The sequence below is a fragment of the Nerophis ophidion genome, linkage group LG28, assembly GCF_033978795.1.
Source record: "Nerophis ophidion isolate RoL-2023_Sa linkage group LG28, RoL_Noph_v1.0, whole genome shotgun sequence".
Taxonomy (NCBI): domain Eukaryota; kingdom Metazoa; phylum Chordata; class Actinopteri; order Syngnathiformes; family Syngnathidae; genus Nerophis; species Nerophis ophidion.
Window position 1 is genome coordinate 17,154,784 of NC_084638.1, and position 60,769 is coordinate 17,215,552.

Here is a 60,769-nt window from a genome sequence, read left to right on the forward strand (position 1 = left end):
GAAAGCGGCAGATGACGCCGGGCGAGGAGCAGCAAATGCTGGCCGAGGAATAGCGGATGCCGGCGGTGACGAAGCCCGGCGTGGTGCTGCTCTTGGCGGCGTTGGGGCTCGGCGTGGAGCCGGCGTTGGGGCTCGGCGTGGAGCCGGCGTTGGGGCTCGGCGTGGAGCCGGCGTTGGGGCTCGGCGTGGAGCCGGCGTTGGGGCTCGGCGTGGAGCCGGCGTAGGGGCTCGGCGTGGAGCCGGCGTAGGGGCTAGGCGTGGAGCCGGCGTAGGGGCTAGGCGTGGAGCCGGCGTAGGGGCTAGGCGTGGAGCCGGCGTTGGGGCTGTGCGAAAGCCCGCCAGGCACGTAGATGTCTCCGTGGAAGGAGACGCTTGCGAAGATGACAGCAGTGTGTGCCTGGCTGCACCGCAGTGTATTGTGGGCCCCCCTCCACTAGGCGGCTGCCAGAAACCGTCCACACTTGCGGGAAGACATGCCTGCTCGTCGGCGTCCCCCGGTGCGAAAACCAGGGACGGGCGGGAGGAGGCCAGGAAGAGGGACGAAGACACGTCCCGCGCCGAGTCCCAGCAGGAGGACAAAAGTGACCTCACTGTGGGCTCCACTGGAGCTCTCGGCGATCCAAAAAAGAGAGCGGGAGCTGGCAGAAAGAGCAGCCGGGGAGCAGCCGCTGGAAGCTGCGTAGGAGCAGGGAGAAGCAGCTCAGCAGACGACGGGAAGGATGGCGGCGGCGGACGTGCCGGTCGGAGAGCCGCAGTAGGCGACGGAGCCGCAGGAGCCGCGAGACGTGAAGGAGGAGGTGGGCGCGCCGGTCGGTGAGACGTAGCCGGCAGCGTTGCCGAGAGGAAGGATGGCGGCGGAGGACGCGCCGGTCGGTGAGCCGTAGCCGGTAGCGTTGCCGCGGGAGCCGCGAGGCATGCAGGAAGTGGCGGACGTGCTGGTCGGAGAGCCGTAGTCAGCCGTCGAGCCGAGAGGAAAGATGGCGGCGGGGGACGCGCCGGTCGGAGAGCCGAAGCCGGTGGCGTTGCCGCGGGGAGAGGGTCCGCGTCTGTAGGCTGGGACCGCACAAACCTGGCCTTCAAGTCCTCCAGGAATTGTGCGGTCCAGAACGTCGGCTGAGGATTGCCGACAGGGATTCTCGCGAGGACACTTTCTTCTGGCTCGATGATACTGTTGGGATGTCGCATGGCTGCAGTTGTGTGTCCCCGAGTATGCAAGAATCCAGGAGAGTTGCGTGGAGGTAAGATGAATTTAATACACAAAAGAAAATAACAAAAGCAAACATAAAGCAGTCGTGCAGATAAACGTTCTCAACATAATATTATCATCGAGCACTGAGGAGTGCTCGAGTGAAACATAAATAGACACTAGTGTGATTGACAGCAGGTGTGAACCGCTGCCAATCAACGAAAAGAGAAAAATAGTGCTCCGTGAATAAAAACAGGAAATACAACAAAATAAGAGCACTGAACCGGAAGTAAATACAAAAACACAAAAAACTAACAGAAATGAAGTGACACATCGTTACAATATGTTACGTTAACACACCAGGCACCTTTTAAGTTGGTTATTTATGCCTCATATAACATACACTTGTTCAGGCTGTTGTTCACTATTCTTTATTTATTCTAAATTGCCTATTAATTGTCTATTCTTTGTGTTGGATTTTACCAAATTATTTCCACCCAAAAATGCGATTTATACTTTAGTGCGACTTTTATCTATTTTCTTTTCCTTCTCTAATTATGCATTTTCGGCAGGTGTGATTTATACTCCGGAGCGATTTATAATCCGAAAAATACAGTAAATGGAAAAATATCCAAATCCATTGCTTGTGTTGAAGTTTGGGGAAATGTTTATAAAACAAATATAGACCCAATAATTCAACTTCAAAAAAGAGTCATTAGATCAATACACAAAGTGTGCTACTATGTACATACCAATCTATTATTTATGAGTTATAATGTGTCACAATTATCAGATATTGTGTTCTTTCAGCATTAATGTTGCCTTCACAGATGTGTAAGTTACCCATGCCTTGGGCACTAATGCACCCCCATACCATCACAGATGCTGGCTTTTGAACTTTGTGTAAATAACAGTCTGGATGGTTTGCGAATATTTCCAAAAACAATTTGAAATGTGGACTCGTCAGACCACAGAACACTTTTCATCAGTCCATCTTAGATTATCTCAGGCCCAGAGAAGCTTGCGGCGTTTCTGCATGTTGTTGATAAATGTCTTTCGCTTTGCATAGTAGAGCTTTAACTTGCACTTACAAATGTAGCGACAAACTGTATTTGGTGACAGTGGTTTTCTGAAGTGTTCTTGAGCCCATGTGGTGATATCCTTTAGAGATTGGTGTCGGTTTTTGTTACAGTGCCGTCTGAAGGATTGGAGGTCACGATCATTCAATGTTTGTTTCCGGCCATGCCGCTTACATGGAGTAATTTCTCCAGATTTTCTGAATTTTTTTATGATATTATGGACCGGAGATGTTGAAATCCCTAAATTTCTTGCAATTGCACTTTGAGAAACGTTGTTCTTAACTATTTGACTATTTGTTCACGCAGTTGTGGATAAAGGGGTGTACCTCGCCCCATATTTTCTTGTGAAAGACTGAGCATTTTTTGGGAAGCTGTTTTTATACTCAATCATGGCAACCCACCTGTTCCCATTTAGCCTGCACACCTGTGGGATGTTCCAAATAAGCGTTTGATGAGCATTCCTCAACTTTATCAGTATTTATTGCCACCTTTCCCAACTTCTTTGTCACGTGTTGCTGGCATCAAATTCTAAAGTTAATGATTATTTGCAAAAAAAAATGTTTATCAGTTTGAACATCAAATATGTTTTCTTTATAGCATATTCAACTGAATATGGGTTGAAATGATTTGCAAATAATTTTATTCCGTTAATATTTACATCTAACACAATTTCCCAACTCATATGGAAACGGGGTTTGTAACTCAAATAATGGGTTTCACTATGTAAAGTGCTCTGAATCACTACAAAAAAATCGTTAAATAAATATACTTCACTTCACTTAAAAGGGAACCAAGATTGTATTTATTTTGCCTATCAAGAACAGAGATTTTTTTTTCTTTATAGAAAATAAATGCGATCAAAAGTCTGCTTACAATAGAGGCTATTAGAGTCGCAGTATTCTGCCTAAAAAGAACTTAAAAAGCATCCAAACACCTCCAATAAGGTTTTATGTACACGCAGTGTGATAATATACAGAGTTGGGGATCTTATTTGCACCGAAGACAACCTATTTGGCTTTAAGAGCAAGTACAGCACTGACTTGTGTATTTATGCTTTAAAAGAAGCAGTAGAAAAATACAGAGCGCAGGGCCCTACAATGTTGGTAGGGTTTATTGATGCATCTAAGGCATTTGACAGAGTTAACCGTCTCAAACTCTTCACCAATCTGAAGCATAGGGGTGTTCTGGGTATATTCTGGCATATTGGTACGACAGGCAGACAAAGCAGGTAAAATGGGGGAGTAGTTTATCCTCTCCCTTTAGAGTTGGAAATGGGGTACGGCAGGGTGGGCTTCTATCACCAGGCCTATTTAGCCTGTAACTGTCAAGGCAGTGGAGAGAATGCAGAACAGGATGCATCATGGGGAACACCTTAATCAACCACTTTATGTACGCTGATGATTTGGCCATTATATCTCCCAGTAGTGCAGGGTTCCACCAGCTTCTTAACATATGCTCAGACTATGGAGTCAGGTTTGACATCAAATATAATGCCACAAAGAGTATGGTAATGATATGTAGAACCAAGGAGGATCACCATCTTCATTTCCCAGGTTTCTGGTCAAACCCTGTCTGTGTGCAACAATGTCAAATACTTAGGCCACATCATCAATGACAAGATGGAGGATGATGCTGACATGCTTAGACAGAGAAGAAAGCCAATATACTGGTGAGAAAATGTTATGACTGCTTGGATGAAGCGAAGGTGCAATGTTAATATTTGGCTACATGTCCCCTGGAAAGTTTCCCTGCAATAAGGCACTTTTGGTAGCCATCCACAAGATTCTGGTTGAATTGTTGACCACTCCTCTTGACAAAATTGGTGCAAGTCAGCTAAATGTATGACATGGACTTGTTTCTTCAGCATTGTCCACATGTTTAAGTCAGGACTTTTGGAAGGCCATTCTAAAACCTTAATTCTAGCCTGATTTAGCCATTCCTTTACCACCTTTGACGTGTGTTTGGGCTCATTGTCTTGTTGGAACACACAACTGCGCCCAAGACCTAACCTCCGGCATTGGGATTTTAGGTTGTCCTGAAGAATTTGGAGGTAATCTTCCTTTTTCATTGTAACATTAAAAGCACCAGTTCCAATGGTTGCAAAACAGACCCATAGCATAATACTACCACCACCATGCTTGACAGTGGGAATGGTGTTTCTGGGGTTAAATACCTCGCCTTGTCTCCTCCAAACATATTGCTGGATATTGTGGCCAAACAGCTCAATTTTTGTTTCATCTGACCACAGAACTTTACTCCAGAAGGTCTTATCTTTGTTCATGTGATGTCAGATGAAACAAAAATTGAGCTGTTTGGTCACAATACCCAGCAATATGTTTGGAGGAGAAAAGGTGAGGCCTTTAATTCCAGGAACACCATCCTACTGTCATTGCTGTATATATTATAGACTGCATATAACATTGCTGTATTTCTACTTCAGACCCAACATATTTGCTCACATTTTCAGTAGACCCATAATAAATTCATAAAAGAACCAAACTTCATGAATGTTTTTTGTGACCAACAAGTATGTGCTCCAATCACAATAAGAATTGTAGAAATTATTGGAAGCTGAAGCCAGCCATGACATTATGTTCTTTACAAGTGTATGTAAACTTTTGACCACGACTGTATGTACATCATCCTCACAAGACAACCAAACTTCTTATACACAATATATTTAAGAATAGTGTTAATAATGAAATATAAAGTAAGTAAAGATGTGAGAGTAAGAAGTAAACAAACCTGTTCTGCGTAACACAACTTGATGATGTTTCTTATAATCACTCCACGGAGACAGCCCTCGCAAAAATGACTAATGATCTATTGCTAACGATGGATTCTGATTCGTCATCTATGTTGCTGCTCCTCGATCTTAGCGCTGCTTTCGATACCGTCGATCATAATATTTTATTAGAACGTATCAAAACACGAATTGGTATGTCAGACTTAGCCCTGTCTTGGTTTAACTCTTATCTTACTGATAGGATGCAGTGCGTCTCCCATAACAATGTGACCTCGGACTATGTTAAGGTAACGTGTGGAGTTCCCCAGGGTTCGGTCCTTGGCCCTGCACTCTTCAGCACCTACATGCTGCCGCTAGGTGACATCATACGCAAATACCGTGTTAGCTTTCACTGCCATGCTGATGACACCCAACTCTACATGCCCCTAAAGCTGACCAACACGCCGGATTGTAGTCAGCTGGAGGCGTGTCTTAATGAAATTAAACAATGGATGTCCGCTAACTTTTTGCAACTCAACGCCAAAAAAACGGAAATGCTGATTATCGGTCCTGCTAGACACCGACCTCTATTTAATAATACAACTCTAACATTTGACAACCAAACAATTAAACAAGGTGACTCGGTAAAGAATCTGGGTATTATCTTCGACCCAACTCTCTCCTTTGAGCCACACATTAAAAGCGTTACTAAAACAGCCTTCTTTCATCTCCGTAATATCGCTAAAATTCGCTCCATTCTGTCCACTAAAGACGCTGAGATCATTGTCCATGCGTTTGTTACGTCTCGTCTCGACTACTGTAACGTATTCTTTTCGGGTCTCCCCATGTCTAGCATTAAAAGATTACAGTTGGTACAAAATGCGGCTGCTAGACTTTTGACAAGAACAAGAAAGTTTGATCACATTACGCCTGTACTGGCTCACCTGCACTGGCCTCCCGTGCACTTAAGATGTGACTTTAAGGTTTTACTACTTACGTATAAAATACTACACGGTCTAGCTCCATCCTATCTTGCCGATTGTATTGTACCATATGTCCCGGCAAGAAATCTGCGTTCAAAGGACTCCGGCTTATTAGTGATTCCCAAAGCCCAAAAAAAGTCTGCGGAATATAGAGCTTTTTAATTTCGGGCTCCAGTACTCTGGAATGCCCTCCCGGTAAAAGTTTGAGATGCCACCTCAGTAGAAGCATTTAAGTCTCACCTTAAAACTCATTTGTATACTCTAGCCTTTGAATAGACTCCCTTTTTAGACTAGTTGATCTGCCGTTTCTTTTCTTTTTCTCCTATGTCCCACTCTCCCTTGTGGAGGGGGTCCGGTCCGATCCGGTGGCCATGTGCTGCTTGCCTGTGTATCGGCTGGAGACATCTCTGCGCTGCTGATCCGCCTCCGCTTGGGATGTTTTTCTGCTGGCTCCGCTGTGAACGGGACTCTCGCTGCTGTGTTGGATCCGCTTTGGACTGGACTCTTGCGACTGTGTTGGATCCATTATGGATTGAACTTTCACAGTATCATGTTAGACCCGCTCGACATCCATTGCTTTCCTCCTCTCCAAGGTTCTCATAGTCATCATTGTCACCGACGTCCCACTGGGTGTGATTTTCCTTGCCCTTATGTGGGCCTACCGAGGATGTCGTGGTGGTTTGTGTTGTGGTTTGTGCAGCCCTTTGAGACACTAGTGATTTAGGGCTATATAAGTAAACATTGATTGATTGATTGATTGATAATAAACATCCAAATGTTGTCGCTCCTTCTCCTCTTTTGTTGGCCAAACTTCCTCCTCGTACTTTGCCATCGTTCTTTCGCACATTTTCACACAGTCACAACACTTTACACTCACATTAGTTCCCTACGTAGCGATGTTTAAATAACTTCCGCGTCTCTTGTTTAGAAGCTAACAAGCTAAGCTAACTAGCCAGCTAAACTAGCTGCAAGCTACCTTAAATGAAGCTGGCAAACAGGAGAAGTGTCAAAGTGCGCTCAGACTAATGTATCCGGCTACAAACAATTATTAACCGTGTGTACTTTATTAAACAACATATATGTAAGAATACAGAAATATAATGCCCGCGTTTAGGACTTCTTCGTCAGACGCCATCTTGCTTTATCACCCAATCGGTCCACGCATGCGTTAACGACGTCACTTCCGTCGACTCGTTTTGCCACACTTACTTACCATGGTTCTTTGGTGTCATCTGTATTTCAATAACGATGTCATAATAAACTATTATATAAAAAAACAAACTTTATTAAAAATACGGTGTTCATTATGAAACTGCACAGATTTGTACACAAACCTGAAAGATGGTTCAGCAGCCTTAAATGGAAAATAAATCGATGTTTTATTATTTTATAATGAGTTATTTATTTCATAATTCTGAAAATGTAAAATATTTTTTTTATTAAGTTACAGTAAGTGCTTTGTTAAAAAAAAAAAAAAAATAACATTTAAAAAATAAATTATGTGATGGGAGTTAGTGGCGCCCCCGTGCGTCATTCATTACAATGACGGAAGCGTAAAAGTGGTTGAAATTGTGGCGATACACCTTGTTCATTTTCATATTCGTGTTCCCTTTTACTCCGAGGTAAGATAATATTTTTTATAAACACATTACTAAAACATACAAGTATTTCATTAAAATGGCGCCTCTGTAGTGGCTGCTGGTGGCAGGAACTCTGTGCTCTTGTGTAATCCTTTTCTGTTCCTGTTGTTTCCCTCTTGTTTTCATGTGGGGTTTTTTTGTGTTTTGGTCGGGGACCCTTTGGGACTGTGTGACAAGGGGCGGCACTTCCGTGACTTCTTCGGTGCTTTTTTGTGAACTTCTGGATCTGCCTACCAGCTGCTGGGTCTCTGCCACACCAGAAATAATTTGGAGAGACTGGAGGAGATGCGGATGAAGAGACAGGGCTGTGGAGCTGGCGCTTAGCGTCAGGACGGACAACCTTCACGGTGTCTTGGCTGAATGAGCAGGTATCGGACACCTCGGTCTCCTTGCAGGCATCCTCGCTCATCCATGCGGACTGGACACCGGCAAAATTTAGTGGGCGGTTCACTTGGTTGCTTTGTTTGGTCTACTCTTGTCTGACCATGCTCCTCCCACCCCAGCAGATGATGGCGTGGAACATCTCAGAGGCCACCAAAGTGTGCATGGGTGTTGAAATGATTTTTTTGTTTGGTTGATTGTATATGCAGGTTGTAATCGTGTCTGCGCAATATATATTATTGGTTAATCATTTTTGTTTTTGTTATTTTACTTTTGTAGCAGTACGTAGCAATAGCACTGCTGGAGAGTCAGCTGGTTGCATCAGCTCTGCTCTTTTAATGTCCTCTGATGTTTCCCTTTTACACACATGGTTATGTGTGCTATGGCTATGAGGTTTTTCTCTTTCTTCCCTTGGCCTCAGTCTGGACCACCTCTCCAGGGGCCCAAGCTTTGACTGAATATTTTTTTTTCATTTTACTCACCCCTCTCCCTAGTGTTTACCCATTTCTCACCTTTTTTGTAAGGGGTGCCGGAAGTTGTCAGACTCGTCAGCGATTATGTTCTGTCTCCCTGTAATGTTTGTCTGCTCTTGAATGGGATTGTCACAGCTAAACAGTGTGTGCAAACAATACAAATGCGCGCACTGATACCCCGGATATGCACTGGATGTGGTGAGGATTTTTTAAATTTCAATTCAAGTCAATGTGTCGAATTCCACTGCTGCCGAATGCTTTGTCGGTGCCGTACCACAACCCTGCGCTAAATATAAGCAGAGGTTCTATATTTGCCAGACGGCACAATGCAGCAGGTCAATGTAGTTCAGATCTGCTTCTGTGGGGCAGGAGGCCACGCTCAAACATAATAATAAATTCTCCAGTTTACTTTCAAAACAAAATATAAAAAAACTGTTTTGTTCAATGAAAATCTTCGCCTACATTTACTAAGATTAAACACAAATAAGGCAACAAGAGAAGTTTCCAACCTTACCTTACTCTTTTCTAAATGAAATGTGTGCAGCTGAGTCTGTCTCTCAGCAGTAAATGTGCTGCTGCTTGAATAGATGCTGCAGTGTAAAATACAAAATGGCACGTTTGTCATCTCTGTATGCATTGCAACTATAAAGTTACTTTTCTACATTCCAGTTGTGTTTGTTAATGAATAAAACAACCAACTCCACTCACGATGGCTCTAAAGTTCAGTGATGTGTTGCTAACTCCAGCCTTTTTCTTCTTTGTTGATATTTTACAGTAGTTAACATGCATGATGTAACAATGCTGCTAATATACCAAAGTCCACGTTTTGCTAACAATTTTATTCATTCATACTTATAATTGGACAATAACATCAATAAAATCCAATGGAAAACGTTTTGGATTTTATAAGACACAAAAACAAATGAAAATAATAAATGTCCTGTCTTCAAAGATGAGAAGACAAAATAATAGCTACATGTATAATATTCAATACATGCACACAACTTAAAGAGTAACTACAGGACAACATATAACAGTAGAAGATGAGAAGCACTACATACTACATCAAATGAACATTCACATTAAACATGCTGTGTTTTTAAAGTTCATTTAGCACATTCACTGTAAAAGTGTTTTCAAATCCCTGCAGCTTCCGTGACTGTTACACACTTGTGTTTACTGACCTGATACTTAATCCTGAAAGTTTTATCACACACAGTGCAACTAAATGGTGCCTCTCCAGTGTGTGTTCTCATGTGTGTGGTCATGTGTTGCTTTGTGGAGGAACTCTTCTTACAAACAGAGCAAATAAAAGGTTTGACTCCGGTATGTGTTCTCATGTGCGTGGACATGTTAGGCTTTGTGGAGAAACTGATCTTACAAACAAAGCAAGTAAAAGGTTTCTCTCCAGTGTGTGTTCGCATGTGTGTGGACATGTGTTGCTTTCCGGAGAAACTCTTATTGCAAACAGAGCAGGTAAAAGGTTTCTCTCCAGTATTTGTTCTCATGTGTCTGGTCATTACAAGATTTGTGGGGAAACTCTTCTTACAAACAGAGCAAGTTAAATATTTCCCTCCAGTGTGTGTTCTCAGGTGTGATATGATTTCATACTTAGTGTTGTATCGTTTAGCACAAGCTGAGCAAGCAAATGGTTTCTCTCCAGTATGTCTTCTCATGTGTCTGGTAATGTCAATCTTTCTGGAGAAACCTTCTTACAAACAGAGCAAGCAAAAGGTTTCTCTCCAGTATGTATTCTCATGTGTGTGGTCATGAGTTGCTTTCTGGAGAAACTCTTCTTACAAACAGAGCAAGTAAAAGATTTTGTCTCCAGTATGTCTTCTCATGTGTACTGTAAAACCAGTCTTGTGTCTAAATGATTTCCCACATTCAGAGCAGTCAAAGTGTTTGTTGTTAGTGTGATGTCTCGTATCACCTTTAGAGTTATTTTTACTCTCCAAAGGTTTTTGGATGTGGTCACTGTGATCAGAAGAGTCTGACATCATGTGGTCCATGTCTGACAGTGGAGCAAAGATGCTGTCTGGTTGTGACTTTATATCTTCACAATGCTCTCCATCAGCTTCTGTGATGTGTTGACTTACAAGCTCCGCCCTTCTGTTCTCCTCACTTTGACTGTGATGAAGCCGTAAGGACTGAGCTTCATCTTCATCATTAGCCTCCTCTAAACTTTGAGGCTGCTCCCACAGTTCCTCCTCTTCCTATTTAATGTGGGAGGTGGCCTGTAGCTCCTTCTGTCCCACACTGGAGCTCCACTCCTGCTGCTTGGAGGGAATCTCTTCATGACTCTGTTGACACCTGCTGGACGTCTACAGAACATAAAACACAAATGAGGTGTTACTGTATTGAAGTTTGCAGAATTCAAATTATTCACATGTGAGGTAGGCCAAATAGACAGTGATGGGCAAGCGACTTGGAAAATGTAGTACGCTAAGCTACAAGTTACTCCCAATTAAATGTAGCTAAGCTATCCTCAGAGAATTGTAGCAAGCTACACTACACGCTACACTGCAAAAGTAGCTTCCCACATTAAAGCTACATTTAACAGCATTTCTATCTATTGGCCTTCATGTATAATATCAATGTTAATGTAACTGAGAGTGTAGAAATGGACCCAGTGAGGTTCCATTGCTGTTAACTATCTGTCATTTAGCTGGGGACACCTTACAACACTCCACTGTATGCATTCATTTATTTGTTCTTGTATTTCTACCCTTTTGAGACACCAACATGGAAAAGTAATTTCCATATGAGGAGGTGTGAACAAGTTAGGACATACATCATGGTCCCAATACAGAAAACCATTGCATCTAACGGAGAATGTCTCATTTGCACCACTGGTGGTGAAATCTATCCAATTTAGGGTGGTCCCAAAAAGGAGGAATTTTCAAATTTACTGTGTGTCGGTTTTAAAATTGCTCTCCCTCTGGTCAACATATGAAATAAGAATTGTGTATGAAGGTTTTAAGTGCACCCCCTCTGGCCAACATATGTAATAAGTGTGAGTAAGAAATTTAAATGTGCCTCCTTTAGCCAAAATGTATAAAATAAATATGTATACAGAGACATACTGTAATAACTTGAAGTAAATAATGAACATTAAAAACCAATTACAAACAAAACATTTAAAACAAAACGTATTAAATTTAAATAAAAGCATTCCTTTTTTTTATATTTGCATAGTATGTAGAAATTAATATGTTTAATTGGTTATTAGTATTAATTAGTTTATATATCTCGAAATGGTGGGCCTAAAGAGGTAGACACTGTTACATCTAATAGAGAGCCAAATACTAGTCTGTGAACATTGCTCCAAAGTCAACATTTTTTTGTTGATTTAGTGTGCATACAAAAGTGAACATTGACAGGTGCAAAGGCAGCAATATATGACAAAACAAGACAGCAGCTAAAGAAGGACTTATCCTATTCATCCTCAAAAAACCCAACACGTGAGCAGCTGATTTTACCACTTTCGGTGCTGACGTAAGACAACCCGCATCCCATATTGTTGTTTTTTTTAAATGAAATAAGTTAATTTCCGTCACATAATCTACCATCAACCATTATGTGTGATCAGTTTAACAGTAAAGATTATACATATTTTCCATCATACACATTTACACACACAAAAAAAGAAAGAGAATGATGGAAAAAGGAATAGGCGGAAGTCAAAAATTTATATTTGCCTGGGCACTAAGAGGGACATATTTATTGAATCAAAAATAATGAAATTCCACAACATAGGGAATTTGCAAACAGCTAAAATTATACACAAAACAAACTATAACCTGCTAGTCAAGAATATACAATTCTTCTAAAAAAAGACGAGAAATATAATCTTAAAATAATGTAAGCGTCAATATATACCTTGATGTTGCAGAAAAAAGACCATAAGTTTTTTTAACCAAATTCCGAACTCTAAATGGGTGAATTTGGTGATTTAAACGCCTTTCAATTGTTCGCTGTCGGAGCAATGACCTTTCACCCGTGACGTCACAACGTGAAGCAATCCCCCCCTTTCTCAAACACATTACACACACCAAGTCAAATAAGCTGTTATTTTCCATTTTTCGACTGTTTTCCGTACCTTGGAGACATCATGCCTCGTCGGTGTGTTGTCGGAGGGTGTAACAACACGAACAGGGACGGATTCAAGTTGCAACAGTGGCCAAAAGATGCGAAAGTCCTTCGTTTGTTCCGCATACTTTACCGACGACAGCTATGCTACGACAGAGATGGCACAGAGATGTGTGGATATCCTGCAACACTCAAAGCAGACGCGTTTCCAACGATAAAGTCAACAAAATCACAAAGGTGAGTTTTGTTGATGTTATTGACTTATGTGCTAATTATGTGCTAATCAGACATATTTGGTCACGGCATGACTGTAATCGATGCTAACATGCTATTTAGGCTAGCTGTATGTACATATTGCATCATTATGGCTCATTTGTAGCTATATTTGCATCCAGCCTTTTTGTTGGTTAGAAGGCGATCGCCGAATTTGTCCTCACTTCCTCCCGTGCCGCTGTCTGTCGTGATATGGCTCAATAGCTTCAGTTTCTTATTCAATTTTGTTTTCGCTATCTGCCTCCACACTCCAACCATCCGTTTCAATACATGCGTAATCTATTGAATCGCTTGCGCTGCTGAAATCCGAGTCTGAATCCGAGCTACTATGCTATACCTTTCTGTGGTATCCGCCATGTTAGCTTCTGGTGGCTTCACGCAGTGACGTCACAGGACAATAGACGGGTGGATATAACGACGGTTAAAATCAAGCACTTTGAAGCTGTTTTTCAGGATATTGCGTGATGGGTAAAATTTTGAAAAAAACTTCGAAAAATAAAATAAGCCACTGGGAACTGATTTTTATTGGTTTTAACCCTTCAGAAATTGTGATAATGTTCCCCTTTAAAGGGGAACATTATCACCAGACCTATGTAAGCGTCAATATATACCTTGATGTTGCAGAAAAAAAGACCATATATTTTTTAACCGATTTTCGAACTCTAAATGGGTGAATTTTGGCGAATTAAACGCCTTTCTATTATTCGCTCTCAGAGCGATGACGTCACGTTGTGAAATCACCTAGGTAGTCAACCGTCATTTTCTCACACACATTGTAAACATCGAGTCAAATCAGCTGTTATTTTCCGTTTTTTCGACTGTTTTCCGTACCTTGAAGACATCATGCCTCGTCTGTGTGTTGTCGGAGGGTGTAACAACACGATCAGGGACGGATTCAAGTTGACTGATGTGGAGTGTGCTTCTATTAGCACGGCATGCTAATCGATGCTAACATGCTATTTAGGCTAGCTGTCTGTACATTTGTAGCTATATTTGCATCCAGCCTTTTTCTCCACCCACATTTAATGCCAAACAAACACTTACCAATCGACGGATTTAAGTTGATCCAGTGTCACAAGATGCGTAAATCCCGATCGTTTGGTCTGCACATTTTACCGGCGATGCGAAGGTAGACATGGCACAGAGATTTATGGACATCCTGCGACACTCAATCGAAGGCTATCGCCGAATAGCGTCAATAGCTATTCGCTCAATAGCTTCAGTTTCTTCTTCAATTTTGTTTTCGCTATCTGCCTCCATATAATCCAACCATCTGTTTCAATACATGCGTAATCTGTTGAATCGCTTAAGCCGCTGAAATCCGAGTCTGAATCCGAGCTAATGTCGCTATATCTTGCTTTGCTATCCGCTGTGTTGGCATCACTAAATGACGTCACAGGAAAATGGACGATGGATTTAAAGATAGCGAAAATCAGGGACTTTAAAGCCTTTTTTCGGGATATTCCATGATGGGTGAAATTTTGAAAAAAACTTCGAAAAATAAAATAAGCCACTGAGAACTGATTTTTATTGGTTTTAACCCTTCTGAAATTGTGATAATGTTCCCCTTTAAAACATTTGTACGCACGTACAACACTTCAGACCTTCAGTATATCAGGATGTGGAATTAAATGATGGAATGGATTAAGCAAAGCAATCAAACAATGTACTAATATGATCCACTTCAAGAAACTCTTCAAAATTAAAGTGTTTATAAAGAAGAAAGAAGAAGAACCTTGATTATAAACATTCTGAATTTATTTCATCCATCTATCTGTTCATTTTCAAGATAATCTTACTCATCTCACCATATGAAATGTAATTTACTTCACCGAGCATTATTTAATTATTTTTATTGTGGTTACTTATGGAGTATATTGTGAATAAATTGAGAACTGGAAGTGAACAAAAGTTTTAGCAACTGTTATGTAAAAGAAAAGGGGTAGGATTAAATAAGCTCTGTTTCTTCCTACTCCTTTTCCAACTTGTTGAAAAGACAAACTGGAAATTGTCAATCATGTTGTATGCTTGTATGTTTCAAATAAACTCAAACTCAACTCAACTAACACTTGGTCAATATTCAAACCACAAAATGCAAATGGTGTATTGTTGATGTTTTTTGAATGGTTAGAGAGAACCTCCCATTGGCTCTATTGCAAGTGGACTTTTTTTTACATTTATGAGTTAGAATTAGGGCTGGGCGATATATCGAATATACTCGATATATTATAGGTTTGTCTCTGTGCGATATAGAAAATGACTATATCGTTGCTTTTAGCTGCGGGCATTACACTACAGGCTCTCCTCACTCTTTCCTGTCTCTCTTTCCCACAGAGACATAAAACAAGCGCACTTTCTTACATAAGTCACATACTGTCGCGCGTGCAATGTCATACGCACTCGCAGAGCAGACAGGTTGCGGCATGGTAACGTTAGCTGTGGTGCTAACGGAGTGGTGCGAATGGTAATACGGGAGAAAGAAGGAGCTAATCTGGTAACAAATGAACGAATAATTAATTCCCAAGAAAAACGGCACAGGGTCCATTGTCTGGCGGTGGTTTGGCTTCAAGCGGGAAGGTGTTGAACAGACAACCGTAATATGTCAAGTATGCGGCAAAAGTGTTGCTACAAAAAGTAGCAGCACTGCTAATGTGTCGCATCATTTGAAAAGTCACCCGCTAGAGAATGAGGAATGCTTGAAACTCTGCATGTCAACATCTCAATTGGTGCCACACCCACAAAATGCCCACGCAACCATTTCCACATCAACACCGTATGACAGAAATAGTCAACAGAAGGAGATAATGTCCACAGGAACCTACCACATAGCGAAAGACATACACTATTTGATTTCCTATTATGCAGCTAATTTTTATTTGACAGTTATTGAAATATCTTGTGTGACATCATCCACAAAAGTGAACTTTATTTGTTTTAAACTATTATAGTGACGTTCTGTTCAAAAAGTGAACTTTAATTTTGTGTTGTTTTGATATGTCATCTTAATGACATCATGCACAAAAGTGCACTCATAGCTTGTTTTAAAATGTCTCTGACAATCTTGCACTTTCTGTTTTGGAAATGACATGAATGTTTGTGCCACTGCTTAATAACTGTTTAATAAATACACTTTTGCTAAATTGACTTAGGTGTGATTTCCTTTTCTGCATGAATGTTTAAAAGTAGCATATATTAATGCAGTATGAAGAAGAATGTTTTAATGTAGACACATTGAATCAAGTGTTTATTCAAGGCTAAGGCAAAATATCCAGATATATATGGTGTATCGTGACATGGCCTAAAAAATATTGAGATATTAATAAGAGGCCATATCGCCCAGCCCTAGTTAGAATGTTATTATTTTATTTTATTTTTTCATATTTCAACTGTCGTGTCTTTTATGATGATTGTGAATGATGGGAAAATTCCCCGAATAAGTGCAGTTCCCCTCTAAATTCCAGTGATTATATTCAAGACTTTAAGTATATGGCCCTGTGATGAAGTGGCGATTTGTCCAGGGTGTACTCCGCCTTCTGCCCGACTGTAGCTGAGATAGGCACCAGCGCCCTCCGCGACCCCAAAGGGAAAAAAGCGATAGAAAATGGATGGATGGACTTTAAGTCTATGAGCATAAAGTGATGAAGCCTACTTGGATAAGAGGACAAAGGTCTTCTAAGACAAAGTGAAGAGTCCAGTTGTGATGGATTGAATGCCCTGAGAATAAAATGATATGTGGATGTTGTGCTTACTTGGACTGTGATGAAGCTGTGAGGACTCAGGTGGTTTGTCTTCATGCTCTTCAGTCTTCACAGAGACAACAGTCAGTGGAAACTTGCTGAGATCAGCCTCCTCCTGCCCTAGAAGACACTCTTCCTCCTGAGTGGTCCACACTTCCTCCTCTTCCTCTTTGATGTGGGGTGGCTGCTGGACATCTGTTGGGTAAATAAGTAAATAAGATGAAGAGAGAATATAAATTGTTTTTGACTGACACTGTTGTCATGATTTGTGTTCTTTCGTGTGTTGAGTTAAAAGTGCGTCGCAAAACAACCAATAAAAATGCGGGGAATATCTCCTTTTGTTCCAGACACTAAAATGTATTCAAAAGTGAGTACAAAACTACACTTGGAAATTTGATGGGGGTAAATTGAAAAGTCAGCATCGATTGAGGCATTCTTAACTTTACACTCACTGATGTAAAGTGTGTAAATATGTTATTGTGTATACGTTCTATGACACCTTAACTTTATCTCTTAACTTAACCACAATCTTGTAATGACATAGTCATTACCATAACTTCAATATCATGGAAATAAAAAAAATCTAATTCCTAAATCACTTAAATAGTATGTTATTGTCATCATGCAAAATGTTTTTTTGTGCTCATTTTGTTAGCTGAGTCAAAAGGAACTTTTACCAAAAACATGTTTTACTATGTGGTGTTTTATGGAGTATCTCCATCAACAATTCCTCTTTAGGAATTGGAGACCATCTACGACACGCTGAAGGAAAGTCAGTCACCTTTATGTTCTTTTAATAAATCAAGCAGTGACTACTTTGGTTATTGAACATAAATGTTTACTTTCACTTATTGTTTCATGTAAGTCAGAATCAAGAAGTAAAATCATAACTAATTAGATTTCATTACAGTATAAAATGTATTTGGTGACTGTGTGAGTTTTGTGTAAACATGTTGATACAGGTTTACATCTTCTTGGGGACTGGAACACAGATATGTCCCGAAAGGATGCACCCATTTTAAAACCTTCACTAAGCTGTGCCACCAACATTGCCTCACTTAGCTCATTAAGCAAACTACCAGGGTGAGTGAGTCCTTTTAAACCTTCATAGACCTCGTTGGGACTTCTGACCAGTCTAAGAACACCACAAGTAGAACTACTGTATGCGGTGATCAATCCATTATATTCTATACCCGTAAAGAACATAGAACCGAGGCTGACGGCCACAAAACAAGCAAAGCTACAATCCTCAAGACCTAGACTAGCAATACTTTCATTGACAAACTGGCAAATTAAGACTCAAGCTGGTACTTGCAAGTACACATGCGTTTGGGTCAATTCCTAACCTCAGAAAAGTAGATAACTTCACAGTCAAAGTGGGTGACAATATTATAACAAACAAAAATGAGATTACCTATCTTGGCTGCATCGTAGAGACTAATCTCTCCAGTGAAAAAATGACTACTAAGGTAGTCAAAGAATCAACCGACGAATTATGTTTTTATTAGTGTTGTCCCGATACCAATATTTTGGTATCGGGACCAGTACCAAAATATATTTCGATGCTTTTCTAAAAAAAAAGGGACCGCAAAAAAGTACATCATCGGCTTTATTTTAACAAAAGAATCTTAGGGTACATTAAACATATGTTTCTTATTGCAAGTTTGTCCTTAAATAAAATAGTGAACATACAAGACAACTTGTCTTTTAGTAGTAAGTAAACAAACAAAAGCTCCTAATTTAGTTTGCTGATATATGCAGTAACATATTGTGTCATTTATTTCTATTATTTTGTCAAAAAATGTAAGGACGAGTGGTAGGAAATGGATCATTAATCTACTTGTTCATTTACTGTTAAAATCTACTTATTTTCTCTTACAACATGTTCTATCTACACTTCTGTTAAAATGTAATAATCACTTATTATTCTGTTGTTTGGATACTTTACATTAGTTGTGGATTATACCACAAATTTGGGTACCAATCTGATACCAAGTAGTTACAGGATCATACATTGGTCATATTCAAAGTCCTCATGTGTCCGGGGACATATTTCTTGCGTTTATAAACATAATATACATTTTTTTTAAACGAAAGATGTTGTGATGTCAACAAATATTGATGTAATCATACAAGTAGTACTTTTTAGAGGTGGCATAGTACCGAATATGGTTAATTAGAATTGTGGTACTATACTAATACCAGTATACCGTACAACCATAGTTCTGATATAGTAGGATCACCCCGCTGGTGGGTAGGAATACACTTAAGACTCTAACACAAGCGCTCATTTAACCCCACTTGGACTACGGAGTTCATGTTTGGTACCGTGATGCCTTAAAAACCCTGAAAAACAAATTCCAGAAAACCCCAAACAAAATGATTGTGCTTCTACTCAACTGTCCATCTCGGGCTCACCTTTCCACCAACCATTTCCTTAACTTGGGGAGGCTCTTGGTAGCCGACAGAAAACATCTTCTTGTAGTTGGTCTGGTGTACAACATACACCGTTCCACTAAAATACTCATGTACCTGTCTAGATACTTCAAAATATATTCACCATTATAACCCTAGAAGTAGTTGTACAAATCACACTCAACCCAGATTTCACTCCAGAAAAAGTTCTAATTTGTTTGCCTGTCTTACCACCAAAATGTAGAACTCCCTATCAATAGCCATAACGGACTTTAAATTCCTTACTTCCTCATAAGTTGCTTTGAAAATACATTACTACTCATAACTAGGAATAGAAAAATCCTTTAGCTTTTTTTTTTTAAATTTTATTTTCTAGCAGTATTTGTGTACTTTGAATGCTACTTTCTACATAGTACTTTTTTCTGTGAGTGAAGACAAATTTCACCTGAAACCATCTCAGGCTTTCTTGTAGCAGTGAATGTGTACCGTGATGAAAGTGTACCCTTTCCTATGCAAACTTCTCATAACTCCTTCAATCAATCAATCACACATTGTTACAAACTGAGAGGAACATCAACCTCAAACTGTCTCGTTTGCATGAAGAATCTAAATCAAAGCATTGCATCATCCCCACAAGACAAAGCATATTCCTATTGAAGAAAAGTGTTAATATTGAAATATAAAGCTAGTAAAGATGTGAGAGTAAGAAGTAAACAAACCTGTTCTGTGTAACACAACTTGATGTTTCTTGAAAACAGCGTCCAGTAGTTGATGTTGTCACTCATTCTCCTCTTTTATTGGACAACGTTCCTCCTCATACTTTGCAATCGTTCTTTCGCACATTTTCACACAATCACAACACTTTACACTCACATTTGATCTCTTCTTAGCGATGTGTTGATAACGTCCGCGTCTCTTTGTTAGCAGCTAACAAGCTAAGCTAACTAGCACAAGACGCGATAAAGTGCGCTCAGACTAATCAATCAATGTATTTTATTTCGGCAATCTTCACATAAAACAAAGAACAACAACAAGAAAAGAAAAAAAAAACAAAAAAAACACTCATTTGAGCAATGATTTAGCCGAAAGGGTGTAGGTTGAAGCAACGCTTATATAAACCTACCCCATCACAACAAGAACAAGCTTCAAAATATATAAAATCTAAAACATGCTTCACTTATATTACTTTTTTTTTTTTTAAACCATATATAAGCAACATATATGTAGCACACGTCTCATATACATAGTTTAACATTTAAATCAAACATATACATTTGTACACTTATATATATATATATATATATATATATACACACACATATATATACATATACACATACATACATACACACACATATATATATATATATATATACATACACATATACACACATACATACATACATTATACATACACAATTCATTTAAATTCCATATAAAGTGGTAATATATACATTTTAATATAACCTATATGTATAATTATGAAATCATACATTGTATTTATATACATATATATTATTGTCTTTCTAAAAAAATGTTTGCTCTTCTTTCTTATATTTACTAATGATAAATGATTTAAAAAGCTTTTTAAACTGGTTTATGTTGGTGCTGTGTTTTATTTCATCCTTTAAACAGTTCCATATTTTAACCCCTGCTATTGTTATACTCATTCGTTTCTGCGTTGTTCTACAATATTGGATCTTAAAAAGTAGTTCTCCTCTTAAATTATAATTCCCTTCTCTTTGTAAAAATCTTCTCTGTAACCCTGTTGGAAGTAAATCTTTACTTGCTTTATAAATCATTTGGGCAGTCTTGAGTTGGATGAGATCTGGTAGTTTTAAATCAAATGTTTTTATAAATAATCCATTAGTGTGTTCTCGGGGTCCTGTGTTATGTATCAGTCTGATGGCCCTTTTTTGCATTATGAATAGTGGTTGGATGTTCGTCCTATATGTATTTCCCCAAACTTCTAGACAGTAACTCAAATATGGTAAAACAAGTGTACAATAAAGAGTGTGTAATGTTTTTTGATTAAGAATATGCCTTGTTTTACCCAGGACAGCAATACTTCTCGCCAACTTCCCTTTGATGTATGTAATGTGTGACTTCCAGCAGATCCTGTGGTCCAAGATCACACCCAAAAATTTGATTTTGTTTACTCTTTCTATACTAACATTGTCTATATACAATTTTACATCTATATCATTTCTCTTTTTTCCAAATAACATAAAGTTAGTTTTATTTAGGTTCAATGATAATTTATTAGCATCAAACCATTTTTTTAGTTTATACATCTCCATGGTGACGGTCCTCAGGAGCTGCTGCAAGTCCACATCAGAACAGAGTACATTGGTGTCATCCGCAAATAACACATATTTAAGGTTTTCAGTTACTTTACAAATATCATTTATATACATGATGAACATCTTGGGCCCTAAAACTGACCCCTGTGGTACCCCACATTTAATATTTAACCAGCATGATTTTTTTTGTGATATCTGTACAAACTGCTTTCTATCAGATAAATAACTTTTTATCCATTCCAGAACAATACCCCTAAAACCATATTTTTCCATTTTTCTAATAAGAATACTATGGTCTACTGTATCAAAAGCCTTCTTAAGATCTAAGAATACTCCTATTGTATATTTATTTTTATCAATACTATCAGTTATTTCCTCAATTAAATCTGCTAATGCTTGTGCTGTTGATCGATTATTCCTGAAACCATACTGCCTATCTGTTAATAATTCATTTTTTTCTACAAAGCCATCGAATCTATTTATAAATATTTTTTCTAATATTTTGGAGAACTGTGGTAGTATTGAGATTGGTCTGTAGTTTGTGAATAAGTGTCTGTCTCCCGCTTTGTGAATAGGAACAACTTTTGCAATTTTCATTAGTTGAGGAAATACTCCCATTTCAAATGAAAGGTTAAATAGATACGCTAATGGAGCACTAATTCCATCTATCACATACTTTAAAGTTTGCATGTCTATATCATCCACATCTTTGCTTGTTTTGTTCTTAAAACTTTTGACTATGTCCCTGATTTCTCTTTCTACTACTGGTTTTAAAAACATTGTTTTAGGGTTTGGGTTGATATAATCTGCTGCATCTATTTTTGTCCCTTCTACCTTTATCTCTTCTGCTAGTTTCGGTCCAATATTTATAAAATAATCATTAAATGTATTTACTATCACCTCCTTATCCTTAATCATGTTGTTATTTTCCATAAAGTATGGTGGGTATTGATTATCATCATTTTTATTTCTAATAATACCATTTGATATTTTCCATACACCTCTTATATTATTCTTGTTATATTCCAGTTTATTTATATAATAATCCTTTTTACACATTCTGATTATATTGATTAGTTTATTTTTATATTTTTTATATTTATTTTCATTTACTAAAGTTCTATTTTTTATAAATTCCTTATATAAAATATTCTTTTTTTTACAGGCATTTTGGAGTCCTTTAGTCATTCACGGTTTAAACTCGCCGTACTTTGACTTCCTTTTATAATTTACTACTGGACAATTTCCATCATATAGTATTTTAAATGTGTTTAAGAATTCTTCATAAGCTGTATTAACTTCTTTTTTATCATAAATAGTATTCCAATTTTGCTTTTGTAGTTCATTCTTGAATTTGTTGAGCGATTTCTCTGTTATGATTCTTTTATAGACAGTTTCACATTCATTCTTGATTTTAATTTTACTGGCACAGTTGTAGACCACAAAGACTGGGAGATGATCACTTATATCATTTATCAAGATTCCACATATTAGGTTGTCATCCATTATATTGGTAAATATATTGTCAATTAGGGTGGCACTATGTGATGTGATTCTTGTTGGTTTATTTATCAAAGATATCAAACTCATACTGTGCATTGTGTCTATAAATTCAGCTGTTTCTCTATTGCTACTTGTATGTATTAAGTCAATGTTAAAGTCTCCACTAATAAATATTTCTTTGTTATTCAATTTATAAAATAATCCTTCCATAGCTTTGGTGAAGGTTTCTATTTTGGATCCCGGAGTTCTATATATACAACTAACTAGGATATTTTTTCTTCCTTCTCTTATAATCTCTACCGTTATACATTCCATTACTTGTTCAATGATAGATGTCATATTTTCAACTTTAATAAAGTTTAGATTTTTATCAATATAGAGTGCTACTCCTCCTCCCTTTTTATCTATTCTATCCAAATGCACAAATTCATATCCATTCAGACCAAAATCTACACTTTTTTCTTGACTTATCCAAGTTTCTGATATTGCTATAATGCTAAAAGGTTTTACAAATTGACTTAAAAATTCCTTTATATGGTGAAAGTTTGCAGACAGACTTCTACTATTAATATGTATAATTGTTAATTGGTTACTTAATTTTATACTGTCATTATATTGTTCATCTGTATAATATTTGCAATTCATTGCTATGCCATTGAATACATTTTTTTCAGGGTCTATATCGTTTTCAAACATAGTGCAAAGTTCATATTTCACTCATTCATTTGCTGTTATATTAACATTCAATTACCAAGTCGGCAACATGATTTCTGGTTTCATCATTTGTACTTTTCAAGTTCCCCATTTCTCTGATTACTAGAACCTGTGCTTCTTCAGGCGTGCCCTGTAGTTTTATCCAGACCTTGCAATTCCGTGTCCACGTGGACTGAATTTTCCCTTGTTTCTTTAGGGCCCTAGCCTGTCTTGCTATGTCCGAGTTTTTTTTTGTTAAGTGCTCATTAATGTACACTGCCGTACCTCTTAATTTTTTGGACTGTCTCAAAAGATCAGTTTTTACTTTCCTGTTCGTAAACCTTACAATAATTGCTTGTTTTGCCAAGTTATCCCTTCGAGGGAGGGTATGACAGGCAGAGATAGCATTACTGTCTATTTCAATGTTCAATGTTCTTAGACTGAAAAAACTGCAGGACCTGTTGCTCCAGGTTTTCTAGCTCCATCGTGGACTCATCCCCACCATTCTTTTCACCTGCAGTTGCTCGAGCATATGAGCGGTGTTTGGTGTTCAAGCCACTGACAATCACATCATCCATTCTTGTGTATTGTTCAAGTTCATCAACACGTCTTTCCAATATTTTAATTGATTTGTCTTTTTCTACAATTATTTTTTTTAGCTCTCTAACTTCCTCCACTAGTTGACTAAGTGCCGTTTGTTGGTTTGCCACTCTGGACAACTCTTCAGACATAAAGTTAAGCGAGAGTTTTATTTCTTCCAGCTCGTCAACCTGTACCTTCCTAGGAGGCATTGTTACTGTTGGTAGTTTAACCTTGCAGTACCTTGATCAGCAGGCTTTATGGCAGTCTGCTTGATATGTTGGTGGTAGGTGCTGCTGTACGGGAGTTGGAGAAATTGATGTTTGTGAATGCTTGCTAATTCCTCAGGGCAGCAGCAACAGCAGTGTTAGCCTCCTCAGGGCAGCAGCAACAGCAGTGTTAGCCTCCTCAGGGCAGCAACAGCAGCAGAGTGTTAGCCTCCTCAGGACAGCAGCAACAGCAGCAGAGTGTTAGCCTCCTCAGGGCAGCAGCAACAGCAGTGTTAGCCTCCTCAGGGCAGCAGCAGCAACAGCAGCAGAGTGTTAGCCTAATGTATCCGGATACAAACAATGACTAACAATGTTTCATCTACTACACGACATATATGCGTACATGTATGCACTAAATACAAATAGAGAAACAATAATGGCCAGTGGCCACGTTTAGGCCTTCTCTGTCAAACGGCATTTTGCTTTTTACTCCTTTGTCTTCTTGGGATTTCCAGCAGACTAGTAGAACATCTTAGGCCTCCACAGCTTCTTAACGGGACTTCTTCGTCCTGTCCTATGGTCCATACTACATTCTACAGTACAGGAGGTCGCGCTACCAACCTTTCCATGGACCACTTGCAAGTTGGCTTCGTCGTTCATCTTTTTCTGTTTGTTCAATGGCGGTTAGGATACATGGAGGGCACTAGGACCGCTCTTTGTGGGGCGGCATAGCTCGGTTGGTAGAGCGGCCGTACCAGCAACTTGAGGGTTGTAGGTTCGATTCCCGCTTCCGCCATCCTAGTCACTGCCGTTGTGTCCTTGGGCAAGACACTTTACCCACCTGCTCCCAGTGCCACCCACACTGGTTTAAATGTAACTTAGATATTGGGTTTCACTATGTAAAGCGCTTTGAGTCACTATAGAAAAGCGCTATATAAATATAATTCACTTCACTTCACTTTGTGGCCGCAGGAAGAGCAGCGGAAAGTTTCCCTGGAGAAAGAAATAGGTGAGTGACTAAACTTTGTATTGGATTTTTTTATTATAATTGACATGTATATATATATATATATATATATATATATATATATATATATATATATATATATATATATATATAATTTTATTTTTTATTTTTTTTACCACAGGCTGTGCTTCTAACATACTCCTAATACGTTTTTCCTATTGTTCTTCTTTTCTTTATTATCAATCAGAAGTGTCACCAGGACGTCCCCTGGCCCTAACACTCCATGAAGGACATTTACGGGCATTGACTTTTGTCTTGTATGGACATTCACATGGACATTGTTAACATCCATATTATCAACCTGTCTGTTTGGTCCTTGTGTGCCAGCTGTTTAATGGCAAATGTTTTTAGAAGAAACTGCACATTTTGTGTTTTGCACATTTTACATTAATCAGGATTTATTTTAATTAAGTATGACGTTTCGAGCAGGCGCTCTTTTTCACACTGGTGTGGACCTTTCTTTCTTTCTTGTTCTTGTAAGTGTTCCTTTTTTGATCCAGCACCCATCCCAATTGTTTTTTTTTTAATTTTTTCCCCCCTATGTTTTGCACATTTTGAAAAAATAAATGTATGGTTGAAGAACACAATTTTCTTGTGATTATGGTATGAATAGGACGTACACTAAGTGCAACAATTGTCTAGTGGAGGTGTAAAGTTATTTTTTCTAAGCATTTTGGCATTTTTAAAGCATTTTCTAAGCATTTTTTCAGGTCCGGACTGAAATAGAGGAAACCCATATTTTATAAGCGACACCAAAAATGTTCCAACCGCCCGCGAGATGTCCCTTATTTCAAAGTCCGGGTGTTGGCAAACCTAATGGTTTGAAAAAGGCATTTGGTCTCTGATGCACTTATTGAGTGATAAAAGAACAATCATATTTTAAGATTTCATCAAGTACGACCTGCAAATACATGAAAATATTTATAAAAAATTAAAGGTTTTCGTTCAAAATATGCAGTATATAATGTTTTTCAGAACTCTTTTCTAAACTTTCAGGGCTTTTGGTGGATTGATACAATATTACAGATTTCAAACTCTGAAATTAGACAATTATTTACTATTTCTTATTTGCTGTATTTTCTCTGGAACAAAACAAACAAACAAAAAACAAAACTTGAAAGTTTCCTTTCTCCCAAAGGCAAAATAGTTCATTAAAAAAACAAAACAAAACAAAACAAAAAAACAGAATTAACCCCTAAAGTAATTGTATGGTGTTGTTTTGCAATTTAAGACAACACTTGTTTGTTCTGTGATAGGGAAACAAAATAAACAGTTTATTTCATGAACGTATGCAAAGTAAAAATCTGTGGGATGATGTACAATATTGGCTTGTGCCTGACACTCTAAACTTGTTTTTTGAAATTGATGTTTTGGGGATGTTAAAAAAGAAAAGAAATGTACACAATTTTTAAAACACAATAATGTTAATTTTTGTTTCATCCACAAATGTAAGTTTGTAAAAACAAAACCATCCTTCCACAAACAATTCAGCCATTTTCTCTCACTTTTATATTGCATGAAGGTCTCAGGACATACATATAAAACAATCAAAACACAATCATCATATTACAAAAGAGAGTACTAAAGATCATTTATTAAATGGATTATAGAGACCCAACAAATGATTCATAAAGTCACACATTTTAAAATTATATAAAAGACAACTGTTCAAATGATTTATAAAGTAAATAATAATATGCTTCATGAAGTGGTCCAGATGCTTCAGATGTGAACCAGTACATATGCATGTAACGGTGCTAATCTATGGGATCAATTACAAGTATTCAATATTTCAAACACCTATAAAAACAGAATAGAATAAGTCTAAAATTGTCTGATGAATATATACTGTATATACACATAAAATGTTTACTGTATGTAAAATATGACTTGTACTGTTTACTCTCACCTTTTCAGATTGTTCTGTTCCATTTTTAATAAAAGTACACAATGTTGCATATTAATGCATGTAATGGTTTGAAGAAAAAAAAACAGTGTATAAATAAAAAAGCATGTTAACAAGATTGTTATACAAACAACAATGTCACACATGTTGTATGTGCTGATGTGGTTTGAAAGTCAAAATTAAAGTATTGACAGTTTATTTCAAATCCTGCAGTTTCATTTGCTGCTGCTGTTCTCACCAGCACACTTGTGTTTCTTACACTGGTACTTATAAGAGAATCTTTCACCACACACACTGCAACTCAACACTTTCTCCCCTGGGTGTGTTCTCATGTGTCTAACAAGATTTGATCGTTCACAAAAGCTTCTGTTGCAGATTGAACAGGAATGGGATTTTTCACCAGTGTGTGTTCTCTTGTGTCTTTTTAAAATTTGACTTTCTTTAAAAGCTTTACCACAGGTTGAACAGGAAAAAGGTTTTTCATCACTGTGTGTTCTCATGTGTACTTTCAAATTGTTACTTTGTACAAACCTTTTACTACAGATTAAACATATAAAATATTTTTCTCCAGTGTGTGACATTGTGTGTTTTTTCAAACTCTGACTGTGTGTAAAACCTTTACCACATATTGAACAGATAAAAGGTTTTTCTCCAGTGTGTGTTCTCAAGTGTAATTTCAAATTATGACTAAGTACAAAACCTTTACCACATACTGAGCAAGAAAAAGGTTTTTCTCCAGTGTGTCTTCTCATGTGTCTTTTCAGATAACTATGGTATTGAAAGGTTTTGTCACAGAGAGAACATGTGAAGTGAGTTTTGTCAGTGTGACATGTCTTATCATCTTTAGAGTCTTCATCATCAGTGTCAGGAGAGTGTGACATTGTGTCCTCACTATTTGATAGTGGAGCTAAGAGCTTGTCTGCTTGTGATCCTCCACAGTGGTCTCCATCAGCTTCTGTTGTCATGTGTTGTGTTGAGCTGCTGCTTGGAGGCTCCGCCTCTCTTTTCTCCTCACTTTCACCTTTGACCTCATCACCTTCACAGGAGACGCCAGAGGGTCCATGGCACCTGGTCTTCTTCGTTGATGGATCCTCCTTCACCATCCTGAAGCTACACTCCTGTTTTTCAGGCAGAAGTTGTTCCTCACAGACGTCTGCAGGACACAAAATAACAAACATGCTTGAGAAATTTCCAGATTCAGTCAGTAAGTTCACATGAACTTACAAAAACAAGTTATTATATGAATTGGCCTGAAAACAAACACTCTGCTTTTTACAACATTATTCACAGGAAAAGAAGACGACTTTTTACGATGGGTGGGCAATATGGCCTAAAATCTATATTGCGATAAATTCCCTTTAACCTGAGTGCAGCTGGGCTAGGCTCCAGCGCCCCCTGTGATTTTAATGTCAGTTACTGATGTATAAACTTGGAGAAAAGATTAGGTTGTTTACAGTGTAAATCTGAATTCTGTATTGTTGTCTCTGCTATGACGCCATCTTGTGGTCGAGAGTATTTCCTTTTGCTTCGTGCCTTGAACCCGAAGTAATGATTCGTCATTGATCTCGCCAAGCAACATTTGTAAGTGTAACCGGGGTTTTCCATTGGATGTGGAACGACGCTGCCATAGCGACAGACTTGTTCCGTTTTTTGTTTTCAAGTCAATGTGTCAGTTTCCACCACCTGGCTTCTATATTTAGTGTTCGACACAACAAAGCATTTAAATTTAGCTAAAATCTGCTCGTGTGGGACAGGAAGTCATGTATAAGCATAAAATAAAGGATCCAGTTTACTTTCAAAGTAGAACATTCTGTTTAAGGCGGATGGTATGCTACACTTTGAAAAGTCCTAATGGACATGAAGTCAACTTGTCAAAAGGTTTTCAGACTTAATTTCACCTCCTTGACACTATTGGACGAAAACATGCTGATTCTAAAAGGTTCAAAATTAAAGAATCATATAACAGGCATATCCTGGGCAGTTATATGGGGGCCTGTACTACAGCGTTGTATTAAAATGACTATTTCCATCTCCAACATTAAAGTGAGTGTCACTAACACTACTGCACACAGGAAAACGTGTGGAGGAGAATTGCAAGTAGTCGAAACAAAGATTGTGAATAACTGAGAAGAGGCTCACTTTGTTCATGTAAGTCTACTGTGGAATAAACATGCTCAGGTGCTGAGAGCGATGCAAAGAGTGAGACCTCTTATTCCATTTTAAAATCCAAAGACCAAGAAGGAAACAGACCGACATAGCAATTTATTGATGACGGTAAGAATAAAGTTATTAGGTTTATTTTTATTTATATCGGTCCCGGCCTACGGTTGCATGAATATTTTAATGCCTCTGGACATCATATTTAATGCTTTTTAATACCATCAAAGCCTTAATTTAGGAAAAGTCTATTTAATTACTTATATTGCTTCTTAATGACCCACAGAAACCCTGTTAAAGCTCTTAAATTGAAACAAATGTGGACTTATCGATACAAAAATCGACTATAAAAATACCAAGTGGGGCTGGGCGATATATCGATATACTCGATGTATCGCGGGTTTGTCTCTGTGCTATATAGAAAATGACTATATCGTGACATTCGAGCATACGTTCTCACAGAGTTGCTTTTAGCTGCAGGCATTACACTACAGGCTCTTCTCACTCTTTGTTGTCTCTGCTTCTCACAGAGAGATAAAACAAGCGCACCTTCTTACATACGTCACATACGTATACACCCTAGTGGAGCAGAGAGGTAATACGAGAGAAAGAAGGTGCGAATCTGGTAACAAATGAAGGAAGAACTAATTCCCAACAAAACATCACGGGGTCCATCGTCTGGCGGTGGTTTGGCTTCAAGTGGGAATATGTCGAACAGACAACCGTAATTTGTCAAGTGTGGGGCAAAAGCGTGGCTACAAAAAGTAGCATTATTGCTAATATGTAGCATCATTTGAAAAGTCACTTGCTAGAGAATGTCAACATCTCCGTTCGGTACCACACCCACAAAATGCCGAGGCACCCATTTCCACATCAACACCGTATGAAAAAAATAGTCAACAACAGAAGGAGATAACGTCCGCAGGAACCTACCACATAGCGAAAGACATACACTATTTGATTTCCTATTATGCAGCTCAATTTTATTTGACAGTTATTGAAATATCTTGTGTGTCATCATGCACAAAAGTAAACTATTGTAGTGGCATTCTGTACAAAAAGTGCACTTTAACTTGGTGTTTTGATATGTCATCTTAGTGACATCATACACAAAAGTGCACTCCTAGCTTGTTTTAAAATGTCTCTGACAATCTTGGACTTTCTGTTTGGAAATGACATGAATGTTTGTGCCACCGCTTAATAACTGTTTAATAAATACAGTTCTTCTAAATTGACTTACCGTATTTTTCGGACTATAAGTCGCAGTTTTTTTCATAGTTTGGCCGGGGGTACGACTTATACCCAGGAGCGACTTATGTGTGAAATGATTTACACATTACCGTAAAATATCAAATAATATTATTTAGCTCATTCACGTAAGAGACTAGACGTATAAGATTTAATCAGATTTATGGATTACGAGTGACATATTGTTTGGTAAAGGTATAGCATGTTCTATATGTTATAGTTATTTGAATGACTCTTACCATAGTATGTTACGTTAACATACCAGGCACCTTCTCAGTTGGTTATTTATGCGTCATATAATGTACACTTATTCAGCCTGTTGTTCACTATTCTTTATTTACTTTAAATTGCCTTTCAAGCGCTTTCTCTATTGGTATTTGTATTGCTCCAGTTGTAGTATAAAATGCTCATTGTCATTTCTATATTATTATTTATTTCACTAACTGCTTCTTTGCTATCACTTTTATGATCATATTTGTACATATCGTATGTGCTGGTGTTGTTCTATTGTTGTTGTTGTTTTTGTTGTTATTGTTGTGTTTGCTGTTGTTGTTTTTGTCTCTCTGTCTAATCCCCCTCATATCCCCACAATTTCCCCCTGTTTTCCTTTTTTTCTCTTTCTATCCCCTCCTGCTCACCAAATGATAATATAAATACATTTAATAGAGTCAAATTCAAATAAGGCAACAAGAGAAGTATCCTACACTTCTCTTTTGTAAAGTAAATCTGAACAGCCGATATGGGCATCTACATCAAATATATGATTTGCCTGAGAAGCTGGACAAGACAAAAAAAAAATACAAAAATAAATAAATTGCCTTTCAAACGTCTATTCTTGGTGTTGGGTTTTATCAAATAAATTTCCCCCAAAAATGCGTTTTATACTCCAGTGCGACTTATATGTTTTTTTCCTTCTTTATTATGCATTTTCGGCAGGTACGACTTATACTCCGGAGCAACTTCTACTCCGAAAAATACGGTATAGTTGTGATTTCCCTCTGCATGAAAGTTTAAAATGAGCATATGTTAATGCAGTATTGAAGAAGAATGTTTAAATGTAGACACATAGAATCATCATACTGCTGTGATTATATGCATCAAGTGTTCATTCAAGGCTAAGGCAAAATAGCCAGATAAATATGGTGTATCGTGACATGGCCTAAAAATATCGAAATATTAATAAAAGGCCATATCGCCCAGCCCTAGTTAGAATGTGTTTTTTTTTTTTAAACATATCAACCGTCGTGTCTTTTGTGATTGTGAACGATAGAAAAATTCCCCTAAAAATTGCAGTTCCCCTTTAAATTCAAATGATTAGATTTAAGACTTTAAGTCTATGAGCATGAAGTGATGAAGCCTACTTGGATGAGAGGACAAACGTCTTCTAAGACAAAGTAAAGAGTCCAGTTGTGATGGATTGAATGCCCTGAGAATAAAATGATATGTGGATGTTGTGCTTACTTGGACTGTGATGAAGCTGTGAGGACTCAGGTGGTTTGTCTTCATGCTCTTCAGTCTTCACAGAGACAACAGTCAGTGGAAACTTGCTGAGATCAGCCTCCTCCTGCCCTAGAAGACACTCTTCCTCCTGAGTGATCCACACTTCCTCCTCTTCCTCTTTAATGTGAGGGAACTGTTGATCATCCTCTTCCTCTTTAATATGGGGGGGATGCTGAACATCTGTTGGGTAAACAAGTAAATAAAATTAATAGAGAATAGAAATAGTTTTGTATTGACACTGTTAACACAATGACATTATTTGTGTTCTTCCGTGTGTTGTGTTAAAAGTGTGTAGCAAAACAACTAATGAAAAACAAGGGAAATACCAACTTGTTTCCTAAAATTAATTCAAAAGTGGTACAGTGAGTACAAAAACAGACTTGGAAATTCGACGAGGGGCAATTTGAAAAGCTTTTATAAGTACGAGGCGGTATTGATGAAACATTCTTAACTTCACTGATGTAAAGTTTGTAAAAATTGATATAGTCATGAACATAACTTCAATATCATGGAAATAAAAAACATCTTATTCCAAAATCACTTTAAAAAAAACATTCATGGTATGTTTTTGTCATTATGCAAAATACGTTTTTGTAGTCATTTTGTTGGCTGGGCCAAAAGGAACTTTTAACAAAAAAATGTTTTACTATGTGCTGTTTTATGGAGTATCTCCATCAACAATTCTTCTTTAGGAATTGGAGACCATCTACGACACGCTGAAGGAAAGTCAGTCACCTTTATGCTCTCTTAATAATTCAAGTGTTGACTACTTTGGTTATTGAACATAAATGTTTACTTTCACTTATTGTTGCATGTAAGTCAGAATCAGGAAGTGAAATTATTATTATTATTACTTTAATTAGATTTGATTACAGCATAAAATGTATTTGGTAACTGTGTGAGTTTTGTGTAAACATGTTGATACAGGTTTACATCTTCTTGGGGACTGGAACACAGATATCTCCTTTTTTTTTCTTTGTCATGAAAAAGGGACGTTTTTATCATGAAAAAGGGAGGTTTTTGTGGTTGGTGCACTAATTGTAAGTGTATATTGTGTTTTTTGTGTTGATTTAATAAAAATATTATTATTATTGTTTTTTTTGTTTTTTTTTTATAAAAATGAATAAAATAAATTTCACCGGCCCGGTACCAATCGGGCCACGGCCCGGTGGTTGGGGACCACTGGCGTAAGTGATCATTCCATCATTTTCTGTACCTTTCAAGAACATAGAACCAAGGCTGTTGGCCACAAAACAAGCAAAGCTACAATCCTCAAGACCTAGACTAGCAAGGCTTTCAATGACAAACTGGCATATTAATACTCGCCCCTGTTACTTGCAAGTACTTAGGTCTGTGGGTCAATTCCTAACCTCAGAAAAGTAGATAACTTCATAGTCAAAGTGGTTGACAATATTATAACAAACAAAAATTTGATTACCTATCTTGGCTGCATCGTAGAGACTAATCTCTCCAGTGAAAAAATGACTACTAAGGTAGTCAAAGAATCAACCGACAAATTCTGTTCTAACCAGCGTTGTCCCGATACCAATATTTTGGTACCGGGACCTGTACCAATATGTATTTCGATACTTTTCTAAATAAAAGTAACCACAAAAAACTGCATTATTGGCTTTATTCAAACAAAACAATCTTAGGGTACATTAAATATATGTTTCTTATTACAAGTTTGTCCTTAAATAAAATAGTGAACATACTGGACAACTTGTCTTTTAGTAGTAAGTAAGCAAACAAAGGCTCCTAATTCAGTCTGCTGACATATGCAGTAACATATTGTGTCATTTATATTCTATTATTTTGTCAAAATTATTAAGGACAAGTGGTAGAAAATTGATTATTAATCTACTTGTTCATTTACTGGTAATATCTGCTTATGTTCTCTTTTAACACGTGCTATCTACACTTCTGTTAAAATGTAATAATCACTGATTCTTAGAATAGAATAGAGTTGCATTGTCATTATTGTAGTGAACAGGTTCAAAGGACAACGAAATTGGAGCAGATCCCCAAAGGTGCATATACAATTTGGTGATATAAATAGTAAAAAAGATAGAAAATAAGAAGTTTATCTATATATATGTATATATATCCACACACATGCATATATGCATACATATGAATACACATACACATATAACATTATTGCACATTATAGTCCGAAAAAAATAAAAAGACATGACACATGAGGACATGATGGACACATTGTGCTCACTCAGTGCCTGTTTAATGCTACTATGGCTCTTGGGTAAAAGCTGTTTTTTAGTCTATTTGTGCCAGCTTTTAGCACCCCATAGCGTCTGCCCGAGAGTAGCAGTTCTAGGTGGCAGTGCCCGAGGTGGAATGAGTCTTTCAGGATGCTCTGTGCTTTCCTGAGACAGCGGGAGCTGTACAGGTCAGCCAGGGAGGAGAGGGGGCATCCGATGATCTTCTGGTCGGTCTTTATGACCCTCTGGAGCGCCGTTCTCTCTGCGGCCGTGCAGCTGCTGAACCACACGCAGATGCAGTAGGGCAGGATGCTCTCAATGGAGCACCGGTAGAAGGACACCAGCAGTTCCTGAGAGAGGTGGTTGTTCCTGAGTATTCTCAGACAGTGCAGTCTCTGGTGTGCCTTCTTGATGGTAGCCGTGGTGTTGGTGCTCCATAATAGGTCGTCGGCCAGGTGGACTCCCAGGAAGCGGAAGTCGAAGACCCTCTCCACGCTGTCACCGCTGATGATCAGGCTGAGATTAAATTTTTTTTCCTACCCCCTCCTTCCCTGTTTCTCCCTTTTTTTGTAAGGGGCGCCGGAAGTTGGCAGACCCGTCAGCGATTCTGTTCTGTCTCCCTGTAATGTTTGTCTGCTCTTGAATGGGATTGTGCGGAAAACCTTAATTTCTCCTCTGGGATGATGAAAGTATTTCTGATTTTGATTGTGTTTTTATTGGCCGTCTTCAAAAGTAATGATTTTTACGGTGCAATTTCTTAAATTTTGATTCGCCGAAAGTTAGTCACAAATACTGCCTCACTTCGCACTTCGACTACTTTACCGCGAGGGGGTTGTCAAAATAAAGACTTTAGAGAGACAAGAAAACTTTGCTAATTAGTACTAATAAACTAGATTGATTGAGACATTGCTGGACAGCAGAGAAGTAACTAAATCCAAATAAACTTTGAATATATTTTTTAAAGATATCTGGCTTGTATCTTAAGTAGAGATGTTAATCGCTGAGGATTTATCGATATGATACCCTAATCGATATTCCTTATCGATACCAGTATTTATCGGTACTATTTTTGGAAATAAAAAAGGCATTTTAAATAGCATTCCTATTAGCACAAGAGGTTGAACACCTCCAACATGATGTTCTGTAACATCTCAGAGCAGGGAAGTCTTTTATCAACAGCTGTTTATTTGAAGTCTTATAGAAGTCAACTATGTGTGCAGTGCAAGGTGAAATGCAGTTATGTCATCTTCTTGTCAATAACACACACATCAAACTTTTGTTGCTCCCTTATTTGTCATTAATCAAAGGTGATTGTAATGTGTAGCAGCGGCAGCTGAATTCAATGTGACAACGTGTCATAGTTACCTCAGTCAGCTCGAATTAAAAATACAAAAAGTTGTGACGTTAGTCCAGACTCTTCACGGTCCTCATAGACAACATAATTAGGAACCAGTACTAAAAAAATGGTACTTGGTCTCTTATCTTCACCACTAAACCTTTGAAATATGCTGACATATGTGCTGCTAAAGGTAAATAAACAGTAGCCATATTGAATGTTTGCCTTCATTTGACCACGTGAGGTAAGGACGACGGCCTCTAGGTCACATGGTTACACCCCAGAAATTACACTGTTGATGATTGTTTTTTAAATGGTGGTGGTAAAAAGCAAATATATCTCCATCTTTTATCATAAATGATGATTGTTTTTTAAATGGTGGTGGTAAAAAGCAAATATATTTCCATCTTTTATCATAAATGTGGCCCGCAGATGAACATGTGTCACAAACATTGTATTAGATGATATGTGGATGTTGTGCTTACTTGGACTGTGATGAAGCTGTGAGGACTCAGGTGGTTTGTCTTCATGCTCTTCAGTCTTCACAGAGACAACAGTCAGTGGAAACTTGCTGAGATCAGCCTCCTCCTGCCCTACAGGACACTCTCCCTCCTCTTCCTCTTTAAAATAGGGGGTCTGTGGATCCTCTTTCTCCCCTTTAAAATGTGAGGGCTTTGGATCTTTTAAAGTCAAACTGTCCCCCTGCAGATGAGGGAGACATTCTTCTTGGTGCCCAATCAGCTGATGGATGTCTACAGGACACAAACAAAACACATTTTAACTCCTACAGGACTGTCTCAACATTGTGATAAAGTCCTTTATTTTATGTAATGCAACTAGAAATATGAAAATGTCATACAATCTGGATTCATTAATCACCAACTGAAATATTGCAAGCCTTTTATTATTTTAATATTGCTAATTATGGCATCCATCCATCCATCCATCCATTTTCTACCACTTATTCCCTTCTGGCGCCTACAGTTTAAGAAATATCAAAAATCCTATCTCAAAAAATTTGAATATTTCACCAGACCAAGTAAAAAAAAAGAATAATAACAGCAAAACAAAATCCGACATTTAAAATGTCAATTAATGGACTCAGTACTTGGTTGGGAATCCTTTTGCACGGATTACTGCATCAATGCGGCGTGGGATGGAGGCAATCAGCCTGTGGCTTTGCTGAGGTGTTACGGATGTCCAGGATGCTTCAATAGCGGCCTTTAGCTCATTTGCATTATTGGGTCTGGTGTCTTTCAGCTTCTTCTTCACAATACCCCACAAATTCTCTATGGGGTTCAGTTCAGTGGAGCTGGCAGGCCAATCGAGGACAGTAATGCCATGGTCGGTACACCAGTTACTGGTGGTTTTGGCACTGTGGGCAGGTGGAAGATCATGCTGGAAAATTAAATCATCATCTCCATAGAGCTTTTCAACAGATAGAAGCATGTAGTGCTCTAAAATCTCTTGGTATACAGCTCAATTAACTGTGGACTTGATGAAACACAGTGGACCAACACCAGCAGCTGACATGGCTCCCCAAACCATTGCCGACTGTGGGAACTTCACACTGGATTTCAAGCAACTTGAATTTTGCTCCTCTCCAGCCTGCCTCCAGACTCTAGCGCCTTGACTTCCAAATGAAATACAAAACTTGCTTTCGTCTGAAAACAGGACTCTGGACCACTCTGCAACTGTCCAGTGCTTCTTTTCCATAGCCCAAGTCATAAGCTTCTTCCGTTGTCTTGAGTTCAGGAGTGGCTTGACCATTGGGATACGGCTATTGTAGCTGTATCTGTTGAAAAGCTGTATGGATATGATGATATGATTACAGTTGGTACAAAATGCGGCTGCTAGACTTTTGACAAGAACAAGAAAGTTTGATCACATTACGCCTGTACTGGCTCACCTGCACTGGCTTCCTGTGCACTTAAGATGTGACTTTAAGGTTTTACTACTTACGTATAAAATACTACACGGTCTAGCTCCATCTTATCTTGCCGATTGTATTGTACCATATGTCCCGGCAAGAAATCTGCGTTCAAAGGACTCCGGCTTATTAGTGATTCCCAAAGCCCAAAAAAAGTCTGCGGGCTATAGAGCATTTTCCGTTCGGGCTCCAGTACTCTGGAATACCCTCCCGGTAACAGTTCGCGATGCCACCTCAGTAGAAGCATTTAAGTCTCACCTTAAAACTCATTTGTATACTCTAGCCTTTAAATAGACTCCCTTTTTAGACCAGTTGATCTGCCGTTTCTTTTCTTTTTCTTCTATGTCCCACTCTCCCGTGTGGAGGGGGTCCGGTCCGATCCGGTGGCCATGTACTGCTCGCCTGTGTATCGGCTGGGGACATCTCTGCGCTGCTGGTCCGCCTACGCTTGGGATGGTTTCCTGCTGGCTCCGCTGTGAACGGGACTCTCGCTGCTGTGTCTTGGATCCTCTTTGGACTGGACTCTCGCGACTGTGTTGGATCCATTGTGGATTGAACTTTCACAGTATCATGTTAGATCCGCTCGACATCCATTGCTTTCCTCCTCTCTAAGTTTCTCATAGTCACCATTGTCACTGACGTCCCACTGGGTCATTATTGTCACCAATGTCCCACTGGGTGGGAGTTTTCCTTGCCCTTATGTGGGCCTACCGAGGATGTCGTGGTGGTTTGTGCAGCTCTTTGAGACACTAGTGATTTAGGGCTATATAAGTAAACATTGATTGATTGATTGAGCAGCAGCGTTGGCCGTGCCCGGGAATATTTTTATGGTGATTTAAAGGCCTACTGAAATGAGATTTTCTTATTTAAACGGGGATAGCAGGTCCATTCTATGTGTCATACTTGATCATTTTGCGATATTGCCATATTTTTGCTGAAAGGATTTAGTAGAGAAAATCCACGATAAAGGTTGCAACTGTCGGTGTTAAGAGAAAAGCCCTGCCTCTACTGGAAGTCGTAGACGATGACGTTGCAAGTGTGGGGGCTCCTCACATATTCACATTGATTTTAATGGGAGCCTCCATCAAAAAGTGCTATTCGGACCGAGAAAACGACAATTTCCCCAGTAATTTGAGCGAGGATGAAAGGTTTGTGTTTGAGGATTTTGATAACGACGGACTAGAAAAAAAAACATATTTTTAAACACATTTACTAGGATAATTCTGGGAAATCCCTTATCTTTCTGTTGTGTTGCTGGGGTTTTAGTGAGTTTAATATTACCTGATAGTCGGAGGTTTACGTCCACGGGTGTCTTAACGCCAATGTCTCAGGGAAGTTGACGGCAGCTTCATAGACAGCCCAAGATCAGCTTTTCTCCGGTAAGAAGCGACTTTTTAACCACAAATTTCTCACCAAAACCTGCTGGTTGACATTTGGTCTGGATTAATGTCCGATTGACCGCTGTGATCCATCGTAAATTTTCACTTATGGGAATTTTAAACAAGGAATCACCGTTTGTTTGTGTGGCTAAAGGCTAAAGCTTCCCAACTCCATCTTTCTACTGTGACTTCTCCAATATTACTTTGACAAATTGCAAAAGATTCAGCAACACAGATCTCCAAAATACTGTGTAATTATGCAGTTAAAGCAGACGACTTTTAGCTGTGTGTGTGCGTAGCGCTCATACTTCCTAAAAACGCGTGACGTCTTGCGTACAGGTCATCATTACACAACGTTTCCAAGACGAAACTCCCGGGAAATTTAAAATTGTAATTTAGTAAACTGAAAAAGCCGTATTGGCATGTGTTGCAATGTTAATATTTCATCATTGATATATAAACTATCAGACTGCGTGGTGGGTAGTAGTGGGTTTCAGTAGGGCTTTAACACCCAATTTCAACTCTTGATGCTGAGTGCCAATCAGGGAAGTAATGGGTCCCGTTCTTATAGTCTTTGGTATGACTCAGTCAGGGTTTGAACTCACAACCTACCGATCTCAGGGCGGACACTCTAACCACTAGGCCACTGAGTAGGTGGATGTAGTCGGTGTTGTAGTAGGTTAATGGCTGCACCAATATGAAGAAAATAACAGGTCAGTATAGCTTTTACACACATATATAACTTGTCAAACCTGCCAGCTAGCAGGCTAGGTTTAGTGTCAGTTACCATGGTAACTGACTCTGACTTTGTCTCACCTCTCTTATTTTTGGAGGTAAAACTCTCAAGCTTTACATACTCAGGACTTTGCACTTAACCTGCTCTCTGGAATATTCCCCCGGTGACTGTGTGAGTTTTGTGTAAACATGTTGATACACTTTGTTACAAACTGAGAGGAACTTCAACCTCTCATGAATATTGTGTGTCTGACACTGTCTCGTTTTTATGAACAATGTAAAACAATCAGGGCATCATCTTCACATGACAATTCCTCTTAATATAGAAAATCTATTTAAGAATAGTGTTAATAATAAATATAAAGTTAGTAAAGATGTGAGAGTAAGAAGTAAACAAACCTGTTCTGTGTAACACAACTTGATGTTTTTGTTGTCGCTCCTTCTCCTCTTTTGTTGGACAAAGTTCCTCCTCGTACTCTGCTATCATTCTTTCGCACATTTTCACACAATCACAACACTTTACACTCACACTTAATCTCTGCTTAGCGATGTGTTTTGATCACTTCTGCCTCTCTTTGGGAGCAGCTAACATGCTATGCTAACTGGCAAGCTAAGCTAGTTCGAGAAGCTCAGACTAATATAACCGGATGCAAACAGGTATTAACGATGTTTACTCTATTTAATAGAGTCTAATAAAGGACATGTATGTGTACATGGAGGCACAGATTAAGAACACTGAACTGTGACGACTGCAATAACGTTCTCAGCGTCAGACGCCATCTTGCTTTATCCTCGCCGTGTTTGGTTCGCGCGCAGTGTTGTCAGATCTCGCGAGAGAAACAAGTAACCAGATCTTTTCCAAATCTACGAGAGAAAAAAGTTAAACCAGCTTTCCACCCCCGGTAAACCTATTTTACTATGTAATAATTATCCATTAATTCATCCATTTTCTACCACTTATTCCCTTTGGGGTCGCGGGGGGCGCTGGTGCCTATCTCAGCTACAATTGGGCGGAGGGCGGTGTATACCCTGGACAAGTCGCCACCTCATCGTAGGGCCATATGTACTAATTACTTATTCTGAAAATAAAAGTAAACTTCTCCATTTCAAATTTTCAAAACAAAGACATAAAACTTATTTACGTAAAAATATTCAAATATTTAACAATGTATTGAAACAACAGTATGCATAAGGAAAGAAAAAAGAAACTAAATAAATATCACACTCATGATTTTATTTTTGTCTTTGATGTTAATCGTTTTTATAATGTATTTTAGAATGTACAACACACACACACACACACACACACACACACACACACACACACACACACACACACACACACACACACACACACAAACACTTATAATGACAGAATTTAACAACAAATATTTGATTTACATTTTCCTAGTAGACATAACAGTTTGACAGCATTCTCCAATGGAACATTCTGGAGAAACATCCTTGATGAATTTGGATATAAATGAGTTACATAGGTAAACTTTTTGAATCATTTAACTTCATTTGTGATGATTTATGTCCAGGATGTCGTGGTGGTTTGTGCAGCCCTTTGAGACACTAGTGATTTAGGGCTATATAAGTAAACATTGATTGATTGATTATGCTCAGTCCATTTTTTCCAAATGAATTTGAGGGAAGTTGTCAACAACTTGCTGCCACCTTGTGGTTTGTATTGTCAGTTTTCCTTTTTTGGTGCAGTTGACCTTGTTCTTACATTTCTCCTTCTTTCGAGAGTTCCTGTGTTGCCCTTGTGGGCAGAGTTGTGGGACCCTGGTGCTACTTAAGCAGCACCTTGACAGCTGGATGGCACTCTGTGATTCCACTGCACGTCAGTTGATTCCATGCTGTGAGTATTTTGCTACCTTGGCCATTCCCAGTGCCATCCATCTTGGTGTTGTTTTGTAGTGTGCACGTCTTGTTAATTCCAAATCAAGTTGAGTTTATTTTTGTATGAAAGTAGTTTTTGTTTTTCCACAATGCACATTTTTTCTTCTCTCTTTCACACCATCGCTTTTTGTTACTTCCAGTTTGGATTGTTTTTGTGAGTAGGTTTCCGCAGTAAAAGAAGCGTTTTACTCAGCGTCCTGCGCATTATAGGGTTCATCTTTACTGTGTTGAACAGCACTCTGACAGGAGTTTCTCCAAAACACAACACCCTTTGGCGGACAAGTTTGTGATTAAAGGCTATACATATAAAATGAGAGGGACAAGTGGTAGAAAAAAATGGATGGATGTACATTATTGACTTTTCCCTAACATTCAAAACGTTTCCATGTTTTCTGAAATTGATTATGTTTGAGGGATTCTAATAGAGGGAACAAATCATGAACAACTTTAAAAAACAATTGTCATGTGTAGTTTTTTAATAAAAAAATGTAGATTATTAAAAACAAAATTATCCTTCACAACCTTCCACATATAATGTTGCCATTTTTTCTAATCTACATATTGCATAAAGGGGACATACATATACAACAAAATTCACATTACAAAAGAGTAATAAAGGTAATTAAAGGAATGGATTATTGAGACCCAACAAATGATTCATAAACTCACACATTTTAAAAGTATATGATTTTGTATAAAACACAGCTAATCAAATGATGTACAAAGTAAATAATTTGCGTCCAGAAGTGGTCCAGAAGATGTTTCAGATGTGAACCAGTAAATATGAACTAAGAGAGATGTATGTGTACTCAAAAGCAAAGGTATGAACACATGTAAAACAAATACATACATCATATAAAGTTAATTTATAACATCATTAATAATTAAAAATTATTTCTGAATATCTTTATACACATAAAAAATATTTGTAACATGTTTTGTCCTGTTTATTCTCACCTTTAAAGTCAAAGTATTGTATTCCTTTTTAAATAAAAGTACACAATGTATATTAAAACATGTACCTGACTGAAAAAAGCAAAAATCTATATCTAATCTATAAATGTTAGACCCTATGTGCTGATGTTGTTAGAAAGTCTAAATTAAAGTTTTGACAGTTTATTTCAAATCCTACAGTTTCATTTGCTGCTGCTTTTCTCACCAGCACACTTGTGTTTCTTACACTGGTACTTATAAGAGAATCTTTCACCACACACACTGCAACTCAACACATTCTCTCCAGTGTGTGTAATCATGTGTCTTTTCAAAGTGCTTCTTTGTAAAAAAGCTTTACCACATTCTGAGCAGGAGAAAGTTTTTTCTCCAGTGTGTGTACTCATGTGTTTTTTGAAATGGTCCCTCCGAGTAAAATCTTTACCACAGATTGAACATGAAAATGGTTGTTCTCCAGTGTGTATTCTCATGTGTTTTTTGAAATGGTCCGTCCGAGTAAAATCTTTACCACAGATTGAACATGAAAAAGGTTGTTCTCCAGTGTGTATTCTCATGTGTGCTTTGAAATGGTGCTTTTGAGTAAAATCTTTACCGCAGATTGAACACGAAAAAGGTTTTTCTCCAGTGTGTGTTCTCATGTGTCTTTTCAAATGTTGACTATGAGTAAAATCTTTACCGCAGATTGAACATAAAAATGGTTTTTCTCCAGTGTGTGTTCTCATGTGTTCTTTTAAAGTTAGATTTCTAACAAAACTTTTACCACATTCTGTGCAGGTAAAAGGGTTTTCTCCAGTGTGTATTCTCATGTGTATTTCCAAATGCTCCCTTCGAGTAAAATCTTTACCGCAGATTGAACATGAAAAAGGTTTTTCTCCAGTGTGTGTTCTCATGTGTGCTTTTAAACTTTGATTTTTTACATAACTTTTACCACATTCTGAGCAGGGAAAAGGCTTTTCTCCAGTGTGCATTCTCATGTGTATTTTCAAATCATGCTTAAGAGTAAAATTTTTACCGCAGATTGAACATGAAAAAGGTTTTTCTCCAGTGTGTGTTGTCATGTGTCTTTTCAAAAAACCACTTTGTACAAAACCTTTACCGCAGATTGAGCATGAAAACGGTTTTTCTCCAGTGTGTGTTCTCATGTGTCTGTTCAAATCACTAGGATATTTAAACGTTTTGTCACAATGAGAACACTTGAAGTGAGTGTTGTCAGTCTGACATGTCTTATCATCTTTAGAGTCTTCATCATCAGTGTCAGGAGAGTGTGACGTTGTGTCCTCACTATCTGATAGTGGAGCTAAGAGCTTGTCTGCTTGTGATCCTCCACAGTGGTCTCCATCAGCTTCTGTTGTCATGTGTTGTGTTGAGCTGCTGCTTGGAGGCCCCCCCCCTCCCCTCTCCTCACTTTCACCTTTGACCTCCTCATCTTCACTCTTCACAGGGACACCAGTCACTGGCATCTTGGTGACATCAACCTCCTCCAGTCCTTCAAGATGCTCTCTCTGCTGACTGATGCGGTTTTCCTCCTCTTCCTCTTTAATGTGAGGGATAAGTGGGTCCTCTTCTTTGTCCTTGATGTGAGAGGTCAGTGGATCCATCGCTTCTTCTTTAAAATGGGGTGTCAGTGGTTCTTCCGCTTCCTTTTTAAAATGGGGGATTAGTGGGTATTCCTCTTCCTTCTTAATGTGGGAGGGCTGTGGCTCCTCCGTCCACATCCTGAAGCTCCACTTCTGTTGCTCAGTGTGACGATGTTCTTCACAGACGTCTGCAAGACAAACACACCATCTCTGCTCAGTCACACAATGCATTCAGTACTTTTACATGCACTTAGGAAAAACAAGTTATCGTAGGAACTGTCTTGAAATCTCAGTAACCACAAACACGCTGCTCTTTACAACATTATTAACAGGAAAAGAAAAACAAACCAGGACGACAGGACTTTATACTATGGATAGACGATATGGTTTCAAATTTATTTTGCGATATATTATTTCATATAGTATTACTACAAACCCTGTTTCAATATAAGTTGGGAAATTGTGTTAGATGTAAATATAAACAGAATACAATGATTTGCAAATAATTTTCAACACAGTCAGTTGAATATGCTACAAAGACAACATATTTGATGTTCAAACTGATAAACTTTTCTTTTTTTTTTGCAACTAATCATTGACTTTAGAATTTGATGCCAGCAACACGGGACAAAAAAGTTGGGAAAGGTGGCAATAAATACTGATAAAGTTGAGGAATGCTCATCAAATACTAATTTGAAACATCCCACAGGTGTGCAGGCTAATTGGGAACAGGTGGGTGCCATAATTGGGTATAAAAACAGCTTCCCAAAAAATGCTTAGTCTTTCACAAGAAAGGATGGGGCGAGGTACACCCCTTTGTCCACAACTGCGTGAGCAAATAGTCAAACAGTTTAAGAACAACTTTTCTCTAAGTGCAATTGCATGAAATTTAGGGATTTCTTCAAAAGGTTCAGAGAATGTGGAGAAATCACCCCAGGGTAAGCGGCTTGACGGAAACCAACATTGAATGACCGTGACCTTTGATCCCTCAGACAGCACTGTATCAAAAACCGACATCAATCTCTAAACGATATCACCACATGGGCTCAGGAACACTTCAGAAAACCACTGTGACTAAATATGGTTTGTCGCTACATCTGTAAGTGCAAGTTAAAGCTCTACTATGCAAAGCGAAAGCCATTTATCAACAACATCCAGAAACGCTGCCGGCTTCTCTGGGCTTGAGATCATCTAAGATTGACTGATGCAAAGTGAAAAAGTGTTCTGTGGTCTGACGAGTCCACATTTCAAATGTGTCTGGGAAATATTCGACATCGTGTCATCCGGACCAAAGGGGAAGCGAACCATCCAGACTGTTTTCGACGCAAAGTTCTAAAGCCAGCATCTGTGAAGTGTGAAGTGAAGTGAATTATATTTATGTAGCGCTTTTCTCAAGTGACTCAAAGCGCTTTACATAGTGACACCCAATATCTAAGTTACATTTAAACCAGTGTGGGTGGCACTGGGAGCAGGTGGGTAAAGTGTCTTGCCCAAGGACACAACGGCAGTAACTAGGATGCCACAAGCGGGAATCGAACCTGCAACCCTCAAGTTGCTGGCACGGCCACCCTACCAACCGAGCTATGCCGCCCTGTGATGGTATGGGGGTGAATTAGTCCCCAAGGCATGGGTAACTTATACATCTGTGAAGGCACCATTAATGCTGAAAGGTACATACAGGTTTGGAACAACATATGCTGCCATCTAAGCGCCGTCTTTTTCATGGACGCCCATGCTTATTTCAGCAAGACAATGGCAAGCCACATTCAGCACGTGTGACAACAGCGTGGCTTCGTAAAAAAAGAATGCTGGTACTTTCCTGGCCCGCCTGCAGTCCAGACCTGTCTACCATCAAAAATGTGTGGCGCATTATGAAGCGTAAAATACAACAGCGGAGACTCCGGACTGTTGAACGACTGAAGCGCTACATAAAACAAGATTGGGAAAGAATTCCACTTTCAAAGCTTCAACAATTAGTTTCCTCATTTCTCAAACGTTTATAGAGTGTTGTTAAAAGAAAAGGTGAAGTAACACAGTGGTGAATATGCCCCTTCCTAACTAATTTGGCACTTGTTCCATCCATGAAATTCTAAGTTAATTATTATTTGCAAAAAAAAAATGAATTTTATGAGTTTGAACATCAAATATCTTGTCTTTGTAGTGCATTCAATTGAATATGGGTTGAAAAGGATTTGCAAATCATTGTATTCCGTATATATTTACATCTAACACAATTTCCCAACTCATATAGAAACAGGGTTTGTAATAGAACCATTTTAAAACAGACCCATTGCCTTATTGCTTGGCACTCAGCATCAAGGGTTGGGGGCTAAATCACCAAATGATTCTCGAGTGCGGCCTCCGCTGCCCTCACCTCCCAGGGGGTGAACTTGGGGTCGGGTCAAATGCAGAGGATAATTTCACCACACCTAGTGTGTGACTACCGCTGGGACCTTAACTTTAACTTACATAGGGACTGTGAATGATTCCAAAAAGTGCAGTTTCCCTTGAAATTAGAAAATATAACAACAAAATATAATGTGAAGTGAAGTTAATTATATTTATATAGCGCTTTTCTCTGGTGACTCAAAGCGCTTTACATAGTGAAACCCAATACCTAAGTTACATTTAAACCAATGTGGGGGGCACTGGGAGCAGGTGGGTAAAGTGTCTTGCCCAAGGACACAACTGCAGTGACTAGGATGACAGAAGCTCGGATCGAACACGGAACCCTCAAGTTGCTGGCACGGCCACTCTACCAACCGAGCTATACCTTCCCAAGTATCAAGAACATAATATATTAATAATAAAATGCCTCAAAGTAAATGTGATGAATTCATCGTAAAGGGGAACATTATCACCAAACCTATGCAAGCGTCAATATATACCCTGATGGTGCGGAAAAAAGACCATGTATTTTTTTAACCGATTTCTGAACTCTAAATGGGTGAATTTTGGCAGATTAAACGCCTTTCTGTTTATCGGTCTTTTAGCGATGACGTCAGAACGTGACGTCACCGAGGTAACACACCCGCCATTTTCATTTTCACATTACAAACACTTGGTCTCAGCTCTGTTATTTTCCGTTTTTTCGACTATTTTTTGGAACCTTGGAGACATCATGCCTCGTCGGTGTGTTGTCGGAGGGTGTAACAACACTAACAGGGAGGGATTCAAGTTGCACCACTGGCAAGAAATCTGCCGCCAGACCCCCATTGAATGTACCAGAGTGTCTGCACATTTGACCGGCGATGCTAAGACAGACATGGCACAAAGATGTATGGATAACCTGCAGATGCATTTGCAACGATTAAGTCAACGAAATCACAAAGGTGTGTTTTGTTGATGTTGTTGACTTATGTGCTAATCGGACATATTTGGTCACGGCATGACTGCCAGCCAATCGATGCTAAAATGCTTTGCTAATCGATGCTAACATGCTATTTACGCTAGCTGTATGTACATTTTAAACTAGATACCCACATTTAATGCGAAACAAACACTTACCAATCGACGGATTTAAGTTGCTCCAGTGTCACGAGATGCGAAAGTCCTGATCGTTTGGTCTGCACATTTTACCGGCGATGCTAATAAGGCAGCCATGCTATAGGCCACTTCATTAGGTACACCCACGCTATGGCCGAATAGCGTCAATAGCTATTCGCTCAATAGCTTCAATTTCTTCTTCAATTTCGTTTTCGCTATCTGCCTCTATACTCCGACCATCTGTTTCAATACATGCGTAATCTGTTGAATCACTTAACCCGCTGAAATCCGAGTCTGAATCCGAGCTAATGTCGCTATATCTTGCTGTGGTAACCGCCATGTTGTTTGCATTGGCAGCCCTGTATGACGTCACAGGGAAATGGATAGTGGTTTCGAAGATAGCGAAAATAAGGCACTTTAAAGCTTTATTTAGAGATATTCCGGGACCGGTAAAATTTTGAAAAAAAATTCAAAAAATACAACAAGCCACTGGGAACTGATTTTTATTGTTTTTAACCCTTTTGAAATTGTGATAATGTTCCCCTTTAATACTGTCCTTTTTGGGCTTTCCCTTTTAAAGGGCTAAGTCCTTGCAGGGTCTTTTGTCCTAATGACCGTCTGGTTCAAGTGAGGAGACTATAATTTAGGAAAACATTTTCTTTACAAATGGACTAGGATAAATCAGTAATTTTTACAAATAGCTAAATTTGGGATGTAATTAAGATAATGAAGGATAAAGTGATTAAGAAATGTTTAATATAGATTAGAATAGGCCGTGCAACTAATCATGTGTCCTGAGTTCCAGTTGAAACTGGGTGCAAGTTCATGCCCACGCACATACACTCTTATCGCCCACATTCTTGCCACCGTTCACGTGGCTTCTTGGCCGAGGTCTGAAGGACAACACCAGATATGAAGTCGGAGTCCAGGGAGAAAAAAAGCACCTGTCAATATCGCACAGAAGGAACCTTCCTGGTGTTACCTGACGGCACGACCACCAAGCTGCGACACCACCACAAAGGCTCCTCCATGCTCGTGCTCGTACCACCTGGCTTGGTAGGTTCGTACCCGCCTACCAAGCCAAAGACTTAGGTCCAATGACGAAACAGGGCATAGCTGCCGCTGATTGGACTGACACGCAAATACCACATTTTCAACACTCCCCGTTGTCGGTTAAAAACATAGCTATGGGCTGCACTTTGGACACACCTGCTGTAGGCTACGAAGAGCTAGCAGCTACACAACAGCTAAGCTAAAACAGCACATTTAAGCATATCAAATAATTATAGTTGCTCAATACGTACACAAAGTCTCCAAAACAGAAATCTGATAGAAAGTATCCAGTAACAAACGTGTCCGCAGCGTTCAACTTTCTGCTCCATGAGCTTGACTTAATGAATTATTGTGGCCACTAGGTTAAGTTAAGTTAAAGTTAAAGTACCAATGATTGTCACACACACACTAGGTGTGGTGAAATTTGTCCTCTGCATTTGACCCATCCCCTTGATCACCCCCTGGGAAGTGAGGGGAGCAGTGGGCAGCAGCGGTGCCGCTCCCTGGAGTCATTTATGGTGATTTAACCTTGTTGTGAAAGATTAAATCGAACAATTGCAAAATAACTGTCATCAGGTTGGTGTTTTTTATATATTTGTGTCAATATGTATAAGCATCCTCAGCCTTCCTGGGAAGGTCTATTCAGGTGTACTGGAGAGGGGTTTATGCCGCATAGTCGAACCTTGGATTCAGGAGGAACAGTGTGGTTTTCGTCCTGGTCGTGGAACTGTGGACCAGCTCTATACTCTCGGCAGGGTCCTTGAGGATGCATGGGAGTTTGCCCAACCAGTCGACATGTGCTTTGTGGACTTGGAGAAGGTATTTGGCCATGTCCCCCGGGAAGTCCTGTGGGGAGTGCTCAGAGAGTATGGGGTATCGGACTGTCTGATTGTGGCAGTCCGCTTCTTATATGATCAGTGTCAGAGCTTGGTCCGCAGTTAAGTCGGACACTTTTCCAGTGAGGGTTGGACTCCGCCAAGGCGGTTCATAACTTTTATGGACAGAATTTCTAGGCGCAGTCAAGGGGATCCGGTTTGGTGGCTGCAGGATTAGGTCTCTGCTTTTTGCAGATGATGTGGTCCTGATGGTTTCAACTGGCCAGGATCTTCAGCTCTCACTGGATCGGTTCGCAGCCGAGTGTGAAGCAACTGGGATGGGAATCAGCACCTCCAAGTCCGAGTCCAAGGTTCTTGTCTGGAAAAGGGTGGAGTTCCCTGCCCCAAGTGGAGGAGTTCAAGTACCTAGGAGTCTTGTTCACGAGTGAGGGAAGAGAGAATTGTGAGTTTGACAGGCGGATCGGTTTGGCGCTGAGCCGGAAGGCAAAGCACTCATTTTACCGGTCGATCTACATTCCCATCCTCACCTATGGTCATGAGCTTTGGGTTATGACCGAAAGGACAAGATCAAGGGTACAAGCGGCCGAAATAAGGCTCTCCCTTAGAGATAGGGTGAGAAGCTCTGTCATCCGGGAGGAGCTCTAAGTAAAGCCGCTGCTCCTCCACATGGAGAGGAGCCAGATGAGGTGGTTAGGGCATTTGGTCAGGATGCCAGCCAAACGCCTCCCTAGGGAGGTGTTTAGGGCACGTCCGAACTGTAGGAGGCCACGGGGAAGACCCAGGACACGTTGGGTAGACTATGTCTCTCGGCTAGCCTGGGAACGCCTCGGTATCCCCCGGGAAGAACTGGACGAAGCGGCTGGGGAGAGGAAAGTCTGGGCTTCCCTGCTTAGGCTGCTGCCCCCGGGACCCAACATCGGCTAAGCAGAAGAAGATAGATGGATGGATGGATGTGTAATACAACTTGATGTTTCTTGAAAACAGCATCCAGTCGTTGATGTTGTCGCTCCTTCTCCTATTTTGTTGGACAAAATTCCTCCTTGTACTCTGCTATCGTTTTTTTATTTCTAACATCCCAAATATTTCTTTAACGGCAGAAGTTAGTCGCTGATTCACCAAGACTCACATCATTTGTAATGTAGACATGTTCACACAATAACAACACTTTACACTTACATTGGATCTCTGCTTTGATGTGTCGATCACTTCCGACTCTGTTTGTTAGCAGCTAACAAGCGGAGCTAACCAGCAGGCTCGGCTAGCACGTCAAAGTGCACTCAGACTAATGTATCCGCATACAAACAATTAATAACGACGTTTACGCTGTTAAACGACACACATGTGCACATGTACGTTGTAATTAAGACCTAGAAACCATAACAACCAAAACAACGTATTCTCCGCCAGACGCCATTTTGTTTTGCTCTTTCTCCTGTGTGACGTCTTCGTGGTGTTCTCAACTGCGGAACAAATTTTGGCCAAACACGTGTTTCACTGGGACAATAGTGAGTGGTGCACACTTCCTTCACCCAGCCACGGAAATAAAAAAGTCCCATTTAAGAGTTGCTGGTGTAACAATAGGAAGAATATATTCCACTCCTCTCTTCTACACACGCCTTATGAGGTAATATAAATTATATATGTTTATATTATTTCTGTTATTTACCTGATATGTTGTTCGAAGCTAACGTGCTAGCGTTAGCCCGCTAGCAGGCCTTTGTAGCAAATGCTAGCGTTTTTTTAGGAGTGTATTTTATATGTTCTCTATGAGAATTATATTGACTTATTTAATACTTTAACTGTTTTTTTGTTGTATATTACAGTCACGTTTAACATTATTAAATATTTGTCAGTAGAAAGGAACAAACGTCTCGTAATTTAAGTCTGGAATAAGTCACATGGTATAATAATAATAATAAATTTTAATTGGTACAGCGCCTTTCAAAGACGCTTTACATGATAAAAAATTAAAATTAAAATTATTATTAACCCAAAGGGATTAAGCTGTAGAAAATGGATGGATGGATTATTATGTCAGTGTAATATAATGTATTACACACACATTGCAGTGGTTTACGTAGCGCTGGTGCTAACTTTATCAGCAATAAATACAAATGATGTTGTTTGCACGCACTTCTATTACCCTGATGACATCCACCCATCCATTTTCTACCGCTTGTCCCTGTTTAGGTTTGCCGGGGGTGCTGGAGCTTATGTCAGCTGCATTCGGGCAGACATATCATGGAAATTAAATCAACTGATGTTTGTTATTACGAATACACTATTTACACAATTGTAAGCAATAATGCTCATTCAGTTAGCCAAAAATAGATATTTAATGAAATAAATGTTAAATATTAAAAATGGCTTTAATATACTGCACACAAATTGAACATGCATCAATATTTTGTTTGTAATCAAAGCATGAGATACACAATTATTCTAATATATATATGTATATGTGTGTGTGTGTGTGTGTGTGCGTGCGTGCGTGTAGGTGTGGGAAAAATCACAAGACTACTTCATCTCTACAGAACTGTTTCATGAGGGGTTCCCTCAATCATCAGGATATTTTTCTGATGATTGAGGGAACCCCTCATGAAACAGTTCTGTAGAGATGAAGTAGTCTTGTGATTTTTTCCCACACCTACATATTGCGCTCTACCACGGTATCAATTACTATTCTCAGGATAATCCAATCAAGACATATATATATATATATATATATATATATATATATATATATATATATATATATATATATGTATGTATATATATATATATATATATATATATATATATATATATATATATATATATATATATACACACACACATATATACATACAGTGGGGCAAAAAATGATTTAGTCAGCCACCGATTGTGCAAGTTCTCCCACTTAAAATGATGACAGAGGTATGTAATTTTCATCATAGGTACACTTCAATTGTGAGAGACAGAATGTGAAAAAAAAATCCAGGAATTCACATTGTAGGAATTTTAAATAATTTATTTGTAAATTATTGTAGAAAATAAGTATTTGGTCAACCATTCAAAGCTCTCACTGATGGAAGGATGTTTTGGCTCAAAATCTCACGATACATGCCCCATTCCTTCTTTCCTTAACACAGATTAATCGTCCTGTCCCCTTAGCATAAACACAGCCCCAAGCATGAGGTTTCCACCCCCATGCTTCACAGTAGGTATGGTGTTCTTGGGATGCAACTCAGTATTCTTCTTCCTCCAAACACGACGAGTTGAGTTCATACCAAAAAGTTATATTTTGGTTTCATCTGACCACATGACATTCTCCCAATCATCTGCTGTATCATCCATGTATCCATTTTGGTATAAACTCAACTTGTCGTGTTTGGAGGAAGAAGAATACAGAGTTGCATCCAAAGAACACCACACCTACTGTGAAGCATGGGGGTGGAAACATCATGCTTTGGGGCTGTTTTTATGCTAAGGGGACAGGACGACTGATCCGTGTTAAGAGAGAAAGAATGGGGCCATGTATCGTGAGATTTTGAGCCAAAACCTCCTTCCATCATTGAGAGCTTTAAATGGTTGACCAAATACTTATTATCCACCATAATTTACAAATAAATTCTTTAAAATTCCTACAATGTGAATTCCTGGATTTTTTTCACATTCTGTTTCTCACAGTTGAAGTGTACCTATGATGAAAATTACAGACCTCTGTCATCATTTTAAGTGGGAGAACTTGCAAAATAGGTGGCTGACTAAATACTTTTTTGCCCCACTGTGTGTATATATATATATATATATATATATATATATGTATATATATATATTTATACAGTGTGTGTGTATGTATGTATATATATGTATATATATATATATATATATATATATATATATATATATATATATATATATCCATCCATTTTCTACCGCTTATTCCCTTTTGGGGTCACGGGGGGCGCTGGCGCCTATCTCAGCTACAATATATATATATATATATATATGTTTTTTGGCAAGATGGCGGCGCCCGGACGGGCTGCGACACTGCGGTGCTCTTGCTAAAGATGGAACATTTGGCGGAAATGCCGGACAGTTCTGCAGACTTCATGGCTGGCTCGCATCGTGGTCACTCCGTGATCACGTACGACCGCCAGACACTTCTGGATATGGACATATTGGGCCGTTTTGGACTGATAGACGCGGGCGTGCTAAACATGCTAACTAGCATGGGGATACGTCGGCGGCTACATCCAGCGGCCTGTGAAGCAGCGGAGTCTAGTAGCAGCGGGGGCCGTCTACGGAGCAGACGCCAGCGGTGTGATCGGAAACGCGGATGTCGAGCGGGGCTAAAAACAAAGCAGAAGGCTAATCCCCACAGAACACCACTTCCCTCCACCCTGAAGACGGATTTAAATAAAGGATGCGAGACTACTGGTCTGGGTAAGGAGTCAGTTAAATTAGAACAAGTTTTTTCTGCTTTGAGTGTTTCAGAGTTGGACATGTGTTTTACTGAGGTGGCAAACTATGATGCGTGCAGTTTATCAAAGCAACAAACAAACAATCGGAAAATCCCCGTTACTGAGGTGGCTAACTATGATGCGTGCAGTTTATCAAAGCAACAAACAAACAATCGGAAAATCCCCGTTACTGAGGAGGCTAACCATGATGCGTGCAGTTTATCAAAGCAACAATCAAACAGTCGGAACATTCCCGTCGTATCAATTCCTAGATATGGTCGTAATTATACTGAATGCACTGGGCATAATAAACACAACATTATTAATATTGCTACTACGGATAATTTGATCAAAAATTCCCTAAAACAGCCCACTACCTATAATATAGGTTTTTTAAACATAAGATCATTGTCTCCCAAAACGTTGTTAGTTAATGATATCATCAGAGACAACAATCTTAACGTCATCGGTCTCAGTGAAACCTGGCTTAAACCAAACGACTTTTTTGCGCTAAATGAGGCATGTCCTTCTAACTTTACACATGCGCATATTGCCCGGCTGCTTAAAAGGGGTGGGGGGGTCGCACTACTATACAACGAAAACTTTAACCTTAGTCCTAACATAAATAATAAATATAAATCGTTTGAGGTGCTTACTATGAGGTCTGTCACACCGCTGCCTCTACACCTGGCTGTTATCTACCGCCCCCCAGGGCCCTGTTCGGACTTTATCAATGAATTCTCAGAGTTCGTTGCTGATCTAGTGACACACGCCGATAATATAATCATAATGGGGGACTTTAATATCCATATGAATACCCCATCGGACCCACCGTGCGTAGCGCTCCAGACTATAATTGATAGCTGTGGTCTCACACAAATAATAAATGAACCCACGCATCGCAACGGTAATACGATAGACCTAGTGCTTGTCAGGGGTATCACCATTTCCAAAGTTACGATACTCCCGTATACTAAAGTATTGTCCGATCATTACCTTATAAAATTTGAGGTTCAGACGCATGTTCGTCAAACTAATAATAATAATAACTGCTATAGCAGCCGCAACATTAATACGGCCACAACGACAACTCTTGCTGACCTACTGCCCTCGGTAATGGCACCATTCCCAAAGTATGTGGGCTCTATTGATAACCTCACTAACAACTTTAACGACGCCCTGCGCGAAACCATTGATAACATAGCACCGCTAAAGTTAAAAAAGGCTCCAAAAAAGCGCACCCCGTGGTTTACAGAAGAAACTAGAGCTCAGAAATTATTATGCAGAAAGCTGGAACGCAAATGGCGCACGACTAAACTTGAGGTGCACCATCAAGCATTTAGTGATGGTTTAATAACTTATAAACGCATGCTTACCTTAGCTAAAGCTAATTATTACTCAAATCTCATCCACCGTAATAAAAACGATCCTAAATTTTTGTTTAGTACGGTAGCATCACTAACCCAACAAGGGACTCCTTCCAGTAGCTCCACCCACTCAGCTGATGACTTTATGCAATTCTTTAGTAAGAAAATTGAAGTCATTAGAAAGGAGATTAAAGACAATGCGTCCCAGCTACAACGGGGTTCTATTAACACTGACACGATTGTATATACGGCGGATACTGCCCTCCAAAATAGTTTCTCTCGTTTTGAGGAAATAACATTAGAGGAATTGTTACAACGTGTAAATGGAATAAAACAAACAACATGTTTACTTGACCCTCTTCCTGGGAAACTGATCAAGGAGCTCTTTGTATTATTAGGTCCATCAGTGCTAAATATTATAAACTTATCACTTTCCTCGGGCACTGTTCCCCTAGCATTCAAAAAAGCGGTTATTCATCCTCTTCTTAAAAGACCTAACCTCGATCCTGACCTCATGGTAAACTACCGACCGGTGTCTCACCTTCCCTTTATTTCAAAAATCCTCGAAAAAATTGTTGCGGAGCAGTTAAATGAACACTTAGCGTCTAACAATCTATGTGAAACCTTTCAATCCGGTTTCAGGGCAAATCACTCGACGGAGACAGCCCTCGCAAAAATGACTAATGATCTATTGCTAACGATGGATTCTGATGCGTCATCTATGTTGCTGCTCCTCTCTCTTAGCGCTGCTTTCGATACCGTCGATCATAATATTTTATTAGAACGTATCAAAACACGAATTGGTATGTCAGACTTAGCCCTGTCTTGGTTTAACTCTTATCTTACTGATAGGATGCAGTGTGACTCCCATAACAATGTGACCTCGGACTACGTTAAGGTAACGTGTGGAGTTCCCCAGGGTTCGGTCCTTGGCCCTGCACTCTTCAGCATCTACATGCTGCCGCTAGGTGACATCATACGCAAATACGGTGTTAGCTTTCACTGTTATGCTGATGACACCCAACTCTACATGCCCCTAAAGCTGACCAGCACGCCGGATTGTAGTCAGCTGGAGGCGTGTCTTAATGAAATTAAACAATGGATGTCCGCTAACTTTTTGCAACTCAACGCCAAAAAAACGGAAATGCTGATTATCGGTCCTGCTAGACACCGAACTCTATTTAATAATACAACTCTAACATTTGACAACCAAACAATTAAACAAGGCGACACGGTAAAGAATCTGGGTATTATCTTCGACCCAACTCTCTCCTTTGAGGCACACATTAAAAGCGTTACTAAAACGGCCTTCTTTCATCTCCGTAATATCGCTAAAATTCGCTCCATTCTGTCCACTAAAGACGATGAGATCATTATCCATGCGTTTGTTACGTCTCGCCTCGACTACTGTAACGTATTATTTTCGGGTCTCCCCATGTCTAGCATTAAAAGATTACAGTTGGTACAAAATGCGGCTGCTAGACTTTTGACAAGAACAAGAAAGTTTGATCACATTACGCCTGTACTGGCTCACCTGCACTGGCTTCCTGTGCACTTAAGATGTGACTTTAAGGTTTTACTACTTACATATAAAATACTACACGGTCTAGCTCCATCCTATCTTGCCGATTGTATTGTACCATATGTCCCGGCAAGAAATCTGCGTTCAAAGGACTCCGGCTTATTAGTGATTCCCAAAGCCCAAAAAAAGTCTGCGGGCTATAGAGCGTTTTCCGTTCGGGCTCCAGTACTCTGGAATGCCCTCCCGGTAACAGTTCGAGATGCCACCTCAGTAGAAGCATTTAAGTCTCACCTTAAAACTCATTTGTATACTCTAGCCTTTAAATAGACTCCCTTTTTAGACCAGTTGATCTGCCGTTTCTTTTCTTTTTCTTCTATGTCCCACTCTCCCTTGTGGAGGGGGTCCGGTCCGATCCGGTGGCCATGTACTGCTTGCCTGTGTATCGGCTGGGGACATCTCTGCGCTGCTGATCCGCCTCCGCTTGTGATGGTTTCCTGCTGGCTCCGCTGTGAATAGGACTCTCGCTGCTGTGTTGGATCCGCCTTTGACTGGACTCTCGCGACCGTGTTGGATCCATTGTGGATTGAACTCTCACAGTATCATGTTAGACCCGCTCGACATCCATTGCTTTCCTCCTCTCTAAGGTTCTCATAGTCATCATTGTCACCGACGTCCCACTGGGTCATTATTGTCACCGATGTCCCACTGGGTGTGAGTTTTCCTTGCCCTTATGTGGGCCTACCAAGGATGTCGTGGTGGTTTGTGCAGCCCTTTGAGACACTAGTGATTTAGGGCTATATAAGTAAACATTGATTGATTGATTGATTGATATATATATATATATATATATATATATATATATTTGTATTTCATATGACAATCTATACAAACTGGAGGACAAATAACTTATACAGAAATAATATATACAAACTGGAGGGCAAATTATATATATATATATATATATAGTATTTTTAGCAGTGTAAACATAATTTCATGCATACATTTATACACTATCATTCGTGTGTGTGTGTTTTTGTGTGCGTGTACACATAAATACACACATATATGTAAACATTAGGTTAATGTGTGTAAATGCGTATGTGTATATAATTTTATTTGAATACAATATGTATTATTATAATTATGTCAGGTTCATACACTGATGACATCTATTAAACAAACAAGAATTAAGGAATCATGCAGACACAGAGTTAAATTTTTTTGCTCAATGAGGAGAGACGTTTGGGCTGAACTCTAGTTACAGATCCAAACTAGGCTCTAAACTCCAGCCCACGTGCTGCCTCTATTTATTTGGGAGGTCCCTGGTTACATCACTGACGCTGTCGCTGAGGGAAAGGAGTAATCTCAACAGCCCAAGTTAGACACAATATAAGACTATAAATGAAATGCAAATGTGCTGACACTCGTGATATCGCCCTGTCTCTGCTTTGCTTGCGTCCCGGTACTCGATGTTCGCCCTTGGCAGTCAGCAGGCCGATTCTGGAAACAAACACTGATACGAGACTACTGGCTTTGCACAGATAGAAAAAGTACAACTTCAGCACAAATGATAATAACTAAGGCAAAGGCCCTTAAGCAAACTACGTTTCTTTGACTCTCCTGCGCATGAATCATCTGGCGAGAGCATAGTGGTACCGTCTTGTAACGTCAAGTGTGCGAATTGTCGTGAAAGCACCTTTATGCATAAAAAAATACGAAGTGTTAATATTTCTCCTCCAGTTGGTAAATATTAATGTCTTATAAAACACATGTTTAATTAATTATTCAAGGATAAAATCGTATCGGTGCGCGAGAACCACTTTGCTGCTTCTCGTCCTCTTTTATTGTTAGTTAGCTTAGCTTTGTAGTTAGCTTAGCTTGTTAGCTGCTAAGAGAAAACACGCAGAAGTTATCAACTAGTATTAGAAAGAACGATAACAGAATACGAGGCAGAACTTTCTAGAACAAAAGAGGAGAACAATCAACTATTGGACGCTGTTTTCAAGAAACATCAAGTTCTGTTACACAGAACAGGTTTGTTTATTTCTTACTCTCACATCTTTACTAACTTTATATTTGATTGTTAACAATAAAATGACATGATGATGATGATGACGTATCTGTGCAAGTGAACAAATGAATCCACAAGGGACAACTCTTTCCACAGTAGACTACACACATCAGAAACATGAATCTTTGAAGCCTACAAACAATATATATGAAGAAGACTTTGGGATTAAAAGTGAAGATGCGAGGTGAAATAAGTACAAATGCAGCAATAAAAACAACCAACTCCACTCACGGTGGCTCTGAAGTTCAGTGATGTGTTGCTAACTTCAGCCTTGTTCTTCTTTGTTGATGTTTTGCAGTAGTTAACATCCATGATGTAACAATGCTGCTAATCTGCCAGAGTCCACATTTTCTAAACAAATGTATTCATTCATACCTTCAATTGGATAATAACATAAAAATAAATCAAATAGAAAAAAGGTGTGGAAAAATATACATATAAGACGTCCTCTGTTTAACAATGAGAAAATAGAATGAAATAGTAGCGACAAATATAACATTCAATAAATGCACACAGCTTAAAAAGGATCTACAGGACAACATATAATAGTAGAAGATGAGAAGCACTACATACATCAAATATACATGCATATTAAACATGCTGTGTTTTTTTTAAAGGACATTTAGCACAATCACTGTTTAAGTATTTTTAAATCCCTGCAGCTTCCATGACTGTTACACACTTGTGTTTACTGACCTGCTGCTTGAACCTGAATGTTTTATCACACACAGTGCAATGAAATGGTTTCTCTCCAGTGTGTGTTCTCATGTGTGTGGTCATGTGATAATTTCTGGAGAAACTCTTCTTACAAATAGAGCAAGTAAAAGGTTTCTCTCCAGAGTGTATTCTCATGTGTAACATAATTTCATACTTCGTGTTGAATCGTTTAGAACAAACTGAGCAAGCAAAAGGTTTCTCTCCAGTGTGTGTTCTCATGTGTTTGGTCATGTCAAGCTTTCTAGAGAAACTCTTCTGACAAACTGAGCAAATAAAAGGTTTCTCTCCAGTATGTACTCTCATGTGTTCTCTAAAATTAGTCTTCCGTCTAAATGATTTCCCACATTCAGAGCAGTCAAAGTGTTTGTTGTTAGTGTGATGTCTCGTATCACTTTTAGAGTCATTTTTACTCTCCAAAGGTTTTTGGATGTGGTCACTGTGATCAGAAGTGTCCGACATCATGTGGTCCATGTCTGACAGTGGACCAAAGATGCTGTCTGGTTCTGACTTTATATCTTCACAATGCTCTCCATCAGCTTCTGTGATGTGTTGACTTACAAGCTCCGCCCCTCTGTTCACCTCACTTTGACTGTGATGAAGCTGTAAGGACTGAGCTTCATTTTCATCATTAGCCTCCTCCAATCTTTGAAGCTGCTCCCACAGTTCCTCTTCTTCCTCTTTAATGTGGGAGGGGGCCTGTAGCTCCTTCTGTCCCACACTGGAGCTCCACGCCTGCTGCTTAGAGGGAATCACTTCGTGACTCTCTGCTGACACCTGCTGGACGTCTGCAGAACATAAAACACAAATGAGGTGTTACTGTATTGAAGTTTGCAGTATTCAAACTATTCCCATGTGAGGTAGGCCAAATAGACAGTGATGGGCAAGGGACCTGGAAAATGTAGTAAGCTAAGATACAAGTTACTCTCAATTAAATGTAGCTAAGCTATCCCTAGAGAATTGTAGCAAGCTACACTACACGCTACACTGCAAAAATAGCTCGCCACATCAAAGCTACATTAAACAGCATTTCTATGTGTAATATCAATGTTAATGTAACTGAGAGTGTACACATGGACCCAGTGAGAGAACAACGTGTCTTCAACTCATCACTGAACGTGTTCCACC

The 60,769-nt window shown here is 39.1% G+C and overlaps 3 protein-coding genes and 1 long non-coding RNA gene across 4 annotated transcripts in view; 1 reads left to right on the forward strand and 3 right to left on the reverse strand.

The window, feature by feature from the left end:
• The first annotated feature begins 16,540 nt into the window (after positions 1–16,540).
• On the forward strand, positions 16,541–33,205 carry LOC133545374 (uncharacterized). The gene is made up of 2 exons (XR_009804809.1): positions 16,541–16,771; positions 28,249–33,205. It is a non-coding gene; the product is annotated as an uncharacterized LOC133545374 (long non-coding RNA).
• Positions 26,552–40,573, reverse strand: LOC133545332 (zinc finger protein 16-like). Its single transcript, XM_061890810.1, has 4 exons — positions 40,111–40,573; positions 36,153–36,419; positions 32,071–32,289; positions 26,552–28,357 (listed from the first exon to the last, which is right to left on the reverse strand). Exons 1-4 carry the CDS (start codon positions 40,208–40,210, stop codon positions 27,420–27,422), a joined length of 1,524 nt encoding a protein of 507 aa, XP_061746794.1. The 5' UTR covers positions 40,211–40,573; the 3' UTR covers positions 26,552–27,419.
• A 1,504-nt stretch (positions 40,574–42,077) lies between these two features.
• Positions 42,078–50,997, reverse strand: LOC133545331 (gastrula zinc finger protein XlCGF57.1-like). Its single transcript, XM_061890809.1, has 2 exons — positions 50,699–50,997; positions 42,078–44,335 (listed from the first exon to the last, which is right to left on the reverse strand). The coding sequence occupies exon 2, from the start codon at positions 44,283–44,285 to the stop codon at positions 42,756–42,758; it is 1,530 nt and encodes a 509-aa protein (XP_061746793.1). The 5' UTR covers positions 44,286–44,335; positions 50,699–50,997; the 3' UTR covers positions 42,078–42,755.
• A 6,920-nt stretch (positions 50,998–57,917) lies between these two features.
• Positions 57,918–60,769, reverse strand: part of LOC133545360 (zinc finger protein 501-like) — a 4,286-nt gene continuing 1,434 nt past the window's right edge. The window contains exon 2 of the mRNA XM_061890862.1: positions 57,918–60,429. Within this exon, the coding sequence (XP_061746846.1) occupies positions 59,576–60,429 (854 nt within the window). The 3' untranslated portion in view covers positions 57,918–59,575. The remainder of the gene's footprint in view (positions 60,430–60,769) is intronic.

Coding starts and splice junctions, on each gene's coding strand:
- LOC133545332 (XM_061890810.1), bottom strand. CDS start 40,210: ATGTGCGAAAGAATGATAGCAGAGTACGAGGAGGAACTTTGTCCAACA. Junction 32,290..36,152: donor ACAGCTTCATCACAGTCCAA/GTAAGCACAACA, acceptor TTTACCCAACAG/ATGTTCAGCATCCCCCCCAT. Junction 28,358..32,070: donor ACAGCTTCATCACAGTCCAA/GTAAGCACAACA, acceptor TGTGTCCTGCAG/ACGTCTGTGAGGAACAACTT.
- LOC133545331 (XM_061890809.1), bottom strand. CDS start 44,285: ATGTGGACGGAGGAGCCACAGCCCTCCCACATTAAGAAGGAAGAGGAA.